The following is a 72,089-nucleotide window of genomic DNA, read 5'->3' on the forward strand; positions in this document are numbered from 1 at the left end:
AATGCTCTTCAAAGCCACCAGACTCCTTTAACAAAACCTGTAATTTTACCTTGCAGAACACGGGAGTTGCTGCTGTACCGCTGCTTCGATCACTTAGTTTGTTTGTGGTATTGTGTGACTAACACGGCGTCGACAGCAACACGTTGCTTAGCTTCCAGAGGGCTCATTGAATATTGCTAATCTACCTTTGCCAGGTCACGTGGGCAAACAAATAGCATTTTGATGCTAAAAGGTGGAGGTTCAAACTTTGAATTTTTGGATTTGAAGACATAAGCAACACTACTGAGAAGCTACAGAATGATATAAGAACACAATAATGGACCCGCCCTTTAATGAGTGACAGACAAACATAAATTTAGTGTTTTCTTATTATTTTACAGCAGGTTGAAGCAATTTAGGAGTTAAATTCAAAGCCAGAATGCTTTCTTTACATGTAGCAGCTAATCAAGCTAATCAAAATATAGTGCACCGTAATATACAACATGGATAAGTCTGGTTATATTCTATATTCCTCCTACTGTCAACAAATCAAATTAAAAGACAAAACCCAACAATGGATTGATCGTACTACCGCACCATTGTTGTCAGACAACTGTCAAAAACACATCAGTGTGTCCCACTGTTGCACTGGGTGACATGTTCCATCGTTACGACAAACAGGGGCACTGTATTTTATACAGTTCTGCTGCTGGAAATACTCATTAATCCTCTAAATGTGTATTCATCTGCAGCTGAAAATAGTCCCAAATAAATGCACTATTTCTCCTGTTTGAGCAACATTTGCTAAAAACTACAGTGCCCAGCTGTTTAACAAAATTGCTGAGCCTTTTTCAAAGATTAAACCACTTATTTGTGATCAGTTTTTAAAGCTTTACAGCACGAACCAATGCACTTAAAGCCGTGTGCCACAGACAGTGTGGAGAAGCTGGCAGACAGACTGACACATTGTTGGTTTTGGCCTTTTTCGTGGGATTTGTTGACAGGAAGAAAAGTGTAGAAAAAAACGCCAGCCTTATCCTCTACAGTGAGTTCTTGCAGTGTATGTACCTTGAAATATTACACATATCTGAACACATTTCAAACACCCTGTAAATAAATAAAAACTGCTGTGCATCTCGTGCTTTCAAAGCTGAGGTTCCCCCGGTAAGTTCAGATAAGCACACTTTGAATTCAGATATTCACAGCCACTTCATAAAACTGTTTATCCTCTACGCGGGTCTGTTTTCCGTCCGCTCCGCTTCCCACTCCTGCCGGAGCAGCAGCGGTTTGTGTGTTTTTCATTATTGTAACCTACAGTGCGACAGACTCCAACCACAAAAGCTTTGTGTGGTCGAGCACTTAAGCACCACCGAATGAAAGATTCATTTTAAAGTGACTACACTTGTTTTAATGTGCGGTTTTCAGAAGTGGTCTTTGTAGTTTTGCATTATGTAAAACATGTATAGAATTAATTTTTTATATCATTGCCACATGCCTTGTTCCACCTCAGCTGCCTGAAGCGGTATGCCGAACATATGAGGTTTCCTTATCCAGTGATTCATGAAAAACAACAGTTAAAAATACAGGAATGGGACTCTTTAAATCCCGATAATAAATAATACATAGTTTTAATAAATCTCACACACATTATTTCCTTTGTTGCCATGCCAACTCGGCTGGCCTTGAGAAAAAAAATACAACATGAAGCAGATAGAGCTGCTTCCTGGCTCACACACACACACACACACTCACACACTCATGAATACACTCAGACATCCTTCCTCCGCCCCCCAGTCACTTAGCAGTGTCCTGCTGATCACTGGAGGAATAAAAGAACATAAATGACACATTAAATATGAGCAGAACGGATTAAAAATGGATCACAGCTGAGATAAGTGATGACATTTTAAGATCACAGCCAAACCAGCCGGCCCACCAGCCGTACGAGGCTTTAAGCATCCTTCATCGATGCTCTTGCTTTGTCCTTCTGCATTTCCGAGTTTCAGAACAAGCCACTTTCGCCCGGTCCTTGTACTCTTAATGAAAATGTACGGCCGTGTAACCCAAGAACACGAGCCATAGGAGGGCCGTGAGAGGAAACGATTAAATATTCAAACACTGCGACCCACGGGCCTCAAGTCTTTGTCCTGCGAAGGTGTTTCACGTTTGTGCCGGTGTGCGCGGAGTGGGGCTGCTGGTAGGTTATTAAATCCATGCCTTTTGTATAGGAACGTAGGCCTGGAGATCTTATTGCAGTGAGATTGGAAACAAAAACCCCATGTCTAGAAACCTACAAAGTGTCCAGGATGCAAGATGCGATCTCAGCTGTTGGTCCGAGGATGGAGACTGCAATCAGAGGTGAAGAAAACAAGATGTCGGCGCTGCTCTTTAGATTAAGAGCCTAATCAGAGGGTGGCAGCAGGGATGAGAGGATGGAGGATGGAGAGAAGGATGCAGAGAGGTCGAAAGCTGAAGAGATACAGGCTTGATGTGTGTATTCTGTCTCTGTGTGAGTCATAGCGCTAATGGCATCCAGTCTTTAGTATGAAGTCTCTCTTTCTTTGTCTATCTGGCTTTTTAGCCCCCTATCTCCGTCGCTTTAGGCTCTAGAGTTTGTAAGAGAAGAAGAAGAGTTGTTGATTGTGCTGTTGTATTAATGGTTGGAGGTGATCTCAATGTCTGTCTGGCCTCTTAGGAGGCTCTTTGGACGCCTGACAGCTGATCCCTTTATGTCATTATGTCTCTCTCAAGGACTTTAAGTGGCATATGTTAGCGAGAGAGAGCTTGAGAAACAGAGAATGAAAGCAAGTAACATGATACTCTACCAGTGTGATACACACAATGCCCACTCTGTGCCTCACAATGGGCCCCCGATATCGCCACTTCCCTATTGAGTCCTGGTCGCACATAACAGATTTGCTTCAACGATCCACTTTCACCTAAAACCCTCTCCCATCCGCTGTTGTCGGGCATGCAGAGGCGCGCAATTGGGCCGAGTCCTTGTGTAGATTTCTCCCGCCCTTGTGTCTGCCAACCCTGATACTGTTTCACAGACTAGAGGGGAGAGATTCAAGTTCAAGTCCAGATATGTCTAGCCCCCTTTCTTTCGCTTGTTCCTCGTTTATTTTTATCCCAAACTCAGTCTGTAAGGGGCAGAAGAGACACTGATTCAAGAGCAACCCAGACTTTTTCCCAAGGACGCCCGTGTTCCCAACAGCCCCCACCAATCAAGCAACATTGTCTCGAGGGTCAGGATGGGTAGGACAATGCAGTCTATTGGGCACTATTATATTCCAGTCTATTTTTCTGTCTGTGAGGCCTGGGTCTGCAAGGATTTAGGTCCCAACTTTGTGGTTCGACCTTGAGTCCCTACAGCGGGCTTTGAGGTGGAGGTGGACCCTGTCCCTGATGCAGGGCCTGAGGCCACAGGAGGCAGTTGGCTGCGTTGCACTTGAGGATGCCGTGGCAGGACTGTGCGTATGGGCTGCTGGAGGGGATGTGACTGCTGTGGGGGCCGGAGCTGGTAGCCTCGGCGGTAGCGCAGTGATTGAGAGCGTAGGAGCACTCGTGTGTACTGGACCTCTGGCATGATGAGCTTGAGGCAGAGCTCCTGGGCCTGGCTCGAGAACCCACGGCTGAGATTTACTGGAAGGTCGTAGCCAACAATGTCGACTTTTCCGCTAGGCTGCCAGGGGCGGAGATCCTTGTTTTTGATCTGCGCAGCTGATCGGAGAAGCGGCATCCGCCCACCAAAGCAACTTCTCATTAACCTCTCCTGGGCTCGCCGTAGGAGTCGCACTTCCCTTGCCACACAGGCAGGACCCAGAGCTGACAGCTGGCGCCACAGGGAGGCGTTGAAGTGGTCGTAGAGACGTGCGTCTAAGGAATTCCAGGCACGGATCTTTGATGGAAGTCCTGGTGTCAGACTCCGCTTTGAGCTTGGCGTCCGCATGTTGAGTTTAACATACAGAATGTCATCCAGGTCCCAAGAGAGGAGATGGCGAAGGAGAACCAGTGACTCATCAAAGTACTCAGCAATCATCACCAGGGAGAAAACTCGCTCCACCTCTGCCAGAAACGCCCGTGCATACGCCACATCTGTTGCTGGGCGATCCTTGTCTCCACCCAAGTCAAAGGTCAAGGTGTTGCGTGCGTACATGGAGTCCTTCTCATCTGGTCGGTAATAGCGCCAGGGCTCTTCTAAGAAAGCCTCCAGGGAGCCGTTGGGAACCCTCTTGAAGCTCTGGCAGTACTGGTTGTAGTAACTGAACAAGGATTCAAACATGGAGCCCGGCTCTCTCAGGATTGTGATATATATTGTGTCGTTGGGCATCAGGCGCTGCAGCTCTGCCTTGTTGAAGCGCATGTGGCTGGTGATGATGTTTGGCGGCAGCGTGTGTGGGTGGACAAAGTGAGCGGTGAAGGAGCGTGGGTAGCAGAACTGGTGGCTGCAGGCCTGCACAGGCAACGCCACCGTGAGGTTGTTGCGCTCCGCGAAGCGGAAAAGCAGGTTCTGCATGGTGGTGCTGGCCGTCTTGTGGGTCTTGAGGAAGGCCACATTGGTGTGTTTAGGTTTCAGGCCTGGGGCAGGGTGAGAGCGGAGGGCAGGACAACCAAGGTGGAAGGCCTCCATGGTCCTGGAGAAAGAAAAAAAAAGTAATCATTTATTTGAAGCTCCATTAGCTTCAAAAAAGGAGCAGCCACTCCAAATAATTTGGTGACATTACAGATGTAATAGCACAGACAGTGGACAGATAATGGAAGAGATGGAGGTGTAGGACAGGACTGAGGTACAACAGTAGAGCAGAAATCAGTGTACATGTGGGGAATTGAAATGAGAGGAGACAGAGAAAAGGGGGTGGACAATGAGGCAGGATAAAGCTCCTACAGGACAGAATATCAGAAACTGACGGGTGAATTCACAAAAAGATTGGAAGGCTTTTGCAGCTGCTAAACCTGCACAAATAAGACAAAAAGGAACCTTGAAATCTCAACGCACCTGCAAAGGGTGAAATGCATCTCTAACTGTGCTGCCAAGTCGATCACCTCTCGGTGCTCCTGTGCTCTTTGCATGTATTTAAATCAAGTAATCTGCATATATTTGGTGCAAAATGACCCCTTTCTATGTAAATGAGCCTCATTGCAAAATCAGACCAATTCACAGAGATCAACGCTAAGTCACACGCAGTTACAGTGAAATTATTTCCGTATTCAGACAGTTGATGTTAACCCAAGTACAGTGACAGGCCGGGATATTGAATTGCAAATATGGCTTCTCTCTGTCATGTTTAAATTCCTTGCCTGAAGTTTTGAGGAATGCCTCTGCACCTCATCGCTCAGGACCTGTAGCTCGCAGTCTGAAAATTTGTTCTCGCTGCCATTATTCTGACTACTGTGTTTTTGCTATAAAGACAACGTTGACACTTTGCCACATGGATAATTGCAATCAAATGCAAAAAAAGGGGAAAATTGCACTCAGCTGCAAAACTTGCTGCAAAGGCTTGTTTATGCTGTAATATCATTAGTATAATATATTTCACGAATCAGACGCTGAGGCGGGGCAGCTAGCAGTTGCACGTGGTGCGAAATTCATGGTGCTACAGCAGCCTCAATCAGTTCTTTAGCCCCGTTTCCACCAAACTCTTTCAGTATGGTACCTTTGGAACCAAAAGTAACCCTTCAGACATGGTACCTAGACCCTAGTGTTTCCACCGCAAACAGTTCTCTTAAATATGGGCAGGTTGTCGTCACTCACTGCTCCGTCCAGCACTCACTGTATTTCCTCATTACCAGTGACACAGATGGAAGTCTGCACCTCATTAATTGTCCACAGAACGAACATTCAGAACAAAATAAAATAGGTTGCAGTGAGAGTCTCTCTCAATGGGATATTTAAAAATAGCAGGTTTGTGTGTTTAGTCCTTCTAAGGCAAGCTCGGGGTTTTAGTGTTGCCGTAGCCCTTCTCCGAGTGAGGATTAGAATATCTTCCATTCACATAACTCAGCCGAAATTAGTATGCTGATGTATTCATGTCCTCAACTCATACACTGAGTAACATTCGAGTAAATGTTCTACCTTAAAAGTTGCCGGCAGTCAGCCCAGTGAATTAAGTTATTTTCTCTCCGATGCAAAACATGCTTTCATTTTATAGTTACAGTTTACTAATAAAACTCTCCACAGTATGAACAGTGGTTACATGAGCCTCAAAACCAGCCACAACTCAGCCCTGAGCAGAGTGACCGTCCTCTAGTGACCAATCAACAGACTGCAGTGTTCACAGCTCCACCTTTTAGTACCAGATCTGTGTGCTAGGTACCCCAACAGAGGGGTGACCAAAAATGAGGACGGTACAGAACGGTTCCATTGGTACCATCCACAACTTTTCACAGTGGAAACTGAAAAAAAAGCGTACTGAACTAACTGTACCGTACTACTTGGTGGAAACGGGGCTTTTGTGAAATTGCCCTTGAAAGTGCAAGAGAATATGAGGTATGTCTGAACTGTTTGTACTGCATACTATAACTGGGTGATTAATCAGGTCAATATTATCATTGATTGACTTTCAGGGGAATCTGAAGCCACCTTCACACATGCACTACAAATCTGAAATCATCTATGCACTACCTGGAGAAGCTGTATGTGAGAACGCAAATGTCTGAGTCAGATGGACATTAAACGAGTTTACCCTGCCAGCTCCCTAGCACAATATCTGTGTGATGTCCAGTTGAACCCATACATGAATAGAGCAGGTTACTGTCACAACGACCTAGTATATGATGGTGCGATCACTAGGCTTGCGCAAAACTGAAAGAAAACAAATGTCCACGGGCAAAGAAGACGGGTCATTTACACAAATACGGCAATTAAACTGTCTAACTGTAGAGAGTTTGTGATTTGGGAACTTCTGTTGTGGAGGTTGGACACTGAAATCGTCAGACAAATTCAAGAAACAGCAAGAAACTTGGTAGTTCATGAACAAATTATGAACTGGGATTTACATTTCTCTCCTCTCCTTGTTGTAAATGTGTATGACATGTTATTGGGAGAACTATCTGTATCATAATGACATTGATTTCAGCTCTGTTAGATGCTAATACTGGGCAATTTTGCATGTGCAATGTGTAAAAACTCACTATTGGACTTAATACAAAACTTAAGTCTTTGCCTTTCCTTATTCCCAAAAAAAGATGGTAAATAATGACACAGGATGCATCCAGAGTATCGCTGTTGCCAAATTCTAATTAAGATGAATATTCATGATACAATTTTACCACAGCCACACAGCTAAATATAAAATACAGAGAGATCCAATCACACCTTTGTATTGGGAGCATACACACTGAATACTCTGCAGTATTACAGCTTGTCCTTTCACTGCAGACTGAACCAGAGGGTCAGACATTTAAAAGGTGTGGAAACAATGTGCGAAAAGTAAAGAGACGAAGGGCAGAGCAATAACGGAGACAGTAAAGACAGGAATGTGAAAAAGGTTTTATGAGCAAAACGTTAAGTTGAAAAGGCTGCGAGAACAGAACACAGGGCTGTCAAAGATCTACCATCGCTCTGCTTTTATAATTGGTCCCTCGACCATTCAGTGTCTCCATATGAGTATTATAATAAGCCAGTCCTGCTATTAATTTGACTTGAGAAAGAAGAAGACAGACATCTTCATCGTAATTAGCGCCATATGAACCTATCGAGAGACAGAGGATATATAATGTAAGTGTTTCCATATGGGCATGTTTCAATCACTCACCAGCTCAAGTGGCCCCCATGGTGCAGCAGTAGACTGACAGTACTGATGGCGACGAAGACGAGGAATATCTTCTTCTGCGACATCTCTCTCTGCTTCACTGGGCCTGCGGGAGGTGGAGAAGAAGAGCGAGAGTGAGCAGAGAACATGAGTAAAGGTAGAGTAGGAGAACGAGGGCAGGTAGAGGTGTAATGGGAACGTGAAAATGAAGATGAGGTGGAAGCATGGTGAAAATGGGAGACAGGGAATTAGGGGAAAACGAGACGGAGGGAGGTTCAGGGGGGAGAAAAGATGAAAGGAAGCAGAAATGAGGAGTGAAAGGACAGGAAGAAAAGAGGAGAGAGAGCGAACAAGAGGAAGAGACGATCATGGTGAGGAGGATTCACTCTGCAAAATAATGGCCGGTATCCATTAACGAGGGAGGGTAGTGAGGCTTGGCTTTTGTCACTCCGTAATAATACAGTGAATGACATCTTCATTACCTTGCACAGCTGTAATAGTCACACTCACTGCTACACCCTTTTATATTCTCTTGGCTCAAGCCATGGACAGATGGCCCCGTGCATTAGGTCCTGTCAGTAGTAAGGGACGTGCATATGTGAAAAACCAACTGCACTTCACAGCGAGAGTGCTCTGTGGCAGAAACTCCCCATGTCACTTGACCCGCCAAAACGCCACGACAGCAATGGAACCTGGGAAGGAGTCCAAGCCTCTCTCGGCGGCATCTCACTTGCATAACAATGGCCGACGTCTCTCTCCTTGATTACACTGTCCTGTTAGCGTCCGCGCACATGCCAACAGTCACCAAAGCCAGCTCGCGTTACTCAAAGCGGTGGCTTTTCACATCGCGTACACCATTTGGAGGATGGTTTCATCCGAATCATGGCGGTGGAGCATGTGTGCATCAATTTTAGGCATGGCTGGTCCCAAGGGGGGGAAACTACTGACCATGGCAGTGTTACTGCCACCCACTTAAGTAAATTGGATCATTAAGGGTTTGCTGCACAGACAAGGATTTTGGTGTGAGAGTAAAATGTGTTAAATCTGGCTCAACATACTGGTGCTTTGATTTAGATTCATGCAGCCTGTTTTTCATTTGTTTTTAAGAGCAGCAACTGAGTATTAATGTTTGATTAATCAACTTCTCATTTAGTCTATAACGGAGCTTTGATTCCCTGCCTGAACCCGTTGGAGTGGGTCAGGCCCTGCGCTTGAATCAGGTCGGGTTCACTCCAATTTTCCAGTGTTTTTCCCTCTAAATGCAGACCTTATAGTCAGCGTAACACCATGAATAATGTATGGGCTGTGTTGCCGTCAACCCATCCTGACTCTCGCCTCTCATTAATGAGGAGAAATGTTGTACAATCTCGATTTAATATATGTGGCATATGACAGTTTTTGAGGCTGTGCTGAAAATTCTGCAGAAGACACATGTCAGACGTAGTATCATACCGCATTGCAGTGTTGTAGTCAAGACTACCCAAACCGAGACCAAGTCGTGACCAAAGCCAGACCAGTGCAAGTCCCACAATGCAAGATAATAAAATGTGGAACATGCAAACAATAGGCGCTCCTCAAATTGATCTGAAAGAACTGCAATGCCACAAAAACACCCACAGAAAACAAATTCGCCTCATTAACCTCTTTTATTGCCATATGAATGTATGTATATGTGTACCATGAGAAATGCATTCATTTTCCATAACTGCTTATCCTGTGAGAGGTTGTGGGGGGGCTGGAGCCTATCCCAGCTGACATTGGGCGAGAGGCAGGGTACACCCTGGACAGGTCACCAGACTATCACAGGGCTGACACATAGAGACAGACAACCATTCACACTCACATTCACACCTACGGACAATTTAGAGTCACCAATTAACCTGCATGTCTTTGGACTGTGGGAGGAAGCTGGAGCACCCTGAAAAAACCCACGCTGACACAAGGGGTCCAAACCAGGAACCCTCTTGCTGTGAGGTGACAATGCTAACCACTGCACCACCGCGCCATCATGGCACTGCAGAAGGGAATTTATATGTGGAAATTTTCCTTTGCTTTCCATGCACAACCAATAAACATTCACTAAGGCGCTGAAATCAACTTAACCATCTTTTTTGCACAGGTGATTTAGTGATACTCCTACAATTGTGGTCTTGACTGGTCTTGAAATAAAAACCAGAGTCTCTAAGACCGAGACCAGACTGAATAAAAAGTCTGAGATAAGACGAGATAAGTGTAAGTTTGGGCTCAAAACTGTTCCTGTGGTTCTGGTTCTGGAAACTGGGGAGATTCATGTAGAGTCAGTCATTTTTTGGGCATAGCGCTAGTTGATATAGTGTCTAAAAATAGTTTCCAGAGCCCAAGATGACATCCTCGAAGTGCTTGTTTTCTTTGACCAAGAGCCCAAAACCCCCAAAATCTCTTCACTGTGATACAAAACAGAGGAAAAACAGCAATCATCACACTTTAGAAGCTTGAACCAGCAAATACTTGACTTTTTCTGCCTCATAATGACTTGAATTATTTATCAGTGATTTAAATAGTTGGCCAAAACCTCATTTCGGCACTTTAAAAAATATTTTAATTCTAAACTTACTGTCAAAAAACAACACACAACAAAGAGTCGCCCCTCTGTGCACAAACACAAAGCTCATAAATAGGCATGAGACGGGACATCATTTCATGTGCAAATTAAACAACTGTGGGGGAGAAAAGTGAGCCCCAGCTTCTAAGTACAATCAAGATATGTTTCCCAAATAGTAATTAAGCATTCAGTGAAGAACTGACAGCTGACCTCATGTCGAGATGTAGAAGATTAAGAGAGAATCGCAGAAACTGACATTCTTTTTTTTCTCTCAGTCCCAAAACAGCTGGGTTTGTGCTGCTTCGGTAGTTTGGCTCAGCAGGAACGAGCGTAAACACACACATATGCAGGCACACACACAAATGCACAAACACACTAAGCCTACTCTACTAAACAGCCACTAATGCTCTCACTCTAATTGATGCACAGATTGCTGTAGACACAGTTTGGTTGCTTTTTGGCTTGTTAATCTTTTGTCGATGTCAATACAGCGTGTCCTCTGCCCCACTGATGGCCCAATAATCAGACCACAGCTGCAGCTTATATTTTTCCTCTTTTATTCTGTTTTTCGTGTTCAGTCAGTTGAGTTGATATTGAGACACTGAGGGATGCAAAGACTCTGCAAATACAAAGAATGAGGCAGAATTAAGCCAAATAGAATCCTATTTTTATTATATCTAAATTATTCAACTAGCATTTCAAAACCCAGGGGACTGCCCATTGTGCCAGCAGCACAAAATTATAAAGCCCTGTTAGTCCGAAAATGTCCCATTGGACCAAAAGCCCATTTCTCTAACAGCCTGTTATCCTAAAAACACACAACCTTCACCAGAAAAAAATGTTTGCTTTGTTCGTTTCTGTAAATCAAGGCTACATAGGTTTGTCAGCAACACAGTGATTCACATGTGATTAGGTTCAAGGTACAAAAATCACCTGTTATGGTTGGGGAAAAATGTTTTGGCTTAATACACCCACATTTGGTGACACAAACACGTGGTTAGGTTTAGGCAACGTAAGCATGTGGTCAGGTTTAGAAATAAATAAAAGGGTTTGGCTTTACATTCATACTAGTCCATACCCATTGAGTGCGCAGTTGCCCACGTACAGTTTCACATGGTGTGTGTTTGGGATACTGACAGTTTCCGTCATTATGTACAGCATACCATATCATGACTTAGTCATACCAAAAATGAGAAAAAACAAAACATTGGTCCACAGGGGGAGCCACAGCGATCAGTCGCATTTTAGCCATTTTTAAGCATTTTTCTGTTGTTATAGCGCCACCCAGTTGCCAATTAGAGTTAAATTTCTCCAGTCACCTTGAGGCGTCCTGTTCTACATATCTACCAAGTTTAGTAAAAATCAATATGGCGGTTAGGCCTAGATAAGAAATTAGCTCTCTAGCGCCCCCATTTTGTTTGATGGGGTCAATAATGGAGGGGTCCCCTCAGATTATGTGTGGTCATATGCCTACAAAGTTGCGTGGTGATGGGTGAAACCTTGAGATGTTATACACCTTTATGTGATGAGCCACATCCTCCGCAATATTCATTGCCTTATAGAAGCTCAGTTTTAGTAAGTTTTCCAACTTTTGCCAAGAGGGAACTTTAGATATTGGTCCCTAGATTATGTTCACCGAGTTTCATGCAGATCAGTCAAACTTCCTAGGAAGAGATCGATTTTAAGTGTTTTTCAAAAAATTCAAAATGGAGGAAAATCTATATAACCGGAAGTTATGGGTTCTTGATGCAAATTTGTTTCTCATGAGGAGAGGCATCTCTGTGCAAAGTTTCATGTCTCTACGACATACGGGGCATGAGATATGCCCATTCAAAGTTTGCAATTTCAATCGGTTGCTATAGCGCCCCCCTTTGGCCAATTGATGTAATATTGCTTCATTTGCATCCTCTCATGACCCTCTACCACTGTGCCAAATTTCACATGGATTGACCAAGTCAGTGAGGAGAAAAACGTGGAACAGACACACACACAGACAGACACAGACATTTGTCATTATATAGTAAGATGGGAGGTGAACATCGGCCTCCTGGGTGAAAGTCCATGATTGTTGGACTTATCCACCACCTCTCCCAACCACCCCAGTCGGACTTTTTGCTCCCTTAACTTACATTGTCCAGTCGTGCTTCCTTGTTATACCTTCAGACACCTTTACACACCAACAGTGCCTGGCTGCGTATAATGCTGACATAAAAGGACCGCTTTTTTCATCAGTACCTGATGCAATAGTCACTGGATGACTTTGGAATGAGTCTGGGTTGGCACAAAGTTGCTGGAAAAGCAGGGATGGGGTGGTAAAAAAAACACTTATTTAAAGTGACCCAAGCACTGGTGGGAAATGCTGCAAAGGTTCGGTAAAAACACCCAAGATCAGCGGCTCAAATGCCGCTGTGAAGGGCCATGAAGGGTCAGTAAAAACACCTGCTATCAGTGGCTTAAACGCCGCTGAGAAGCCCTCTGAAGGGTTGGTAAAAACACCCAGGATCAGTGGTTTTAACGCCACTGAGAAGCATCCTAAAGGCTTGGTAGAAACCCCTGGGATTGGTGGCTCAAATGCCACTGGGAAACTGGAACTAAATGCAGGGAGTGTGTATTTTCAGAGAAAGAGGACTTTGGAGCAGTGGACATGTATTTTGGGATAATGGGCTGTCGGAGAAAGGACTTTCAGTCGAGTGGGACAGTTTTTGGACTAATGGGGCTTCAGAATTATGGGCCGTTAGAACAAAGGCATGGCACCAAAAACCAAAAGATATTTAATTGGCAATGACCGAAAAAAGCAAAGCACTTGAGTCAACTTTCACATTTGAAAAGCTGAAAACACATTTTTAGTATTTTTGCGTCCTAAATCGTTTAAGAAAAACTAGGAACGCCAGTGACAAGACATCAGCACAAGAAAAAGGACATTTATACGGCTCCAGCAGGCAATACAACCAATTGTCTATCACATTTTCAAACTGATTTCAGAGCTCACCCAGCGAGCCCTTGAAAGGCACAGTTTGGCTCTAAGTGCAAGGCTTAGTTCTTCCACTAATATTTCACATCACATCGGCTTTTAGAGAAGGTTCTGGCAAGATTCAGCTAAAAAAAACAAAACAACTCACAGCACTTTTAATGTTGGAGAAAGGTTCCTTCGTACTCTTTAATAAATAAAATGTTCTTTTTTAAAAACATGTTTCCTCTCCCCTTTACATTGTTCTGGTTTTGTGTGAACCCAGCCTGAGTAGTTGGAGATATTCGTGTTTTCCTCCCCTTCAGACGAAGCCATTATATCTTGTACAGCATGAAAAACAACCTCCAGTGACTTGAAAATTGCCAGAGCTGGATAATCCATCGCATTAAACACGACATTTTAATGTGGTCCTGCCACAGTTTCTGCTTTATTTCTTTTTCACCGTGCCCAAGTCGAGTGTTTTCATATCTGTGCCCTCGTCACATCGTCCTCTCCTTATTGTTAATCACCTAACACAGACAGGAGGAGATTAAAAGTCTCTGCCAGGACATACTCTCTGAAAAATATTTCACCACAGCAGCTTTATTGTCAGATCTCTTTGTGTTTAGCAAGGGGAAGAACAGCAGTTTGGATTCTATAAACAGCGAAGAAAAACCCTGAAGGTGTGTGCACACTGAAGTGAATATTAGAGGTGACATAATTGCGTACAAACAAAAGGGAAATTCACCCTCAGAGGCCAAAATCTGTGTGAAAATTGGGCTCATTGCGAAGATGCAAGACTCTAATTGAGGAATGTTCAGAGACAAGAGAATTACAGGAAGGGATCTGTTAGAAGCAAGCAAACACTGCCAAAACAATCCAGTAAAAAGCCCTATTTGCACAGGACTTGAACATCTAGTAATTTGCAATAAGATCATCTGTGGTCTTAATCCCATACAAATCTGCAATATCTATAGTTTTTCAAGCACAAATTTCAGCGCAAATTACCTAACATATTTAGACAAATATAGAGGTTATTAGATAATATAAGTCCCATGCGTATCTGCTTTTATGGGTATTTTCTACGTCTCTTTCCTGGACGAGAATAATGGATGCTGTCTTGGCAATTACAGATGAAAGTTCTGACAGCTTTTTGGGCGCAGGAGGCTTGTCTGCCTACACAGCATGGAGACCCATTCGCAGAAAGAGCAACCTCAAATCATCAGAAGAGCAAAATCTCAAAAGATAATGAAATGGCTGAATGCACGACACCATGGGGTAAGGAACATTGTCTCTCTTTCAGCAGGCTCAACAGTTATTATGTCTAGTGTCTTGACATCATGTCTGGGAGATAATTTGACTTAATTTGAGTCAATTACAGACTTTTCTCATCCTGTGTGAAAGCGCCGCATGAAATACAGGCGTGGGAGGTCATTTCTAAATCACATAAGGTCCCTGGTTATACAGTCCTTATGAGATTAGGGCTAAATTGTCACTAAGCAAAGGCGAAAAACACGACAAATGAAGCTGAATCCATAGACTGTATGGATGTAACTACGCATTGCTGCGACGCTGACCGCATCAGCTTTGACAGTTGGCTTGGTAGCATCAAATCTACTCCTGTGCATTTCCAGCTGCTCCTCCTTTTCCGTAAACATAGACCAAATCGAAGAGAGGTTAATGAAGAAGTCTGTAAATATGTACATTTGTCCAACTCTTTTTTAACCCTTAAATACCTTGAACAATGTTGGGGTCGCCTGACTGTCCTGTATTTGATTTTCTAGGGTATTTAAGCAGTCAGCATCAAGTGCGGCACATCGTGTTTTTCAGGAGAGCTTCCCTAGTGTTGTGGTTAGAGCACTCATATTCTAGGCGGAAGGTGTAGAAGCAAAAAAGTCAAGGTCCCGAGCCGGGCCAGTTAGCTCGCGACCTCGCTCCCTTCCTCTCAAACGGACTTTCTTTATCTTCCATTAGATATCAAAAACTCAGATACTCAGAGGTAAAAAAAAAAAATCACTGGAGACACGTAGAATCAGATGCAACTGAGTTTAATGTGCTCGCAGGCAACAAACACATCACAACCCAAATGAGCCAAGCTCCGGAGCAAGGCTGGAATTTCTTTGTTTGCGCTCGCTCTTTTATCGTAGAATTTCTGCTGAGTCATCTCTTTCCCTTAATCCTTCTCACTTGGCTCTGATCGTAACATATCCCACCTCTGCTGAGTCACTTTTTCTCCACCATATTGGTGTCATATTTCTGCTGAGTAATGTTTTTCCTAGATCTAAGACCGCCTCCTCTTACTAGGGTCATTCTCAGGACAAGCTGTAATTCCCCTAATTTTCCACTAGTGTTTTCTGAACCCATTCTCATGCTATTTTTAGAAATGATTCACAGTGAGTCCTAGGTACTTCTCCACCACAATGCTTAAGTGCTCAATAAGTGTGTGTGTGTGTCATAAGAATACATGAAATATTAAACCAGTGTGTAATTTGTCAGTTGCACAGATTATATTGCTTCAACACATATCTTTTTAAAGGTCAACTAAAAGGTACAGTATATGTCTTCAGTAAATCAGTACATTACACTACAAAGGTCCTGGGTTCGAATCCTGCTGGGGTCGACATCAGCAAAGGCATGCGGTCACAAGAGGTTCTCACCGCCGAACCAAACGGAATCAGATCTTAAGGAGGCTTCGGGATAAGACAGTAACTCCGGAATCTGAACCAAGTCCTCAAGGAGGACACGTCTCAAGCCCGCTGTACATGGGAGGCTCCACATGTAAAAGTGAATTCATTCAGGAGAGCTTGAAGTTTCAGTCTAACTTAATTGTCTTATGTCTGATAATGGATAAAAGTTTTGTGCCAGTCTGTCAAGTGGATGTTGAGATATTTCACAAGATAAGTGGGGAAAAAAAATCGCTATAGTCAGCAAGTTGGCAAACTGATTCAGTATTGCTAATATCATACACCAATACATATCTAACATTTGGTAACATTAGCTACCTGTTGCCACCATAGAGTGACAGTAGTAAAAAAAAAAAAAAAAAAAAGAGCGACAGTAGTAGTAGGGAACAGATCAGGGTCGATGGACTGGTCACAAGACAAGACTTTCACCCAGGACACCGCTGTTTGTGTCCAGTGTGAAACAAAAACAGATTGACTAGAGATCCTTTACTGTCATTGTACAAGGAATATACAACAAGATTACCGTAAAACTTCAATTAGTAGCCCGGGCTATTATTTTCTTAAATCACTGAGTTTATATTTGGGACAGACGTCTACACGAGACAGGCTTTTGATTCCTTTCACACAAAACTGCTGCACTGCAAGGACAGGAAATACTATCGTAGAAGAAGTCACCACTTTTTTGCGTCTCTCTTGTATACCAGGCGAGTAAATCTGAATGAATTACGGTATTCTTTGGTGCTCAAGGTTTCAGGAAAATAATCTGAATGATTGAATTGTGTAGAATTTTACCAAGTGAATAATATGTGTATTCATTCATGTTTAATCTGCTTCCTGTTTCATTTTGTAGGTTCTCTCCTCATGCGTCGTGTCTGGTTTTACTTCCTGTCTCTGTGTGTTTTCCCGCCTGTTTTCTGTCACACCTGTCTCGTTAGTTCTTCCCTGTTCCCAGAGTCTTCCCTTCACACCTGTTCTGAATTAGTCTTGATTGCTCCACCCTAGTGTTCCCCTCCACACCCTTTTTGTCAGCCAATCCCCATTTCCCTCCTTTTGCCCGTGTCTTCCTACTCCAGCTGTGTCTCGTTCTTGTGATTAGTTTTTTGTGTATATATACCCGTGCGTTTCCCTTTGTTCTTTGTCAATTCATCTGTGTTCCTCCTGTGTTCTTGATGTGGTCCATGCTCTGTATCCTGCCTGATATCTTGTGTTTGGATTTGAATTTTTTTTTTCATTTTGTTATTCCCGGTCGGTTTGGTTTTTGTTCAGCTTTCATTTGGAGTTTTGGTTGCTTGCTGTATCTGGATGTTTTTTGCCGGCTGTATTAAAGCGGGCAAGATTACCTCATATGTGTTGATGTATCAGCCTGATGGCCCGCGGGTATTAAAAGCCATTAATAATACGAATGATAATGTTTATAAGCCATCAAAGGATGTCTTATTTTAAACTGACTGCATATGTAATGCACATATATCTCTAAAATTATGTCACAAACATACTTACTTTGACCCAGGCATATTTTTTACATCTAACTGCAGCCGTTTCACAACATTAACCACATGTTTAAAACATTACTGTAATTTTCCTGTAAAATGGAGGAACATTACAGACATTTTTGAGGTTCTTACTTCTGATTTACCTCCAAATAAGTGTTTAGATAAGCTGACAAGTCCTCCAACTTATTACTATTCTTGGCATAGTGTTGTAACCTATAGTTATGATGGCTAAAACTTTGGAAAAACACCTAAACTGTAATAAAAAGTTTCTCTTTAACATCTGTATTTTTGTAAAAAACACTTGGATTAAGGGGAACAGGATGAACTTTTCATTGCTATCCTTAGAAATGTCGCCTTTTCCAGGTCGGTCAATTACATTTAGTTACACCGGCCTCTTCCGCTCGAGGTTAGGTCCCATTTGCATAGGAAAATGTCACTGTAATACCTGTTGTGAATGAAGCATTAATGAGACGAAGCACAAGCTGATCCGCCTTCAGTCAGAGAGTAGTGGGATGCAGTGAAATGACGCCACGCAGCAGAGATGCAGGGGGCTGTTTCTTTGTGGTAAGAGGAGCTGGTTCGTAGCTCTGAGCGTGTGTGTGTGTGTGTGTGTGTGTGTGTGTGTGTGCAAGGGGATGGAGGTAGATCAAGTGTCACAGAGAGTTAATAAGAAAGGGATTTAAGTGGCTTTCAGCAGACAGACTCGACCTCTCCCCTTCATTCACCCTCATCTGCTGCCATCCTCTCTTCACCTCCTCCTCCATCCTCTCCTCCTTCGCCACCAACACTCTAGCCTCTTTAATTAAAAAGGTCTGATTAGGTTTCTCTTACGATCGCTGCAGATATGAAAGCACAGCGAAGGGGACACCTGATCCCCCTGTTGGCAGACAATGATTTCGACAAAGGAGACAGACAGGAGAGGAGATACTTTATCTCATTTGTGTATTGATTTAATGATTAAATGAGGGATAATCCTCCAGGAGGTGTGTGCTGTAAAGGATTTCAACACATGACGTGAAGGTAAGGAAACAGAGAACTAATCCTTTAGCTTGGATCTCAGAGTGGATTATCCCCCCGCACTCGCCAAAGATTTAAAATAATTCGCTGGTTTATTATTGATTGTTTTGGACTCAGGGGTGAAAGGTCAGGAGGGAAAAGTATGTCACTCCCATATGGCTAGCAATGTTGTTTAGGACGGTCATTAAAACTGAGCCAGAGCACATGTGCTTTTAAGAGTTTTAACACCAACAAACACTGGATTTTTGAGGCTGATATCAATATTTATATATAACAGATAATGAAGTATCAATGTCAATGTTGCTTTTGTTAGTTGCAGCAATGGCTTTGAGCTGCTAGTTCTGCTTGTTAGCTGGTGAACGGCAGCAGAGCGAGCAGCAGCCGGCCGCGGTCTTCACATCTGTTCCCTGCAGGACTCCACTACTCTGATACGAACTGTCCCGAGAATATTTATGGTTTGATGCTGTTTGACAGGCAGGTCGGAGGCTCGGCTATCTGTGACTGTAGCTGTGCTGTGTTTTCTCTGTATGAGCTGCAAGTTTCGTTTCGTCTCTGTGAGAGAACACGAGTTTAAATCTCCACACTAACATGTTGCAGATTGAAAAACAAATCAGGCTGAAATAAAGATATTTTTCTGCTTCTTAACAGTGAGATCGATAAATCAGAATTTATAAAGAACCTGGGTACAAATCCTGGTCAGTTATAATATAAAAAGAGTTCTCTCACATGTCACAGGTGTCAGGTTGTCTGTACGCCCCAAACTGTGTATCCTTGGATTTTTTACTGTAAATTGTAAACTAAGCAAGGCAGATAAGAAAATCAGCAAAACACACTAAAGCCAGATACTGGAAATCCACTCTGAGACCAACTTTACAAACCTGGCTTACTGGACTGTACAATTAAGGGTAAATATTCTACCTTTAATAAGATATGGGGCTGTGGTTTTATGCCATTTGTGGAGGGATAGAAGGCTACATATGTCTGACTGTTTCAATCTTTTGAATGCAAAATTGTTATGTACTTTTTTCTTCTCCCCTTCCTCTCTTTTAGTCTTTCAATATTTGTACAGGTAGCATTTCTGATTATTTATTTTGAACCTTGGAAAAATACTCACTGTATTACCCTGTCGTAGCAGTTGTTAATAAGATGATGCCTTACTGTTTTTTTTGTACCTTATACCTTACCTAATGTTGTGTATTAAAAAGCCAATTAACACAATTGTTTAAAACACAGAGAGATGTTGAGCTTTTCAAATGATGATCAGTAACCATGTGCTTGTAACTCGTCCCTTAAAACTAGTCGACTAAAATGTCACAAGTTTTCATTGACTGAAACTAAAGCTATAAAGGATAAAAATGACAAAAATGTGGCTAAAACTAATAAGCATTTTCATCTTAAGACTAAAGTGGGATTTAAAGTTGTGCGGCAAACATTACGCAAGTCGCCTACACCATTGTGAGCATTTATACATGTGCGATGGTGTGTCTGTGTCACTCTGCAGTTACACCTCCAAAACACTAGTTGACGGTGGGGTTTCTGTGAAGTGCTGTTAAGTTTAGTTGATTCAAAACACACATTAAACACACATTAAACACACATAAAATGTGTCTTAATAGTGTCAATTTCAAACACAAGTACACAAATCAGCTTCACTATAACTCGCAGCATTCACAGACAAACACTTGTCTTTATCTGGACACATTTTCCCCACAAATACAACATGCTAACGTTATTAGCACAAGCCTATGGCATTTTACATTGGATAAATTAACCGAGTGGCTAGCGCACTTTTCCTCTACTCATATGAAGCCAGAGACAACAGCAGCATTTAACAACGCTAACGTTACAAAATTCAGCTCCATTACAACTCAGAAGGTTCACTGACAAAACAACTGTCTTATACTAAACATGTTTTCCAAACAAATATAACATGCTAACGTTATTAGCACAACCCTATGGCATTTTACATTGGATAAATCAACCTAGTGGCTAGCGCACTTTTCCTCTACTCATATGAAGCCAGGGACAACAGCAATATTTAACAAAGGTAACGGTACAAAATTCGTCTTCATTACAGTTCACAAGGTTCACTGACGAAACAACTGTCTTATACTAAACACGTTTTCCAAACAAATACAACATGCTAACGTTATTATCACAAGCCTATGGCATTTTACATTGTATAGGTTAGCTTAGCGATGATGAACCAAGAAATGTATTTATTTGTATTATATATAATATTGGCCCGCCAATATATCAGTCATGCTCTATTTTTAAAATAGACTCTGAGCTAATTACACACTTATTTTCATGGTGGTATAATAAATATAATAACTATGAGCAGACAGTTGTAAACGTCACATAACTTTTGATAGTATCTGACAGATTATTTCAGCTTCTGCTTTTTGCTTGTGTGACATTTTGGATTTGAGCTCATTTCAGAGCACTGGATCTATTTTTTGTGACAGTGTGGTAGTTTTTTCTTCTCCTAGTGTGTGTGTGTGGCTTCGCCTGCTTACTAACACAATGTGACTTCAGATGGAGGAGGTGTGAAGGAATTATTCTCACATCTCCCTTAAATTCTTCCCGCAGGTGATTCAAACTTTATTTCCTCTCTTTCCCCCCTTTACTTATTTTCTTTCTGTCTCTTCTATCTTTCTGTCAGTTTGCCTCCTCCTCTCCCAGAGGTCTTTTTTTTTTATGTCGCTGTTGCTGCTGCTGCTGCTGCTGCAGTGTGAAAATGTGCTATCTTCAAAATGTCAGCTGTTATGAATCAATGAAAAAGAATGGAAGAAGTTTTGAAAGAGTTTAGACTTGTGTTAAGTTTGAACTCAGGGTGAATGTCACAGTCTCTGGCTCGGAAATAAAGCGGTGACACAAACAAATAGAGTATTACAATTCAAAGACATGTAATACACACGCACACACACACAAACGGACAGGCAATGGAGACAAGGTGCCATGCACGACATGATACAGGAACAAAAATAACAACTGTATTCCCCACACACATACACAGATGTTCACCACACACACACTTCCCCCCCAGACACACAGAGCTGAACCTAATGAGCGTATGAAGGTAGCTTCATGCTCCGTCCTGCGGGGAAACAGCAGCTGCTTCACTCTATGATCTTGTCATCTGCACTGATCTCATATGATAACCTCTGAACTCTCCTAAGGGACTTTTATACCTCAAATGATCTGTAAGCTTTTACAAAAATAACACACACACACATTGTAGACTCTGAGCCTGCATGTTTTTATCAAATTTACGAGACTATAACTCTCTGTGCGTCCAAACTAGCCGACACACCAAGCCATGACAAATGATAGCTCATGCACATATGTCAACTTGTCACCCCTCCTTTTCCCTCCTTAAACACACACACATGCACAGCTGTTTGGAGCCCAGCCACCAGGGAGATGACCCACAGTGTGGCCATCAGAAACAGGATGACTGTTGCTCCAGGAAACCAAGGGCAAAGCCTGATGTACCATCAAACGCTGTGAATAGATGCACACTCTCAGACCTGAGGGGTACATTAGCATTAGTGCTGCCCTTCAACAGCAATGTGGGAGATGCTAGATTGTGTTAAGCCGGTGATTTTGGGCTAACAGGCTATGTAAGCTACCGTAAGAAAAACATGGCCCGACGGCATTTTGAAGCTTCATTTGGGATATTAATGAAAGCTGCTGTGTGAGTGACGAACATGGGTTAAAGGGTCAGTTCACACAAACCACTGCTGTTGGCCCTGGTGGTGTTTAGTCATGCAGATGGTTTGGGTTTTGTGGCATTTTTACTGACTTTGAATTGTATTATTTTGGATACAAGGTCACATGGCTTACTTTTTTTGCCACTGTTATTTTCGAAGCTTTTCCCCTGACATCGGAAACTGGCTTGTCATTTACATAAAGTTACCTGGTTATTTAACTACAAATCATCCCTGATTAGGCTCGAACCACTAACCTTTGGGTTAAGTTTCATTATGACTCGATATTAGATCGATTCTTTGGATAACCATAAGATATTTGCTGATATTACAGTCTGTCACATTTCAATTTGATTCAATTTAAAGGCCTGCAATTGATATGAGACGATATCTGTTAATATCCTCATTAGGGATGGCCCGATCCCTTCACAAAGATTGGTGTCTGGTATCTTTTAACTGATCAGCATCAGCTATATTGAGCTATGTAGAGCCTGATCCGATCCTTTATTTTACATCAACTGGTGCTTTTTTTTAACCTGTGAAGCTTTCATGCACAGCAATGCAATGACTACAGCTGTCATCGACTCCCACGGCAAAACACTACATGCTATAAAGGACAGCAAAATGCAGAATGAGACTGTTAATCTTACTATATAATGATGAAAACTCTGTCTGTGTGTGTGTCTGTTCCACGTTTTTCTCCTCACTGACTTGGTCAATCCATGTGAAATTTGGCACAGTGGTAGAGGGTCATGGGAGGATGCGAATGAAGCAATATTACATCAGTTGGCCAAAGGGGGGCGCTATAGCAACTGACTGAAATTGCAAACTTTGAATGGGCATATCTCATGCCCCGTATGTCGTAGAGACATGAAACTTTGCACAGAGATGCCTCTTCTCACGAGGAACAAATTTACCTCAAGAACTCATAACTTCCGATAATACAGATTTTCCGCCATTTTGAATTTTGTGAAAACCACTTAAAATCGATCTCTTCCTAGGAAGTTTGACCGATCTGCATGAAACTCGGTGAACATAATCTAGGAACCAATATCTAAAGTTCCCTCTTGACAAAAGTTGGAAAACTTACTAAAACTGAACTTCTATAAGGCAATGAATATTGCGGAGGGCATGGCTCATCACATAAAGGTGTATAACATCTCAAGGGTTTCACCCATCACCACGCAACTTTGTAGGCATATGACCACACATAATCTGAGGGGACCCCTCCATTATTGACCCCATCAAACAAAATGAGGGCGCTAGAGAGCTAATTTCCTATCTACACCTAACCGCCATATGGATTTTTACTAAACTTGGTAGATATGTAGAACAGGACGCCTCAAGGTGACTGGAGAAATTTAACTCTAATTGGCAACTGGGTGGCGCTATAACAACAGAAGAATGCTTAAAAATGGCTAAAATGCGACCGATCGCTGTGGCTCCCCCTGTGGACCAATGTTGTTGTTTTCTAATTTTTGGTCTGACTAAGTCATGGTATGGTATGCTGTACATAATCACGGAAACTGTCAGTGCGTCATTCTGTCAGTCAGTCATTCTGTCTGTCCCACGTTTTTCTACTCACTGACGCGGTCAATCTATGTGAAACTGCACATAGGCATTGAGGATTGGCATAGGTAGAAGGTGACAAAGCTACCAATGGGTATGGACTAGTTTATGTTATATACCGAAATCACAAGCACTCATTTAATTTCAGTTCACTGTGAGAAACGCCTTTTTCATCTATGGCACATGGTGTTTCACCACCCAGTTTGGGGGAGAGAATGGAGAGACAGACAGTGCTGTAGCGCTGACGACACCCATACTCACCATGCCACTGCAAACTCAACAAAAGACCCGCCAGCAAAAAGCCTATAAGAGCAATTTCTTAATTAATCCGCATAAAAGAAGTCGAGAAGATGAAATACAAACACTTAGCGAAACACAGTTGATCAAGGTGACAAAGGCTGCACTGAACCAACAAACACTGGAGAATTATTCTCTTAAAGGTGCAGAGAAAATTCTTTGTGACAGCGACAAGGGTTTGTAATGTTCCTCTGCTGCTGTCAGCCATCATTTTAGGCAGAATTGTTGCGCCCTCCTCCACCCCTTTCACCTCCAGCCATCGTATCCAGAGTCCAGGATGAGCTCAACAAAGGCTCATTCCTCCACTCATCCAGATCATCAGCACTATCTTCCTCTCATCTCATCTTCACCACCTCTACCACCACCAGCGTCTAGACCCCAGTTGGTTCTCTATTAGACCCTCATTAAATCATACCATCTCTACAGGGTCTAATCGCCAAAGACTTTCCACATGTGCACATGTTAATAAATATTCTTTTTACTATATAAACAAGTCTCTCCTGATTGAACTGTATTATCTGGAAAAACAGAAATACTGAATCAGGAGTCTGTGTCAGCGGATATTCAAAATAAAATGACTCGGATCAGGAATGAGGGAAAAAGCTTGACCGGGACATCCCTAATACTCATTGTCTTTTTCTTGGCTGCTTGCCTTTATCGCTTGGCCGCTAACAGTGCATCATTGTTCAGGAAGGACGTGTGCTTGGACAGGAATGGTGACACAGACTTGCCATGGGAATTTCAAAATAAAGGCGTATCATGAAGATGATGGTATGTATCGGTATTTTCACTTTGCACTAATACTACTGGATAATTTATCAGTGAATCAATATATTGATCCATATCCACGTATCGTTGCACATGTATTTACCTCAGAAGTCGGGCAGGGCCGCTACAAATGAGCTACTTACTTCTGTCACTTTACACGTACTTTTGTACTTTTACTACGAGCTACTACTGCATTTAATCCCCTTTTGGTCAAGCTCCAAATGCCCTGGATCCTACACTTCCCATAACGCAGCTTGATAATTTCATTCCTTATGCAATTTCCAGTTGTCAGCCTGTGTAGTGTTTGTTATGGAGTGTATTTCTAAAAGCTCTTACATATTTGACTTGTTGCTTCATAATATGCAAGTCCCTGACAACTAACCAAATAATGGGCGTGTCACATGAGCCACAGACCATCATTCAAGGTAATAAAATCCAATTTTAACAGATTTATTACAGTATTTTTAATCCTCACATGGTAAACATGCAGTCACACAACTGTCTTGAGTTGATGGAAGTCGTAAACATCTCTGCCCTCCTTTCCACGTGACAATGTCTCTGCAAAAAGCTCATCTTTTAATGCTCTGATGAAGCTCAAATAGACCAATAGAGGCTTTTTCTACCAGTTTGGACTTACTGGTGTTTCCAGCACCTTGCTGAGACTGAGCCAGGTGGAGCGGTGGTTGTTCTGCATCAGCAATCTGTAGCCTAAACTGAGATCACTGAAGTGAGTCACTTGTGTCGCTTTCTTAACCTTTACAAACCGACTCGAGAAGACGTTACACAACCGTTTTCACAGGCTGAGTAAGTACTTGCTGTGACTCGTAAATCGACTTTGACATATAAAACTAGTGGAGTGCCCCTTTAAAAAATTCAACAGCAACATGTCTTACCAGAAGCAATGAGTGTACCTTAAAACCCAAGCAAAAAAATACCTCTACCACTACACCGAATTCTGGATGAAAGGATGCTGCACTGTCTCTGCCAAAGCTACCTGCATGTCTGGATTCAGTAAAACTACAGGTAAGTTTAAAATCCCCTGAGGTAGCGATGGAGCGCTCTTCAGGCTGAAAAGTCCTTGAGCTAGACACTGGATCCCTCTCAGCTCGAGGGCCGCTGACCCTGATGTCTGACCTCGCACAGCAGCCCGGCAAATTTTCCACCGAGCGGGGATCAATAGGTATCACATCTGATTATTACTATTTACAAGGTGCAGCGACTCGGGCTTGACATTGCTTTAAGGGCGTAGAATTTCATGAGTCGACCTTGTTGGAGGAAAAAAAAAAAAAAAAAGAAAGAAACAACAACTGGACAGGCGGTGGAGTGGAGGCTGTGCTGGCAACAGCTGCAGCGCCATACAGAAATTTAACATCTGCAGCTGCCAATGTGTTAAAGCTCAAGGACAAAGACTTTATTTTCTTAATGACTTGAGGATTTACTCAAGAGTGGGACGGCGAGATGCTTAGACCCTTTTTTTGAATCACGCTGTGGTGAGCTACTGTAAAAATCTTGAAGAATGTGTGTGGGAGGGGAGGAGGAATAAAAAGAAAAAGAGTGATTTAAGTTCTAAGAAATCCTCAAAGACTGTTCTAGGGCGATCTAAGAAATCCGTTCATTTTCCAGAAAGGCTGTTTGCTTATGTCTGAGGCTTTATCTCTGAAATCCTCAAAATCAATCTGAGATATGGGGCTTGAAATTATTTTCCACACTTGTGCGTCCACTCCCGCCCCCTCCTCTGCTCCACCCTTCCACTTTACGCCATTTGGTGAAGCCAAGAGATGCCTATTTTAAAGCTATTTCATACTAGGGGTGAGACGGGTACACCGAGGCAATATCGGGAAGTCATGTCATCCATTCGGCGGCAAACAAGATAGAGTCTCCTGGCAGCATAAAATGAGCCTGTATAAGCTGCAGTGATGAGTGTGTCAGAGTTAAAAGCCCTGAAAACCTGCTTTTTCTTTTAATGGAGTCCCACATAGACACACTGTTACATTTGTGTTTTGTCTGTGTGTCTCTTCTCTAAAAGGGCTGATGAGTCATAAATATTTAATGACACAAAGATAGAATACTTTTTTTGAAGTGCTACGAAGAGCAGCTTAAAGGTACACTATGCTGGATTTTCCTAAAAAAAAAAACAATGTATGGACTTGTCAATTATGCAGCAGTCAAATGTACATTTGTGATATTAAGTATTATAATTACACAAAATTTGTTTCAGTTATCACCTGAGTCAATATTTGGAATGGCTGATACTCAGTTTCTGTACCCCTACGTTCACCTTTGAGGGTACCCCACCTATAAAGGGATGTCTCCTGCCTTACCTCTCCCCTTTTGCTGTTGTACTCCATTGGAGAGGTAAGCGACATTGCACTCGTGGTAATTTCCGCATTTTTGTGCTGTTAAGCTATGCTTTTAAGTTCAGTTTATGCTAACATAATCCTGTGTCACTTAATTTGCGTACGGGCTCATGGTCGTATTTGTTTTCACCTCTTGCTGTCAGGTATATTTTCTGTGTTTGGTACTGAGCTGAATGTAAAATGGCCGCCCCTTCTGCTGTTGTACTCTATGGGAGAGGGGCTTGAGTTAATATGGTTGTAATTGACGTAGGATTTTGTTTTTACCTCTTGCTGTCATAGTTGTCAGGAATAAACCAATAATGCCACCAAAGATATCCATGGTCCGGGCCTCTTCATATAGACACAACGCAGACACCATTAGAGTCCATCGGTTACACTTGTACAAAAGTAATCACCCTCAGTCTAGAAGTGTTTAGCTGTGTATTTATCTGCAGACTCTGCCCTCTTACGGTACTTTATTTCTTTTTATTTTGCTGTGTTTGTGAGATTTATAGTCATATATATATATAGCCAGCAAAAAACAGTATGTAGGTGAGATCAGGACTTATAAAAAGTAACGACCAGATAGTAGTGGCAAGCATCCAAAAGGGGCACAGTGGGCACAGCGCCGGATAAAACGCAAATATAGCAAGGTGAAACGCCAAGTAGACAAAGCACATCCCAAAATGAAACTGAATCTGGGGTTCACTTAAGCCTCATTTCCACCAAACACTTTCAGTATGGTACCTTTGGAACCAGAAGTAACCCTTCAGACATGGTACCTAGACCCTGGCGTTTCCACTGCAAACAGAAACCTTGCTCACTGATTCTGATGCGTTTTAGTGCGCTATTAATTGTGAAAATTCGCAATACGAGACAGAATGAAAAGACACATTCCCTCCTTTGCCTCTCTCCCCTGGAGTTACCTATCTTACTGTCACCACTCCCTCCCTGTCTTTCATTTGGCACCACAACTGCATGAAGGGGCGGAGCTGTCCTCCCTCCTCTTCATCATCATACTCCTAGATATTACTGTGTGACCTCTTGAAAGTGAGCTACTTGAGTCATGAAATGATTCTGTGTGCCCGTTCAGCTGTCTTGTCATAGCTGTGTCCCGCCGCCATGTTAGCTTCACTGATTCTTGGTCAAACGTCTCTAAACGCTTCTGACTGGCAGGAAAAACACAGAAATTCGAACCTGTACCGAAAACTTTAATGACAGACGAAAGTTTCGGACAATGTCAGACGAAAAAACCCCAAAATGTTGCATTGGCAAAGCAGGGCTCCCAACAAAGATGGCTCTGAAAAAACAAGCTGAACCTGGCTCAAATTTTGCACAGAGCAATATTATCTAGTATCTCACTGTGGTGAAATGCGTGCCTGAAAGCAGATCCTGGTAGATTACTTTGTAACATGACCGCATTTCTTCTAAATGATTGCTGCAGTGAGTTTATAAACTTCAATGTTTAGGCGTCAGCCTCTTGAATCTACGTAACCTGGACTACCTGGATCCTTTCTTTTCCCACCAGTATTCTGTGCTCATATATTTTATTTTCAATGGCAGATGTGGTTTGTTTGAATCTCTAACTTGTTTTAATTTACCCGTCATCCTCGTCTTTGCCTTTCTGAGCAGTGAACCCAAAAATAATTTGATTAGCATTCAATCCTCTGTGAGATGCTTTTTCTGTCTCCGCAGCACAAAGCCACTGCCTAATTTTAAACCACAATATGAATTTGTTACAGGGTCCAATATGTTGTTATTTATAACCAAAAAAGCAATTGAGTGTGTGATAAGCAGAGTTTACTGACTTGGAGGTTGGAGCTCTAATACGAGCAGCCGCTGAACACGGTGCTGCATCAGTGCGAATCAAACACTTCTTACTTTGTAGGAGCCTTGAGCCGAAGAACATCACAGCTCCTGCAAAGACTCTTTCTCGTATCTTCGTCTCCCCACAGTCTCCCTGCAATCCTCATTACTTTAATCTGAACTGCACCTCTCCCGACTTCTCCCTCCTCCTCCTCCTCCTCCTCCTCCTCCTCCCCCCCACTGGGCTTTTCCTCTCTCCATCACTCTATCTTCCAACCCTTTATCTTTACAGTAAAGGTAGTCAGGGCTCTCTGGCTACTGTCCCTATGGTGCTTTTTAAGCATCTGCCCCACCCTGTTCCTGGACCTGTTAGAGACGCAGAGAAAGAGAGAATCAAATCGAGCATATATCCGTACTCAAACATGTATGTTCACGCGTGTGCAGCTGTCTTTGCACACGTGTGTGCGTGTTTCTGCATGAGTGCGCCTGAGAGTGTGTCTGGATCATTACTTGTCTGCAGGGTAGACTCCCTGTGGACCCACAGATACAGGCTTTATCTCGCCCTAAATGACCCCCCAGAGAGAGTGATGAGAGCAGCAGCAGAGAGGGGGAGAAAATGGGGTGAGCGAAGGACAGGGTGAGGGGAGGATGAGAGCGGGAGAACAGGGAGGAGAGAGAAAGATGAGATTTGACAAAAGACAATCAGAGAACACGGAGGGAGAAAATGAAAGAGGCCTGAGAGTGATTGAGCGGGCAGAATCAACATCAGGCCTTGTACTTGTGTGCTTATTGATGAAAGCCTTTTAGATCATTTCTTACCAGCAAGCGCCTTAAGCCAAATCCAGGGAGAGAACAAGGGGCGGGGGGGGGGGGAGACAGAAAACATCAGCGAGACAATGTTCCCTTTGGCGAAGTCAAATGACAAGCACATCTTCTGTTCTTTCTCTTTGCATATAAACACACTCCGCGTCTCTCTACAGCTTAATACCCTCACTGGGATGTGTTGTGTTTTGCCTCAACAACGTTTTCGTGATAATGTCTGAATAACAACAGCGGCTAAGGTTGGAGGAAACCTAGTCACTGCCCTACAAGAATAATAACGGTAGGTAGAGTGTATTTTCTAACAGGACTGAAGCTTCATCATGGTCAAAATCTTCTTTCACAGTTTATGTAATTCTATATCACTGTAATGGTCTATCTAAAATAGAAGGGCTCCCCCACCCTGGCTTCAAACAAGGCACCCTCTTGCTGTAAAATTACATATAGAAATGGTTTAAATATCCATAAAGTACTAAGTCACATTTGATTATTTTCTGTATTTTTTTAAACATCCATACAAACACAAAAACAATCATAAGCCAACACTTGAGTTAAAGACCAAATATCCAAAACAGTAAAACTAAAATTCTCTCAAAATGGAGTCTGTAAGGTTCTAGTGAAGGGTTTCGGCTTTCTGTGTGTACAACTTCATTCCTCTCCTCCACATTTACCCAAATCATGTTACTTTGCAAGGCAAGGTGAAACTCACGAGGTCATGCGAGAATCACGAGATCACGTGAGAATCCAGCCCAGATTTGCACCCTAAGTAGAAATGGTAGAGATAACCAAGTACAACATCACCTATATCTGTATTTGTATCTGTTACACCAAATAAATTATCTGTATCTGTATCCTAAGTGTGCGGGATTTAAAACAAAAGCGGGTGGGACCTGTCCAGAAGTTATTTTAAGTTATTTAAAGCCCAAAACTGGTATAGTTTGATCAGAAGCTGCTATATTTATTATTTATTAGAAAACAATTTACAGAACAGCCTCAGGATTGAGCTTAATATCACTTTTGGTCAGTAAGAGCTGAATACAGCGACCCAAATGAGGATATTCCTTCATCAGAAGTACGTGTATATTGACAAATTTACTCATACTCATACAGACTACAGGTACTAGATACTCATTTCATCCGAGTATTCGGCTCAACCCTAAAAAACAGTATAGAGTTCTGCAGGAATAAATCCTAAAAATGTGGAACATCATTTTTTCACCTGACTTTAACTTCCCTCGTCTCAAAGTCAGTAGGTTTTTTGAATGGGCCTTTTGGTAAGATTCCTGACATAAGATCTGTGGTTAATACAAAGTTAAGAGACCTTTCCTGTTTTGTTCCAAGACATAAAATACTTCAGTAAACACCACACTCCCCACCTCTTAGTCTTCAAAATGTAGCTGCTAACAAGTGGCTAAATGAGACTAGAGAATGTCATCATCAAGCCGAACACGGCTTTACAGCCTCATTGTGGTGGCAACGCTGAAAAAGGACTGCACTTGTATAGTGCCTCTCTAGTCTTCCAACCACTCAGAGCGTTTTTACAACATGTCACATTCACCCATTCACACACACATTCACACACTGGTGGCCGAGGCTACCATACATGGTGCCACCTGTTACTCAGTAAGCATTCACTAGCATTCACACACCAATGGAACAGCCACCAGGAGCAATTTGGGGTTCAATGTCTTGCCCAAAGATACTTCGACATGCGGACTGGAGGAGCCAGGGATCAAACCGCCGATCTTCCAATGAGTGGACGACCAACTCTACTCTGAGCCACATCCACCCTATGTGACTGTGATGTAGTTTGTTCATAGCTGTTTTACCTCTAGTGATTACATTTAAGCTTCAAAAATTATAAGTGGTGTTCATTTGTGAAGATTGTCTTGCTGAACAAAATGTGTAAGTATCAAAAACTTTAGTTGCCACAGAGCTTGTTTTCTGCAGTAATTTAAAATCCAATGGGAAAATCCCATTGGCTTTTTATTGAGGGAACCAGGGCGACACTAACATCTGGGTTTGCATACAATATAACATCATCCCTGCACCATGCTATTGCCAAATCCCGACTGGTGGACACATTTCTCTGGTCACACTGTACCGTCATACTGCCCAACCGAAATCAGAAGTGCTTGTCAGATGGTTTCAGGAAGCCCCCGAGTTGTCTGACATTTTGACCATGCTACCATTTGATTATTAGCCCTAAACACTGCTGAGGCTGAGGGGCCAAGGCAAAGGATGCCAAGCCAAGGACCTCTTTACTGTAAGACAGATGGAGCAGGGACTCCCTACAACATATACTGTGTAAAAATTGAGTGGCACTTGAGATAATTCTCCAAATAGTTTAAGGCCTTCTCTCATTTGCCTGCAGCTTTATAGTCAGCAGCAGTTGTAGCATGGCTAGAAGCATCAGCCTTACCCTCTGCACTTTAGTCATTTGTTTCTGAGGTGGACAGTGTGCTCAAAAAGCCACAAAACAGTCTGTTGTGGCTCACAAGAATGTCCGTCCACTTGACTTACCGGTGGTAATACAGCAGATTGCCAACATGTGAAAAAAAGAGAGATGAAATGAATGCCCTGGACACCCTAGGGGTCATGGACTTCCCAACTGAAGACCCAGGGAGTAAAAAATTTGGACCTGATGATGGAGCTAATGAAAGGTCGGGGGATCACACTTGTTGCACTTCATTCTCTCTGGACCATAAATGTTTGCACCTAATTTCACAGCAATCATTTCAGTAACTGTTGAGATATTTCAATAAAAAATAAAAATATCATCCTCATGGCAGTGCAGGAGGATCACCAAAGTCTGTAGGTTTTATCCTCTGGGGACCATGAATGTGCAAAATTTCATGTCATCCTATCCAGTATTTATAACAACACTAACCTTTGCAGTAGCTTTAAATTAACTGAACTTATAGTGTTTTGCTGTGGAAATGAAAAAGGTTTCATTTTCCACGAAAGAAAATCAATTCCATATAGAGGTACCTTAATAATTTTAAACAACAGAGGCGACCGCTTCAATTTTCTCCAGGCCTCGGCCAGAAATGAACAATCAAGAGGTTTGCACGTACTCTCGCAGGCCTGTATACTTTGTCACTCATGTGAGCGACTACAGAATCACAGCTGGAAAATAAAAAAGCAGTTTGGATCATAATAACTCCATAACACTGAAAAGGTTGCTGTTGTACTGCTGTTGTCTAGGCGGGCGTGTGTGTGTTTATGTGTACACTTCAATCCAGCGGGGGGTGATGTGTGTGTGTACGTTCAGGGAGGGGAAGCACTCTTTCAAAATATCACTCCCTCCTCTTTATTTATCTGCATTCATATTCTGCTCAGGGAACTCAATGTGCTTTTGCAACTCAGCTGTTCATTTACATAAGACGCAGGCTTCCTCCTCGCCAAATTAATTTGATGTTCCGGGGCGAAGCTCTAAAGCACCTCCACCAGATGAAATCTCAGCTTCCTGCCGGTTGGACCGTCCCGGCCTGCAGAGTTCACATCAGCTGAACTAACCAGGGTGTCGGAAACACTTTGCTTTTGTTGCTTCTGTTACAGAAACGTAATTGTAGGTTTTTCACAAAGCCCCCATGTGCCGCTGCTCTGTGCTTAAGCTCAGCGCCAATTACTAGCGCAGAGCCGAGGGAGCTGAGCCATCCAGCAGGTTCGTTTGGACCGCAGCCTATTTTGTGTTCCTTTTTATTGGATGACAGTTTATCCTGCTGCAGTTTTTTTTCTCACTAAAGATAAAAAGAGAAGGCCCCACTTCATCAGCGTGACAAATGAAAAAAATTTATGAATCTAGACACGCCAGCTTCTCTCAGAGTTGCTGTATGTTTTCAGCAGTAACCCCTCACCAAAATGCCTGCCCCCCCTTCCCCACTCCATCCTGCACGCCCCCCACCGGGAGTATCTCAACCCTGAGAGCTTTGATTCTGCCAGCACAAGAGCAGGAAACCAAAAGAGCTGCCTGCACGCTGCAATTAAGCAGAGACGCTGTCACGATTGGAGACAGACGGAACATTAAAGGCTCCTCAGCACCACGGCGGAATACGTACGAGCTCGTAGAAAAACCTTGTCAGCTTTCATCAGCCGGTTGCAAATGCTGCTGAGGTGGACAGACACACAGGGAGGTCTGCCGTGATTAGTATAAAAAGACCTGCAGGACGGATGCAGAGGCGTGCAGGTCTGTGGAGGAGGCAAGTGCTCCATCAGTGACACGGGGTAATTACAGCTGTACTAATCATCAGTGTCATCAAATAAAATCAATCACAGCTGTGCCCGCTCATGTGTGAATGCAGTTAGATTTTTCCAAACTTACTGATCACATCTGGACCCCAGTGGGCCCCGATCCTCTGTTAATACATCCATTGTCACGCCTGTACAATTACCTGATTTAATGCTGTGGTTATAATCAATAATTAAGTATTTATACTGTGTATAAGAAAGTCTGCACAATCTGAAACCTCAGCATGTTCCAGCTCTCTTTCCTGTGTGAAGCATTCACTATGAAATTTTAAAACATTGTTTCTGTTCTTTAGATCTTCATTACAACACAAGTGGAAAGCCGTCTTTCTCTGAGAGCCACACAAGATTTATGTGTTACTGTTATATTTTCTAACAGGTGCTTCCATCTGATGAGGCAGAATAAAACTCAAGATGATGAAATCATAAGATTAGAAGTTGCTATCATTTTCAAATTGACTTTGTGGTCTTAGTGCAGAGAGTAATGTTAAGTAATCGCTCATTTGCACCTGGGAACCTCTGGTCATTTGTAATAATTGACCTTTTACTAAGCCCCGCCCCTTTGTGATGGTCCGACAAGATGTCAGAGTAAGCATGGAGCCCACACTGTAACTAACTGCACTCCCTGATGAAATATTATCATATTTTTGGGAAAATGAAACAGTGATTCCAGAGAGAAGCAGACAGAGGGGTCTACAGTCTGCGTGTGAAGGATATATCCAGGATGTCAAACTGACTCAGCAGCAACAACAGGTTAAAAAGACAAAGATAGTTAGAAGCTAAAGCCGAACTATAGGCTACAGATCACAGTGTAAAAGTGAACCACCACATCACTGCTGATCACCACACAAGACAATGAATATAAAGGGAAACTTTGCTGATATTGAACCAGCTGTGTGGCATCGCAGTGTGTGCAGATGAACGGTGTTTGGCTTCACTCCTTGTGCTACCACCAGCCACAAGACTGTTGGGGAGCTCCAGGGGAAATCAATTAACGTTCATTTGCACACACTGCAAAAAGTTTCCCTGCTTCCCTTCACTGGTTCCTGTACAGCAGGGTCGGTCTTTTTTTCACGGTTATAATCATTACGAAGCAAAAGCAGCATGTGTATACATTCAGTAGGCTATATCTTCAGTAGCTAGCTAGCTAACCCTACACTTTTCAGGGTTTGATTTGGGTTTTGGAACAGGGAAGAAACGTATATCTTTTTCCAACCTCTCCAGGTAACGAGTGTCATTAATACACGACGTGCCCCAGGCACAACATTTAGCTCCAAATCCACAAAACCAGCCTGAAAATGAAGGAAATCTGAAACAATTGCATTAGAGTCAATGGAGCACAGCTGTGTTGGTGCTGGATCCTGGTCTGAGCTGGCCTGATGCTATGTTATGTTTGGCCAGTCTGCGTCCAGGGGCGGGACTTAGCGAAGGGTCAATTGCAAAGGTCATTTGTGATCTCAATCCTGTGCAAATCTGCCACTTATTATGTTAAGGGAAAGTTTCACCTCAAATAACCAACCATATTTCACCAAACACAAAGGTCATGTGGTAACATTAGCCCCGTCAAGAATTATGGAGGGTGTGTTGGTGGTATAAATGAAAGTTATGACAGCATTACAGGTGCATCATCTCATTACCCAACATGCAGATGTATTCATAGAAACAGTGAGCTTAAATCCATCAGAAGAGCAAAAATTTGAACGATGATGAGAAGGATGACTTGAAAATGTGAGGCAGAATCGATTCAGTTCATTCAACCCACACTTTAAAATAAGAAAAAGAGAAAGTTAACACTGTACATCCCCGGTAGCAGTGCTGTGTAGTGTCTCTGTGTTGTGTAGAGTGGCGTTACGAATGACTGAATGCCAGGGGACAATGTCAGTAAATTTGAGTCAAATACAGATACAGTCAAATGCTTATCCCGTGCAAATGCACCGCACGAAACAGACGTGGAGGGGTAACTTCTAAATCACATGGGTTCCCCAGATAGTACTAGTCCCGTGAGAGTAAGGCTAAAGTTATGAAATTTTTCTGATGCTGCTGAAGCTTTATGTGCATCAGTATTGTTTGTAAAAACAATAGTAAAATGGTTATATTTCAAAAGTCTGCAAGCATAGCTGACAGCTGCTGTCCTGCCCTTTGCAGGCTGTATTCAATCATTCTGAAAAACTGCTCGCAAGTTTAGTGCTCCAATCTTTCTCTCATGAAAAATTCTACCAGCAGCTGCTTCCCTTTAGTTTTCTTTCTCGCGCCTGTCTTTCTTTTTATCTTTTTTGTAGCCTAGTTTTACTAATTTTTTAAATGACATGATTTACCTTAAGTCCTCAGCATCAGTAAAGGCCCCTCTGATGTTGGGGCCCTGGGTACTTACTAACACTATTTCCTTCACCAGTACAGCCCTGTACCTCATTACAGTCTATGCTTGATAGCAGCAGTGAAGGCTGAGACGACAGGTAAATTTACAACTGGCCATGCATGCTTATCTTAGTTGATCAGATTCATGCAATTAGGATGTACATACTGTAACAAGGACAGCCATATGGTGGATGAAACCAATAAACCTGGAGCAGAAACCAACAGTGCCAGACTTTAATTAGTACTTCTATGCAAAAATGATTGCGCTCATGGTGTGTTAAGGTGCTTTGTGAGGTAAACAAAATCGACCACATCGCAAAACAGTTTTTTAAAAAAAAGTGCAATAGCAAGCAAACAACATTCAATAGACAAGATCTGATCTTGAAAACCGATGCCATTACCCCTGACGCTGAACCCTAACCCTTGCCATCTATACACCCACTTTGCTGCATTTACAACCACAACATAGGCTAATGAGCAGATAAGCCCCCGTGCAAGCAGCAATAAGTACGATCAATGCGTGCTAGATCAATATAACATCGCTCTGATAGTGGAAATCCTGCAAGCAATTAGATAGCGCTCGAGAAGGCGGCGTCCTCGTTCATGCCCAATTATGATTGGGTCAAATGGGCTTAATTGGGTGTCTAGTTTGTTGATTATCATTGAGGCAAGTGAATCACCCCGTTTATCATACTGATAGAAGAGAGGTCCCTGGTTAATTCTGGTTGCGTCTGCGGTGATAATTGGGAAATTAAAAAGCAAGTAAGCCACAATATTGTGGTTGGTATTTCAGGATAACTTGCGGAGTAATTAGTGAGAGGGATAGGCAGAGAGGATGTCCAGTTCTGATTAGACCTGGCAAATTGACTCAATGAGGACTGGCAGTGAATATTCATCAAAGACAAAGGAAAAACTTTTAAGAGGAAAATATGACATGTGAACTGAATTTTATCCATCCATCCATTTTTCCATCAATGTTTTTTAGCTCCTATTGGGGGATCCTGAGGCGTTCCCAGGCGAGACATAATCCCTCCACCATGTTCTGGGTCAACTCCAGGGCCAGTTGGGTGCACCTGTAAAACCTCTAACAGGAGGCACTCAGGAGGCATCCTGGTCAAATGCCCGAACCACCTAAACCAGTCCCTTTCAGCACAATGAAGCAGTGGCTTTACTCTGAGCTCCCTCCGGATTTCAGAGCTCCTCACCCTATCTCTAAGGCTGAGCCCAGACACCATAAGGAGGAAACTCATTTTGGCCGCTTGTACTCGCAGTCTCATTCTTGCAGTCAGTACCTAAAGTTCATGACTATAGGTGAGGGCTGGGACGTAGCCAGACTTGTAAATTGAGGGCATTGCCTTCCAGCTCAGCTTCCCCTAAGGTTATCCACCAGGATAGTATGGTGCAATGTCCGCATCACTGCCGAGGCTGCACCAAACCATCTCAATCCTGAGATACTTGAACTCCTTTACTTGGGGCAGTAACTGTTTTCCAACCCAGAGGGAGCAAACCACTGTTTTCCAGCAAAGATCCATGGCCTCAGACTTAAGGTTAATGAATCTCATGACAACTGCTTCACACTCGGCTGCATACCTAATTTCAATCCCCAGGAGTTTGACTTTTGTATATTTGCAATTTTAATTTGCACAAGTAGCACAAATATTGTGTTTTGCTATGATAGTTTAAACTGTTTGTGGTATTCATAAGTTTAGTGAAAGTAAAAGTGAGTGACTCATTTTTGTGTTAAATTTTATACTGTATAACTTGAAATAATATCAATATGCATAAAATACTAGTTGATATGCTCAATTTAAATGTTTAAAAATAACTGCCTCTAAATTAAGATTTGTGGCCGGTGGAACACCGTATGTGTCTATTGGCTGGTCGCCACTGACAAAGAGTCCCTCTGCTATGAGTGCGACAGGCAAGATGGCTTGTTGTGAATATGTCACTACTCCCATGTGGCTGTAATGTCTCTGAGGCTCAGGCTGTGGCACTCAGCAGCAGCGGAGAGGTCAAAGGATAACTGCTGGACTGGACAATGGGAGCATTCTGGTGTCGGCTCAAACTGTCACTTCCGGACCGGAGCAGAACAGAATCGGAACGATGGATTCCAAATTCCGGATTCTTCACAGAGAGTCCTGCTTTGTGTCGAGGCGAAGCCTCCAGATAGCCGACCGCTCTGAACGCAGAGCCGGAGAACCAGAGAGCCAGAGTTTGAATAATTAACCACAATGGAATAATAAACACGGTGTTCTCACAAGTTCTCTCATTCTAAAAATGTCAAAAGCAGATGGCACGCTGCCTGCGGCGAAACTTTGGTGTCAAGCAAGAGAGGCGAGAATGGAGAGAGTAGGGAAAAAAGTAAGGGAGACAGGATAAAAAATAAGTCAAGGAGTATTTTTTTGGCAAGAGAAAGAAGGAGGATGAATGCCTTACTTATCCGTGGATTGTTGAAATATGTAACAAAAAAATTAAAAAAAAATGAATTGAGGTAAATGAGGTGAGACAAAACTGAGTTACATAAAAACAAAATATAAAATGGCAATGAAAATACAACTGTCTTTTCTCCTATTTACAGTTATAGATCACACTGGGGGTGATATTCGAATGTGTCACTGAGGACAGGAAATAAGGCAGCGATGGCTGCAAAAAGCCTGTGGAAAAACAGAGCTATTCAGACAGCAGATAATCACACAGATGAGAGAAAAAGAGAGAAAATGTGTTGAACCAAGAGAAAATAGGTCATTGAAAGTTGCAGAAACACCAGACGTCGAACAAATGTGGCAGTCCACATGGTTCATTTTCATGATTTGACTTTCTCAAATAAGCCTTTTGCTGTTACTGGTGATCTCGTGTCTTTCCATTTATTACAGTGATTATCCTCTGCATTTAAGTTGAAGAAATTTGTTCACCCCTAATGTATATGCAGAAACAGCGTAATGCAAAGCAGTAACTACATGAGGTTTAAATGAAGCCATCTTGCTCAGACCATGACCAAAAAAAACCCCAATTCAATTGTTGCCATCTTCTACTTCAATTAATTGCCTGTTGAACTGTACGGCAAGCTTTAGGTTTTGTCAGCTATTTAGATGTAAATGTAATTAAATTAGAGAATAAATGTAATTTTAATCAATTACAGTTACTGAGAAAAAATGTAATTAAATAACGATTAGTAATCAAAATGTTAGTGATTACTGGTATTCTTTCTTTTGGCAGAACCTATTTCCAGACATCTGTCAGCTTTATAGTAAAGTTTAAAACACTTGTTGAAAAAGTAATCAAAAACTAAACAAATGTAATAAGTTACATTACTTTAAAGAAGTAATTCAAATAGGTACATTACTTATTAAATGTCTAACAGGATAACTAGTAATCTGTAGCCTATAGAGTGCCGAAGTCACGCCCCTTCTGGTGAAGTTCATGGGACCTTAGATCGGAAAAAATATGAATGGCAGTGAACGAGGAGAGAAGTATTATCTTTTGGTCCCGTTTGAGTTGTGACATGAAATCCAAATATGTCGTTAATGAATTTTAAACATACATTTTAAGGTTAAGAAAGTCATACTTTGTGGTAAAACTGTTGAGATATAAGCTTTTGAAAAAAACGTAATTAGAAAAACTACACAGGAGGCGGTCGCGTATGTGACGCCATAACTTTCGCTCACTCCCTGCAGCTTGGAGTGACTGCAACCTGGCACAAAACACACAGACATCTTCAATCATAAATCGATTAATCATAAAACAGTGGAATTTCAGCGGGGAGGCCAAGCTGCAGGAAGCGAGTGAAAGCTATGACGTCACATACGCGACCTCCTCCTGTGTACTCGAGTCTTTCTAATTAAAAAGCTTATATCTCAACAGTTTTACCACAAAGTATGACTTTCTTGACCTTAAAATTTATGTTTTAAATTCATTAACAACATATTTAGATTTCATGTCGCAACTCAAACGGGAACAAAAGATAATACTGCTCTCCCCATTCACTGCCATTCATATTTTTTCCGATCTAAGGTCCCATGAGCTTCACTGGAAGGGGCGTGACTTCGGCACGCTTACATTTCAAATGTAAAATTCCCAACACTAATAATTTGTAAAGATTAGCATGTAGATTAGTAGCTTGAAAAACCATTTAAGCAAGCATCCAATTAGCAAACCCATACATTAGCTTAATTAGGACTGATAATGTTTGCTTAATTAGCAAACTCATACATTAGCACAAACAGCAAACTCCTCCGTTAGCTTTTTTAGGAAACTGTTAACTTGAGCTTAACAGCAAACTCCTACATTACCTTCATTAGGAAATTGATAACGTTAGCTTAACACCAAATGCCTACATTAGCTTCATTAGGAAACTAATAACGTTAGCTTAACAACAAACACCTATGTTAGCTTTATAATGTTAGCTTCAGAGGAAATGACTACATTAGCTGCAGTAGGAAACTAATGATGTTAGCTAAAAAGCAAACTCCTATGTTAGCTTTATTAGGAAACTGATAACGTTAACATTAGCTTTTTTTTTTATTAGGAAACTGCTTATTTCATTGCAAACTCCTGCGTTAGCTTCATTAGGAAACTGAAAATGTTAGCTTAACAAAATGATAATGTTGATGTAATGTGTACGCTTAATTAGCTAATGTTTGCTAGCTACAGCTGATAAAATAAGCCAGTCACAGTTTCCATTTTATCCCAGAAAATTAACAGTAATTAACCTGCTTTTGTCGTCTTCTGCCTGGAGTCAAGAACCTATTATTTTGAAAATGACTAAAATTTTGATGCTGAATTTGACACATCAGCCACAAATCAAGAAAAAGCTGCACATTATGCTAAAAACAGAGCATGTCTTATGACAAAATTCTCTTAGAGGAGTATTTTACCACTGGAAAGATGGCCTTTTAATAAAACTAGGATGCAGTAGAAAGATGCAAATACTTTTGAAATTGGTGCTACAGACCCAGAGAAAAAGACAAAAGGGTCGCTTTTGCTAAAGACGGAGAAAACCTACAACTACTAAATGCTCCCACTTGTGGTTGACGTAATGCGAACACGTCCATTTGAAATAATGGCTCGCAAGAAATGATGTTGATCTCTTACAGTTAAATATTCAGCAAAAACATGTTTATGAAAATATTTGAGGCGAGAAATAGGCATGTGGGGGAAAGGAAGGATATCTAAGCACTGGTTAGATGGAAGGAGGTTAACCACAGCTCATTCACACACATTATCCACATGGAAGTGTAGTACCCTTTTTATAAGTGCACTTTTCCTTTTATATTTTAGTCTTGCTCAAGACCACCTTCACAGAACATACCAGCTGTTTCAGGGGATGTGATGAAACATGTGACCTTTAAGCAACAGGAGAATCCACCTAACTACTGGGCCAGCATGTAGCACCATTATACAGGGTAGTGATGCACAGAGACAGAGAGACCCACAGAGGGGGAAAGGAATAGCCTATCGGGTGGAGGTGCAACCAGACGGCGCAGGTGAGGTGGCAGTAATAGCGATCGCCCTCCTGCCGCCAAGCGAAGCTGTGTAAGACTGTAATCAGATTTCACAGGCCGCTCAAGCATCTCAACCAAACACCCAGACTCCTTAACAGCCGGCCGAACTGATACTTAAGTGTGTTTCAGGAAAAGTTAAAGAAAAGGAGTGTTTTTGTGAAAGAGATTGTGTGTTCGTGAGCGCGTTGGGACCACATTTGTAAGTATGTGTGTGTCGATGCCTGTGAGTGAGTATTGTATTTGTGCATGCAGTGAAGGCTTTTTTTAGTGTCTGTGCAATTAGTGTGTGGCTATGCCAATTTGTTTATCTGACTGCTTGAACACCTGTATTTACTATGTTTTTGTGCCATGCTTGCTTTTATTTGTGTGCATCTGTGTGTGTTTTTGTGTCTGTCTGTGGTCTTGCTCTTCTATCTGTGTGAGGACTGTGGAGTTTGAAAATGAGAATATTTATGCAACATAGAGAGATTTTTGGCCAGTCCTCTTTACAGGACAGTTTGAGGGATAACACTCTTTCTTAGGGTGAATCTTAAATTGAGGTTAGGATAAGATTAGCCCTGTTTGTGACCGGCCCCTGCCAGATTTAACGTACATCCCAGCACAGAAGACAAAGAAAGCGGAATGGCACAAGATATACTGGATTTATACAATTTATCACTTGGGGCGAAAGGACATCTGTGAGATTACAAAACTTGGTTAAAAGACATCCGTGTAAATGTACGCTACATTTGAATATTTGCTCTGCTTTACCTTACACACTTACCAATCAACACTGCGGTACACCAGCAACTTGGCATTCTCCAAGGTAAAATGGCCTTTACCCATTGGAAAAGATTTTCTGGTGGCAAGGTAATGCAATGAAAGTATTCCAAACAGATACACTTAAATTGATATTGATTCTTTTAGTAAGCTCTTTTAAGGGGGCTAAAAACTAACTAACTGAGGTAACGTCTACACCGCACCATTTGATTTTAATGTATGTGACGTGCAGATTTTCTACCCATACGTTATTGTGAAATAACCATTGTAATCAGTCTTTAAGACAACTTTGACCATTCCATTTGTTTTTATTGGCTCTCTTGTATGACATATGCTTTAGTGATGATTGGATCTTCTTGTGCTTAAAAAAACAGATTATGCAAACGAATTATTCTATTTCCAGCAGCATCATTCCAGTGCACTCTGGCAGCACTACTTTGACTTCAAAATAAGCTTTGCTAACTTGAGGGTTTGTGTCAGCCTGTTTGGTAACCTGATTGCCTTCAGCATTGCCTCCATGTTTCCAAATTGGATGCCAAAATTTTGAAAATCAAGACTCAAGTTGTGTGAAACAGGATTTGTTCTTTTGGGCCAGGAAATGCTTTAGTATCAGTGAGTGTCCTGACAAGTATAGAAGTGTGTGTTTCTGTGTGTGTACCTGTGTTCTGCTCTCTGGGATCGTGCTGTTAGGACGCAGCCAGGCTCTCTGTAATGGCCTGATAACAGAGACCCTCTGGCCAGAAACTGGATTAATTAAGGGGCCAGACTAGAACCCCCAGGGGAGGGCGCCCTCTACACCTCCCCTCCACCAAAACATACACAGACACTGGTGTGAATAAATAAAGCACACGTGCACACACATAGCCAAGCATAAACTCACAATCACTTTCACACATACACACAGGTAATGAGTGTACCACAGGAACATACACAGACACACACACACTCTGCAGGTTCAAAACATTCCTGTCTGCCCCAACGGGCTTCTCTACCTAACACTGGCAGGGTTTGTACGACTCCAGAGGAAACACCTTTAGCACTTAACAGAGGCTTTTACTCACCTGCCTGGGCAGCTCAACACACTCATTAAGTTCCTCCTGTTTATTAGGCCAAACATATCGTTTCAGGATGAAAAGGTGTTGGGCAAACAGAGGAAATGAAAGAAAATTAATCACAAGGAAAAGGAACAGAAATCTAACTCAAAAGCATGACTCAATTGAGTTTGTGCAGCCTGTTATCCGACTGATCCAGGTATCTTAAAATAAACCATTCCAGCGTATTAAGAAATAAAGAAAACATAAGGGATCTTAAGTGTTATTGCAAAAACAATCTCAAGTATTTTACAAACAAGTTCTTGGGCCACAAGGAGAAAAAAACCCTGACATTTCTGAGAATAAAGTCGTAATATCAAGAGAAAAAAAAAAGTGGTAATTCAATGAGAATGAACTACGGCCATCAGGTGGATGTCCCTCCTGGGCCGCCTTGCACCATCAGATATATAAAAAAATATATATCAATCAGTCAACTCAATCTAAAAACAGTTAAGCAAAGTTACCTTTACACAAGACTCTAACTCCAGACTCCGGTTTTAAAGTCCCATGCATAAAGCATCCATCCACCACAAGTCCACCACAAGTCCTCCACAAGTCAGACTATGTCACTGGACTTGCTGGCATAAATTCACACGTTTTTTATTGGAAATTTACGAGTTTAATCACTTATTATCAGAACTATTTTCCTCTTAATAGTACAACTTTTTTCTTAAAATAGCATGCTTTATTTTCCAGAAATTACGACTTCATTGTCGAAATATAACTTTTGTCTTAAATATCATGACTCAATTCTCCTGAAATTATCACTTTATTGTCATAATATTACGACTTTTTTCTTAAATTAGTATGACTTTATTGTCCTGAAATTTCGACTTTATTCTTGTAACACTACAACTTTTTTCTTTAAATAGTATGGCTTTATTCTACTAAAATTATGACTTTATTCTCGTAATATTACAATTTTTTTCTTGAAATAGTATGACTTTATCCTCCTGAAATTCCGACTTTATTATCATAACATTACAACTTCTTTTAATTAAAATAGTATGACTTTATTCTCCCGAAATTACGACTTCATTCTCGAAATATTACCACTTTTTTCTTAAAATAGTATGACTTAACTGGCTTGAAATTCCGACTTTATCATCGTAACATTACTTACTTCTAACCCATTACAACTTCTTTTTTATTAAAATAGTATGACTTTATTTTCCTGAAATTATGACGTTATTCTGGTAATATAACAACTTTTGTCTTCAATATTTTGACTTTTATGTACTGAAATTATGACTTTATTTTTGTAATATTACAACTTTTTTCTTAAAATAGTATGCCTTTATTCTCCAGAAATTCCGACTTTATTCTCGTAATATTACTAAACTGTATGACTTTGGTCTACTGAAATTATGACTTTATTCTTTTAAATGATGACTTTTAAAAAAATAAATAAATAGTAATACATTATTCTCCTGAAATTACAACTTTATTCTCATAATACTATGACTTTTTTCTCACTTCTTATTATGACTTTTTTTTTATTTCCTCGTTTGACTTTATTCTTCTTAAATTACGACTTTACTCTCGTAATATTACAAATTTTTTCTTGATAGTGAGACTTTATTCTCATTAAATTATGACTTTCTTCTCTTAATATTACTACTTCTTTTCTGAATACAACTTTATTCACGTAATATTATGACTTCATTCTTGAAATCTGTTTTTTCTCTCAATGTGGCCCTTATACTCTTTTGCACTATAAGTATTGCTTTTACCCATAACATGATTTTCTTAATCCTTTCTGAAAGAAAATGAAAAATGGATATGTCTGCATTTATGCCAAACTCATCTAAAGATTACAGTGTCCACTAAAATATAGCAATGCATTTGTCAGCACTGTTCAGGCCTTGAAGGTGTCCCTATTAATCCTTGTCCAAGCGTTTCAGCTTTCACCTTGCGGGCCGTTGAATAAGAAGTAATATGATGCATTGTGATAAAAGGGAAGCTCAGTTTGAAGATTTCCAGCAAAGGTTTACTCAGGGGAGGCACAGAGAAAGACACTATTAAAGCCAGACAACAATGATAAAGTTCCTTATCATATACTGAACATCTTTTAAAAGCCAGTGGTGTTGTGCTTTTGTAGAACCCAGGTCTCTCTGATGAAGCCCTTCACTGAACACAGGCACTGAGCAGAGACATTCAGTGTGTAGGATCTGGTTTCTGGATTCTATCTGCGACGGATTCTATAGATAACGTATCCAATTGCTCATACAGACGCTGAAGTTGATAGCTAACACAGTATGTCCTCACTGACCAGTCTCATTTGTTCCCCTGGACGACTGTGCCTTGTTTGATGTGGCTTTCTTTGCTGTATAAGCCTTGTCTTTCTCTCCTCAGAGGGGTTTGTGTTTCCTAAGAGTTCATGGGAACAGCACCACTAGTAGGGCAATGCAAGACGTAAATACAGCGCCCAACTTCTTCAATCCGAGCTGTGATCCACACCAGGATACGCCAGCTGTACCTCTACCTTATTTTACTTCAGGTTTCAGACGGGACAAAGTTAGAAAACCTTCAATCAATGAAAGATTAGGAACCAAATTTAAAACCTAAAACAATAAACATGACATTGGGTTTGGGTGCACACCAATAATTCGCCCTAATGCGATTAACAGCAATAACTGAACAGCTTATCCGATTATCTAAATCAGATTAAGTATAATCATAAATTGACTGACATGAATGGCAACATTTGTTCTTAATATTGTGGTTTGTTGAGATTATGCAGTCCATCAGGGAGCTCTTCCGGAGCTTTCGATCATATCACATGTACTACCTTCTTTGCCTTGCTGATGTTCTCACTGAGCACAGTAAGGACTTAACGTCCTAACCTGTTTTCTTTTCCGAATCTTCAAATACCAACTCTTGGTCAGTGGCCCTTGGTATCAGATACCAACACACTGGGCTCAATATTAGATGCTCAGGGCAAATAATAACGTCTGAACAGTAAAGTTGTCAGGGTCGACAGATGAGTCAGACACAGGACTTTCACCCAGGAGACAGTGTTGAGTTATTTTAACTACCTATGTTGTTGCATATCACAAGTGGATGACATAAGCCACGTTACATTTGTAACAAACAGACGTTTACCCATACCATGATCCATTTTAGAAACCCAGCAAAGTAGCCTACTTTTGTTGCCTTAACCTAACCACATGTTGCGTACACTGCCGAACAAAGCAAACCTAAAAACTGAATAAACAGATATTGTGCTATAGGGCCATTACAAAGTCCCTTCTTTATGTCGCCATTGCATTTTTACACAGAACCAAACAATGGTGGCATCATGTCACTCAAGTGTGTGATATTAGATAGCATGCCGACATCACGGAACAGCGTTGGCCTCTAGTGTGACATATAATATGTGTGTTTGGGCATAACACTACAATGACAATGATTTACTGTCTCCACTATACAGAAGCTGATCTCGTCCTCTGCTCAGTGGGTAAGGCACTCCCGGACCTCATTGTTTTCCCAAGTTGGTGACCTTTTCAGCTGCTGTTCTTCTTCTTAGAAGTTAGTCGCTAACTGCTACCCACATTTAAATCTCCTGTAGTGGGTCGCACAAATAAGATGTCCACGAATAACACGACAAAATGTCACACTCATGCTCACACTCCATTGTTTCTGGTCTGTTACCACATCTGATGCGGGCTCACAGGCGAGACAACTCTGTCCCTATTTCGCTATTGTACCTTTTATACAGAATGACACGGCGGCATGACAGCGTGAAATTCTTGCCTTGAAGATGCAGTGTGAAAGGGGCTTGTGCTGCACGTCTATGTAGATCTGCTAATGAAGATCATGTGGTGTGATTGAAAGCTCCAGAAGAGCTACTAAACTGACCTTTTCAGGAGGTTGTTTTCTCAACTGCTGTTTCCAAGATCAAGAACCATTTTTGTTTTTCTACATAAAAACATATTAACCCGTTTTGTCCATATTAAGCTGTGCTTGTGTCTGAATGTCTATATTTTCCCAGGGTCTTTCTTGCTTATTGCTGGAGGTTGTTTGGGCAGTCTGAAAGAAATGTCTGCGGGAACTACTTCGGGCTGAAAAGGGTTTCTGAGAACTTCACTTCTGAGGTAGAAAAAAAAAGCTATGTTTTAATTTACAGTGACATTATAGTGTATAGAGTTCTAAAAAAGATGCTTGAACTGAACCTTGTTCAACGATAAGACAATAAAGACAAATACAACAATTATCTATTGAAGAGTATCAGGTATCTATAAGGGAAACTGTACATGATTCCAGATATCAGAGTTATACACCCTCTATGCTTTGGTTCACTGCAGCACTGAAGATCAGATACTCACAGTCTTAAAAAAAAATCAAGGTCAGGCTTTTGATTTTGTCAGAGTGGTGAACCAGGGAGGACTCTGCCACAGAGAAGTTTGTCCGACCGTGACAACGACAACCAAACCAAGATGCTCTCAGTATTAATAATAAATAATGCATTTCGTGTTGTGCAGGAACAGCAGGGCCATCCAGATACAGGACTTTGCTCCCCGTAATCTTCCTGCCCAGACCATTTTAATCCGGGGTCTGCTGGAATCTGGCTGTCGGACATCTACAAGTAGATGAAAAACCTTCGCACCAAGGGCAGCTCCCTGGAGCCAGGCCCAGACCCTGACAAAACCCTCGTCCATCTGTCTTCATCTGGCACTGGTCAGAACCACAGCTGACAAGCGTCACCGCAGTAAAAGCCTTTTTAATTTTTGACAGGGGATGAGGAACGCTTTAGAAAACATTTTCATCATTTGAAAACATTTTAAGCCTTTGCCTCTTTGTTAAACATTTGAGAACAAAATCTTGCTGATGTCTCTTATTCAGCTGGGCTCTCTAGGAGATCAATTTGACTGGATAATAAGCGGGGATAAGAGGTCATTTTCAACTTCACACACCCCCTCTATGTATGTATCACCTCTAATCTCACCTCTAATCTGAAATACAGTAGCATTTTTGTGTGCACGAGCACGCCTGCACATCAAAATCAATTTGGCCCCCAGAGGCACAATGAGACGAAAATGCACCTTTGCACTAATGCATCAAAGTGGCTGAAAGTTGGCCGGTGTTCAAATGTTTGTTTGTGTGTGTGTGTGTGTGTGTGTGTGTGTGTGTGTGCGTGCGTGTGTGCGCTTATGTTCTGCTGCAAGGAGGGTCACTCATGGCCCGCATTAACCCAGCAGGGGATCAAGTGGATGGTGTGTGTGATTGTATGTGTGTGTTTCCGCCGGCTGGCCAGAGTCATACCAAGAGGTTTGTTAACATGGAGCATTAATCTAGCTTCGGCTTAGATCCACACGTTGCAGAATAAACACACACACACACACACACACACACACACACACACACACACACACACACACATTCCCTCAGTTCTCTGCGGCGAGCCGAGTTGCCCGCAAGTAAATTTTTAATCACAAGCGCTCTAATCACTCAGGTCCATCTTAAACACCAGTCACGGCCTCCACTAATACACATCAAGAAGACCTGCTGATCCCGGCAGCCTCAGTCACAAGCATCCCATCCTCCCGCACCCCAAGATTGTGTGAACCCGGCTCGTACAGCACTTCCTGTCTACACCAAGCATACAGAGAAGAAGAAAGACAACACACTTTATCTGAGCTCCTTTACAATTCTTCTAGTTGCTGGTGTTTGTTGTTTTTCTCTGTGTAAGTTCTCATGAGAGTCTGAGCTCTACGCTGCTTTACCGTTCCTTTCATTCAAAGCTTTTCTGCTGCTGTTGTGTTTTCTGTTGCCTTTCTTTTCCCCGAATCACCACCAGGAGGGTTTTTGCCCCGCCATGTCTCGAGTAAGAATATCATCTTATAGCCTGGCGGGTTAAATAAAGGTTAAATAATGTATCAGTGTGAATTACCTGACTCTGATTATGCTGCTTGTACGACTTATTATCATGCATCTATCAACTTTATCCTGTAAAATGTAAAATCAATGGCTAGAGCCCGACAAAGTGTCTTAGCTGTCTGATTTGCAACAAATGTGACAATCAATTACACATATAAGTCATTATTTCAGCACAAACTCAAAGCACTCTCTAATTTCAGACTCTCAAGTATGACAATTGGCTGCTTTTCTCTGTTTTACTGCTGATGGGACAAAACAATTTATTTGAAGACCTCTCCTTGGGCTCTGGGAAATTATGAGCATTTCTCGGTATGTTTTAAATTATTTTATGAAGTCAACAGTCAGTTAATTGTAAAAATAATTGTTAATTGCAGCCCTACTGGCCTGACTAACAGCCAAAACAAAAATAAGAATTATAATGGTGTGAAACAGAGAAAGGGAGCAACTGTTATATTTTTGTGAGGCTGTGACCCTCATCATCAGAGGTTTGGAATTTGTACTTTGTGAGGAAAAATGCAATCCAGTCGCCAGTAAAAATGTTGCAGTTGTACGTTTCTCAGAACTATGGATTACATCTGTACATTATTATGCAGAAGATAGAAACTTTACATTTCAACAATGCTGTTTGGGTTTAAAAAAACATGGTTCTGGTGGAACAATCACAGGTGGAGAAGGGGTCAGTGTCTCAGTAAAAAACAACTCGTTTTCATGGCACTGTCCCCGCTGGAAATGCAGCGATATCTCTGTAAACACTTTTCATGACACTATTCCATCTGGAAACACAGCAGTGTCTCAGTAAAGACAACCCCTATTTGTGGTGCTATCCCACCTGGAAATGCAACAATGTCTATGTAACAAACAACCACTTTTCATGGCACCATCCTGGCTGGAAACACAGGGATGTCTCAGTAAAAGACCACCACTTTTCATGGCTCTATCCTGTCTAGAAATGCACTGATATCTCAGTAAAAATGAAACACTTTTCGCAGCACTATCTAGGATGGAAATGCAGCGATGTCTTGTTAAAAACAGCCCTTTTAGTGGCACTATGCGCTGGAAATGCAGCGATATCTCAGTAAAAGTATTTGGTTTTTGTGGCACCATCCTGGCTGGAAACACAGCAATGTTTCTATAAAAGACAACCACCTTTTGTGGCGCTATCCCGTCTGGAAATGCAACAATGTCTACTTTAAAAGCAACCACTTTTCATGGCACTATTCTGGCTGGAAACACAGCGATGTCTCAGGAAAACAACCGCTTTTCGTGGCGCTATCCCATCTGGTAAAGCAGCGATATCTTGGTAAAAATCGAACACTTTTCATGGCACTATCGGCTGGAAATGCAGCAATGTCTCAGTAAAAGACAACTGCTTTTCATGGCACTATTCTGTCAGGAAATGCAGCGATATCTTGGTAAAAATCAAACACTTTTAGATGCACTATCCAGGCTGGAAATGCTGTGACGTCTTACTAAAAACAGCCCCTTTTAGTGGCACTATTGGCTGGAAATGCAGTGATGTCTCAGTCAAAAACAAACACTTTACATGGAACAATCTCCAGTGGAAAATCAGCAACAGGTCACAGAAAAACACCCATGTTTGGTGGCTACAAGGTTGTTATAAACACAGGAATGACTCCCTATAAACAACTGGATTTGTTGTTTGTTGGTCTTGAACAGTCTGCACTGTGGAACCGAAGTCTTGCCTCGGTGTCATGCCATCCATCATACTTGTTGAATAGGCGACTGGCCTGAAAATGTATTATTTAATCATCCATTGATCAAAGATGATCTAAGAAGTAACTTATTTTGTTCCATCACTGGGCTGATTTCAGTACTTTCCAAAACCAGGCTTTAAGTTCGCCTCTATTTACCTACTTAGTGTTCAGATTCAGTCGCTCAGAGGTACTCAGGTGTTCTCCCTACTGTCCTCTGAACCTTCAAACATCCAACTTCAAGGCAACATCTGCAGACAGCCTGACGGTGACTCGGACAAACAGAGGAATTTATGCCACATACCAACATTTCTGAGTCATTTTGCTTCCGGGGGGAAGCTGTAAACAGTGCAGCCTTTTTGGCTCAGGGCCTGAAAAGGAGCATCTTCAGGGACACTGTGCTGTGCAGCAAGCAGCCACAGAGCTGTATATCATAGTCTAATATTGTATAAATAAACTCTTTCCCAGAGTGTTCGCCTTTAAAGGGCGCCCTCAGTCTGAAAAGACTCTTCTGATGAGGTTTAACACGACAATGCAGTGAATCTTAGTCAGCACAACACACTTTATCATACTGACTTTTTTCAAGACGCTTTGTGTACGTGAGTGTGTGTAAGCCCCTATTTATGAGTGTGTGTGTCACTGTTCTAACCTCCTCTACCCCCCTTCGCCTCCATTGTTATTCCCTGCATTGCCATTCTCCAAACAGAGCACACATTCATCACTCGGTCTTGTGCCTTTCTTGCGGACATGCCAGGAGAAAAAAAAAGGAACCTTTTCAGGTCTGTGCTTGTAAATGACCTGCCGCAAAAGGGTTTATTAAGTCACCTCCCCTCCCTCCTCCTAACCTACTTCCTGAAGACACATAGGAGGAGAGGGACAGACACAAAGAGAGGAGACAGACAGACAGACAGATAGACAGGAGCGGGAATGAAGCACATGATTGACATCTGGATATCTTTATTTGAGCTGATAAACACTTAACGCTGTATTTTCAAAAATGTAATAAAATAGGAAAAAAGAGGGGTCAAAACAATCACGACGATGTCAAACAAAAGACCAACTGTGAACAAGATACGTCAGCATGCGAGCTCTTTTTCATATTTGTCTACAGATTATTGTTCCCCACCATCTGCAAACAATTTATTAATGTGTGTGTCAATAGTGAAAAATGTCATCACACAAGGGTGTAGGTTTTGAGTCATCAATTGAAAAGGAGGGGCAAACAAATGAAACAGGAGGTTTGGAGGTCCTCTGCCAGAAAAATTTGAGACACATAGTTTCCTGCATTCAAGTGAATTGTATGCACCAGTTAGAGCCTTTTCTGCATCAATCTGCACCTATGTCATCACAGTTTTACTCATGCACATGTTCTAAATGTAAAGGGCGAGACGTGTCCCGAAATCTAGCCTTGTAGGACATTTCTTAGAAGTGCTTGTTTTGTCTGCCCAACAGTCAAAAACCCGATGATGCTCAATTTACAGTGACATTAAACAAAGAAAAGGAGCAGAATTCTGTGCCATTACACTTGGATGTAGGTTTTGTTTCAACACTGGTAGGGGACAGACATATGAAATGGGGGTTTGAGAGTCCTCTGCCAGAAAATTATGAGCATCAAACACTTAATTTCCTGCATTCTGGTGAATTTTATGCACCAATTTGAGCCTTTTCTGCATCAATTTCCCCAAATCTACACCTATGCAATCACAGTTTTACTCATCCACATGTTCTAAAGGGGGGACATGTCCTTTGCGTCCCCTCCTGAAATCTACACCTGTGCAGTCATCGTTTTCTGGAGCCTTATAAGTGAAGTGAGGTAAAGTGGAAGTGCTTGTTGTCAAAAACCCAATGATACTTGACTGACAGTGACATGAAACAATGAAGAGGAACAAATGAAATGGGAGGTTTGAGGGTCCTCCGCCAGAAAATTTCAAGCACCAAACACATAATTTCCTGCATCCTGTTGAAGTTGTATCCACAGAGTTGCGCCTTTTATGAAATTTAGGTTGTAAACATCTTTAATTTTGTCAAAAAAAAAGTCCTCTGCTAGTTGGACAAATGCACACATCCTCCCCTGAAATCTTCACCAATCCACGGACCTTTTAAGTGATGTCTTCTAAGTGCTTGTTTTGTCCGACCAACAGTCAAAAACCTGATGTAACTCGATTTACAGTGACACGACTCAAAGAAAAGGGGCAAAATTTTGTGCCATTACACATGGGCGTAGGTTTCGTTTCAACACAAATGAAATGGAGGGTCTGGGGGTCCTGCACCAGAAAAATTTGAGCATCAAACACTTAATTTCCTTCATTCTGAATTCTATGCACCAATTTGTGCAATTTGTGTCTTTAATTTTGCCAAAATAAGTCCTCTACTTGGGACAAATGGCCACATGTTCTAAATATTGTGGCTGACGTGTACCCTGCTTCCTTCCCCTGACATCTACACCCATGCAATTGTTTTCTGAAGCCTTTTAAGCGCTTGATTTGTCCTTGGGTGGTAAAAAAAAATCCTAACACTGAGGTCGCAGTGACATGAAACTGAGAAAAGGAGCAAATGTCTTACATTTGAGGAGCTGGAGGTGGTTTTGTCGCACTTTTTATTTTATAAACTACTTTAACTGTGACATATTTGGTGCCGTCTGTGCTGAAAGAAGGAATCTGTTGCTCTTTTTGATCCAAAGTGATTTCCTGGATTCCGATGAATTCGCGCTTTACAAATAAATCTGACACGACTTGATTGATGTCTGTAATTTCAGTCAAACAGCAAACAAATTAATAGACTTATTATCCCAGCATTATGCTCGGTGCAGATTTTCATCAAACGAGCTCCATCACTGTCAAACCAGTTTCCCTGTCCTACTCCCTGCTCTGGGTTTGTAGCTCTTCATTATTATCCATGTCCTCCAGTGCTGCCACATTCAGCCTGCCATCTGCTGCAAATACAAAGCTGGATGACATATTGACAAAATATTTAATTGATGTTGCAGCACCAAACAGGGCAGATGGAAAAACAAAAAAAAAAAAACTTCAGCCAACTTGCAACAGCAATCAACTAATGGAGGGCAAATCTGCGTGACACACATGCAACAATTGGGGTTACTACATCCAGTACGGGATATAAATAGTTTGTCATTAATGGTTGCCCCCCTCTCCTCTCACACACACACACACATAAAAAGGGGGCTCGCGCTGGTTAATCTTCGCGTGCAGTTTAATTAATTTGCCGGCATAGGTGTTCACACTCTTATAATCTGACTGAACAGGCGAAATCAATCATCCAGACAAGCCTCGGGCGCTCAAGGAGACGATCACGATAAACACCCCCCTCCTCCTCCTCCCTTCTTCCCTCATCATCCTCCTCAACACACACACGACGCTTGTAACAGGACACAAACAACACTAAAAATCTCAAAGAGCTCTCTCTCACAAAATGTGGGCCAGATCAGATTAGATTTTTGGGGAGGGAGGATGAAATCACTCTGCCGCGCATCTCCAAATGGCACACATGTCGGGATGGGAATTTCTCCTGGAGACAAAGTGTCATGCCGTAAATCCGTGTTATTAAAACCGCGGTGCGTAATTGTCTCCAGACTGGAGGGCAGCGGAGCGCCGGCGCAACCGAAACAAACATAAACGCCTGTGAATGTGCCACACCGGCCCCGTTTTCTGCTTTACACCGCACCAGACATGTCTACTACTACTCCACTGTGGGGATTAAAGGCGCCATGTAGGACAGGGATGCTGATATTACACAATGGGAACACACCGTCACCCACCTTTGTCATCTCCGAGCGGTGATGGGATGTGACGGTGATTTCTCCCCCCGTGGTCCGGCTCCGTGTCCCGGCCACCCGGCTGACTGCTGCCTGCCCCCGCTCCTCTCCTCCTCCTCTTCTTCTTCTTCCTCTTCTTCTGAGTCTTCTTTATATTTTTAGGAAAGCCTCCTCCTCTTCCTCGCCTACAGTTGGCTCTCCTTCATGTGTTTGGTGTCGGTGCGTGTTCAGGTGTCGCAGTCAGTGAGGCAGCGGATCTGCCGTCTGTCTGTCATCAGAGGCTCCTCGCGACTCCTCGTGCAACCAAACCGCCTCTCTCTCTCTCTCTGTCTCTGTCTCTGTCTCTCTCTCTCTCTCTCTGTCTCTCTCTCTCTCTCTGTCTCTCTCCAGCCAATGCGCGCGCGTTTACGCCTGTGATGCGGGGATGAGTACTGTCGGAGGCTCACGCACGCGCACAGCATGCACATATGGACCTCTCCGCACATTAACGCGCATGGACAATCCTAACGGACCCTCGCATAACTGTGCCAATGACACAGCTCTGTGATATTTGCCTGGAGTGACTCAGTGTGATCCAGGTGATCTCCTTTTATATGTTGTTCACATCATGAGTCACGGTGGCTTCTTTAAAACCAAAGACAACTCCATGTTCTTTATCATCAGTGAGATGTACTGCCATGCCTCGATATGAAAGCATCTGTCATGCAAATAAAGTTGATTTGAATTTGAACTGGAGCTTGATAGCTGACTGATATGTAAATTTTCAGCAGCACAGGGGCTCATTTAGTGATTGGAGGGCCTCAGGCGACACCGGGAACAGGGCCCCCCTCATGCATTATTCTATTGTTGTTACTGAGGATATGTTTGCAAGCATTTAGCAGCTCTGTTCCTACACACAAGCTCTTTTTACAGAGATCACACTATAGGGCCGCGACTATGTTCCTTCTTCATCCCTCTTTTACATTTTTGCAGAGAACCAAACAACGATGGTATCATTCTGCTCCAGTGTGCGATTGATCGAGTGGCGTGACCAGCGTGACGTTTAACACAACTGTGTCAATCTCTAGTGTGACATTACATACCAACACATTCTCACTCTGACCATGTCACATATTGCGTTTTTGGTCATGGACTTTCCACGTCCACATGCATGGTACATGCAAGGTACCCTGGGTGCGTTGGTTGTTGACGTTCAGGGACACCGCGACAAGATCTCCTCTTTCAAGATTCACTTCTGTTTTCACAGGAAATTTAACATTTACATACAGTCTCTTTCAAAATAAACATTCTACATCAGTTCAACACCGCACCGGACAAATTGACCTTTTTTTTCCCTCCAGCAACAAAAACACAGTTAGGTTTAGGCAGCAAAAGTACGTGGTTAGGTTTAGGAAAAAAGAACAGGGTTTGGCTTTAGAATCTGATGAGATGCTAACACCGCTCCCCAGGTGAAAGACGGTATTTGTTGGACCCATCCACCACCACTCCCGCTCTCTCCATTTGGACTTTGGTTGCCTTAACTTTTGTCCTTGTCCTGCAGCTTTTCCCCCTGACGCCACCAGTCGATGTTATACTATAACGGTAGTCTCTATGAATGTAGAGTCTGTAGGCAAACCCCGGAGATCTTGCCTCCGGAAGAAGAGCGTAAGAGCCCTGGTTTCCAGTTGTAGGCTGTTTGTAGTCCGCGTGATATTGACCAATCACGTTTGAGCCGGCTGCAGTTGTTGCCAGGTTAAACGCTCCGTACAGTGAACTAACGAGGCGGAACGTAATTGGCGTCACTGCAAACTCTGAATCCATCGCAATGGTTCAGCATATTTACTTATATATAAACGGAAGTCGAAAAAGGAAATTCGCCTCCTCAAACCGGAATGCCAAAAAATCGGGGATCTGCCCCCAGAGGCTGTATCGCCGAATACAGACGCCGAATACAGCCGATGGGTTCCGAGAATGCTATAACGGCAACCGGCCATGTATCATGCCGATGTTAAAGGACACCTTTTTTTGTTGGTTTCTGATGCCACAAGTCACTGCCCAAGCACTGGATTTCAACGACTTCGGAGTGAGACCGTGCTCAACAAACACATCGGCAGCGCTTTCTAAACAGCAACAATGGTAAAACGCACCAATCACAATCATTAGCCTTCTCTGTTAGGACAGTAAGGACATCCATTTTTTGGATTCCTGCACCTTATACTTCATTCTGCTTGACTTAGACCTTTTGTCCTCATTTGTGGACATTTTTTGTGCCATCTAGTGGTAGTAAGAGCACAATACACTAATCCATGTAAGAACAAGATGGCAGCCATCTCTGCCAAGTCAGTCTGCAGCTGATCCCGACACAAAAGTGGACAAGGTCCAAAACCTGATCACATTTTATGGTTGAAACTTGTTTATTTATGTTTGTAGTTTGACATAGCATACTGATTTTACTAATTTTAAGAATGAAGTAAAGATAATATTTAATACAGAATATGAGTGTACAGGGTGAGAAGGAAACTTTCTTCCTCTTTGAGTTAGCCACTAGCTGCTAACAGCTGCTTTTTAAATCTCCTGTGTTTGATTGTCAACGTTATATGAAATCAAAGCGCAATATCTGTTCCACTCATGGACACATCTGTATGGCTTTACATTGTACACAGACCTTGTTTCAGGGTCATGACTACCTCAGTGTCTGACTCAGAGGCAAGACAACTGTGCTCTCCCTTTCTGTGATTGTATCTTATATACTGAGGAATGAGGCGGCATAACAGCACGATTTTCCTGCCTTGAGCAGGCATTGTAAAAGAGGCTTGTCATTGTTACTCAGGATACTGACTGGTATGTGTGCAAGTATTTAGCAGCTCTGTTCCTACACACCAGCCCTTTTTACATTTGTATGGACCGCTGCTAAGTCCTGTCTTTATCCCTCTTTTGCATTTTTACACAGAGCCAGACAACAGTGGCATCATTTCCCGTCAGTGTGTGATTATAGACTGCATCCTGGCATCCGGGCGCGCAGTTAACAGTGTCAGCCTCTAGTGTGACATATAACATTTGCGTCAGCAGCGCTTTATATACAATAACATTAATTTGCAGACATTTTGGCTGCTGTTCTTCTTTGAGTTAGCTGCTAACGGCTTCTAGCTCCTTTTTAAATCTCCTTTTGGGACACACACATAAACATTTGGCTCTGTTACGACCTCTCAGTGTGGATTAAAGGTGAGGCAACTCTGTCCCTCCATTCAGCAGTCATACCACATGTACAAAATGACGAGGCAGCGATATTCCCACGTTGTTTCTGGTGCCCAAAGCAAGTGTTTCTGGATTGTTATCCTTTCTTCCTGTTCTTTCCTAGACAGGCTTGAATATATCGTAGCTGATTAATATGTGGGGACTTAAGTCAATTTTGAAGGATGGAGAAACTAGCACTTTTGGGATCCTCTGCAATTTAGAGCATCAAACATTTTCCTGTATTCTGGTGGATTTTTATGCACCAATTTGTTGACCTGTACAATCACTCCTGCGGCGTACCCTCTGCGGACTTTGTGGCGCCATAACAATGTCAGCAAACACAAAAAATGTTTCTGCAAACCACAGATCTGAACACGTGTATGCTATTATGTAGTGGACTTTACGTTTCTTTACGTTTCAACACTGTGGTAAATGTGAGGATAGGGTTAGACACAAAAAACACTTAGCTATGGTCAGGAAAAGATCAAGTTTGACTTAAAATACCCAGTTTTGGCTGCAGAGTCTCAACAGGAAATGCAACAATGTCGGGCTTAAAAAAAGCAGCCACATTTCGTGGCACTGGTCTCGAACAGTGGTCTGCTTGCCAGACGTCTTGCCTAGGAGACACGCCATCCGCCATCCTCTCCACCTCCTGATGACTGAATCAGCTCATGTTCTACGTGACTTTAGCAACCTTGGTATGTTACATTTGAAACGTACTGATGTAATCCATCCATAGTTTGCTTGAACGTACAATGCCAATGTTTTCTCCTGGCGACTGGGCCGATTTCCTGCTTTGCTCCTGACAGACAAAAGTCATAATTCCTATGGCCACTAGAGGGCATTGTCACTGTAATGTTAAAGAAAGACAGTGTCTTTGATATTGTCTTTTTTCTTGGTGGGACAGTCTGGTGAAAAAAGTTAAATATTAATATGTGATCCTGGAGAAGCTTTATAAACACTGAGAAAATAACCCTTGAAAGATGCTTCAATGTTGCATTATGGGAAATGTAGGATCCAGTGTTTTCTGGAGCTTGACCAATACTAGGAACAAGAAGTCAGGATATCTCAACATTTCCTGCTGATTTCTGAATATTCTCCTTAAAAATATGTTGCTTGTGAGTCCTCCAATGTTATGCAAGTATAATGCCAATTTGCTCAAGTGCCCCTTTAATGTCTCTGCTGTATCCTGTTAGCTTAGGGGTTTGAGACACCATCGCTGCTGCACTGATCCAAGCCGGCTGAAGATCTTTGTTGCAAGTCATCCTCTGTCTCATTCTCCTTATTTCCAGTAAGTCTTTTACTGCATGCTATGCACATAAAAGGCAGAATATACTTCTGAAAAGGTCCATTTATGTTGGGCGCTTGTTAATTTTATAATGCCTGCACATAGTCTCATGAAATTGGAGCTGAAGCTGTGTGTGTTCACGTGAGCTAAATCCACTGTATTTTACTTCTCCTAGAATATTCTGTCGTATTAGAAACTCATCTACATTTATATTGACTGTACTATATAGATTAAGTTGAACTCTTTTGTATGATTTTCTTCATAAAGTGCTTCATGGCGAGTAACTGCGACTCTATAGCAAGTTTTAAAAGACTTCATTGTACTTCATGGTCATTCTATCATCATAGTTTTCTTCACTTCCAGTAGAGACTTATAATGAGTCACTGGTAGCCTACTTAAAAGACAATTTATAGCTGGTGACCTTATTGTGCTTTCTGGCTTTTACCTCCTATTAAATCCCACGACTTTTTGATGTTATATTTGTGCCTCTCTATAATTGCTGGATGTTTTTTTTCCAACGAGGCTCCAGATCCTTGCTGGATCACAACAGACAGATTGTTTGAGTAATGATCTGGACTCTGGGGTGTAATGATTAAATGAGGTATTGTGTTTGGTAGCCACTCCGCAGCATATTGCCTCCTCCATATGGGTCATTATTCTAGGGAGGAACAGGAGGCTCTGATTAGGCAATGCTGTCTCTTCTTCCTATTGATCCTCTCTGTGATGAGCTGTAGAGTTTGTTCAACGCCCCAGTGGCATTATAATTCATTGTTTTTAGCTTGTTTGTGGTTCAGCAATAATGCATGACACCACTGTGCTGAATTGACAATATTTGTTTTAAGGAGCAATTTTCTAATTGATTGGATGGATTCTTTTGTTTCCTGTCATGTTTTTTTTTTATGGCCTGTGATTGATTTCATTGAAAAATGAATGGAGATTTTATCTTGTCAATGTAATGTGTTTACTGTTGTCTTAAAGACAGCGCTTAAAGAAATATTTCACTGCTGGAAAGATGGTCCAATCTTAAAACTAGGCTGTCTGTGCAGTAGAAAGATGCAAATACTTTTGAAATTGGTGCTACATTCAATTCAATTCAATAGAACTTTATGTATCTTAAAGAAAATTCTTGTGCTTCAAATTACAGTAACCACAATTTAACGTTCACAACCAGTAACAACCAGAACAACCAGTGGTTCCCCTGGTCAGGGTCACTCACTGGGCCCAGTTTAAGAACGATAAAGTATTAGATATCTGGCAAAGTATACAAATACACAAGATAGAAGAGTTTTTGACAAACTTCTCCTCTCTCTGCACTCGGGAAATGAGAAACTCTGAGGCGGACTGCTGCGTCACCTTCGCTGACTCCACCAAGATTTGTTTTTGCTTTATTACTTTCAGCTTTCCTCCACTCCGGCACTGCGCCTTATCGGACCAATAGACCCTCCCAGTGGTAGGAGACATATTGTGAACTTCTCCGTTTGACACAATGGCGACAAGCTGGCAACGAACAGTCTCCTATTACAGTTAAACTGCAACTTAAAACATTTGGGGTGAAAGATTGACAACTCACTGACAGAATCTTGGTTTAGTTTTTTCAGCTTCCATTTTCACTGTGCAGGAGGCAGTATAGCACCCACTTACTGTTCACAAACTCTCGCTAATACAGCCAAACACAGCACTGAAATTTGTTTCTAGAAACATTTTAGGCAATAAATCAGCAGTGCAGTAAACTAATCTTGATTTATATTCAGCTAGCACTGCCTAGTTTTACCATTTCATCAGATTTTGGTCTAAGTTTGAGAAAGAGAGAGGCCGGTCTGTCTCTTGACCTGCTTCCATACTCCGTCCGTGGTGGTGGTGGCATGGGTGGCAGGCAATACGAAAACATGCAAGTACATTCTGTGACATCCCAGGAAAGCCAGTGAAACTCTGCCAGATGACACAAATGGTGCAAAACTTGTCATCCAGCATTTTGCTGGAGGGGAATGTCAGGGCACTGGTTAGATGGAGATAAGGTTACCACAGTTCATTTACACATATCACATTGTTTTGATACAAAGCTGGTTGAAAATTCGTGAAGTATCCCTTTAGTAAGTCACTCCCTACACTTGAAAACCAGTATAGAAATATGTTAAAGAGGAATTTTGTTTTTGCCACTGACAGGCTCAGATTTCTATTTATTTTTCTTTAACCAGAAACAGCCCTGAAACCGTCACTACCAAACCCACCAGACTCCATTTATATAAACAGTTATTTCATCAATATTAAACACACTTCATTTAAAGTCGACAGAAATAAAATGAAACTTAGAAAACACACCTTGGCTCATCTTCCAACTGTTCCAACAATCACCCACTCTGGTTTGGTTGAAATAAACCCTTAATTCACCCAGTTAGATGTAGAAACATGCTGGATCTATACACACTTAAATGACTTTATTTAAATGGAGTCTGGTGAGGTTGGTAATGGCCATTTTGGGGCTGTTTCTTGTTAAACAAAAAGGATCTTACTTATTAACAAAAAGGTCTATCTCTGTAGGGATCATTTCCATAATGTTGTCAGAGACTTACAAAACAATTTGAGTGGCAAAAACAAGCACTTTTAGTGGACGTAGATTGACGATACCGTGATTGTCTTCTTGCTGCTGACTGCCTTTCTCTATTTTCAAAAAAATCTTGTTTCCATTAGTCACTCGGACAGAAAAACATGGGAAATTAGGGTCCAGGTTGAAAAATGCCTAAGTTACCTTTTAAGAGTCACAACCACAACTCTCCATAAGTACTTTTATTGACTTCATCCACACAGGAATCCGGCAGAAATGATACGAGGGAAAGTGTAGAAGTGACTGCACAAACATAATCAGCTGTATTTGTCATGGTTACTTTCAGTCATGTGTCTTATCCTGAGGTATATTTACTTTTATGAGCTCTCTGCGAGAGGAGTTTCATTACTTCGTACAGGTATTTATGACCATTTTGCTTTCTCTTGATCTTAGCTTACACTCTGGATTTTGATTTAAAAGCTTCTTGTGCTCTGTGACGGGTAAAATACCTTCAATTTCTCTTCTATATAGCAAAAGCCAAAGTAAATGTCTCATCTTTTTTTCTCCAGTGGATGAATGTTACAGACCTGTCCTCTGTATTTTGTCTAAAGTTTGAAAAGAAGTGAAACCAGGACAAAGTCACAGACCATGCATTTTTACAAACATGGCCCCTGCTCCCCGTACGCCTGCAGACTGTGAGGGGGCTCCGTTGCGAGGCGCCGTCCCCCGGACACGCTTGGCTTCATCTTCCATTCGAGCTGTCAGGGTGCAATCAGCAGACGTGGAGAGCACTCTGGCTGGGCTGTGACATTACTCTGACCTCTGCGGGGTCCCTCACACCACTAACAGGCCCCACCGCCCCTCTGCGGAGGAGCTGAATAATTCAGCGTCATGAGGTTGTGGACGGTGTCACCAGTAAAGCATGGCCAGGGTAAATGGTTTGATTCCCATTGGGATCAGCCAAGCTATAAACACTTTGCACTTGTGGGGTTGTGAGGCACACTGAACATCAGAGCACACTATGTGTTTCTAACTATTTCTATCACTGAATTTTATTGCCCTCTGCCATCTGCTGGGTCCCACTTTTATTAAATTTCATTTTATTTCATAGACTACTTTAACTTTTCGGGATATTCTTGAAAAAGAAACTTTGGTGCTTTCATGTTTTGACCTTCATGATGGATCAAACTATTGGATCTAAATTGTTTTGGTGTGAGTTGCAGAGTGTTGGAGATATCAGCCTTAAAGATATCTATGTTCACTCCAATATAATGGAACAAGATGGCACTTGGATAGTGGAGAATACATGCATGCAAGAGCCTGAAATGTGAACATTAATGGCATTGAAAATAGGACTATATACTGCTTCATTAGAGTGTACAAGGTTAACCACAGATGTCTGAGCTTCTCACCCTATCTCTAAGGCTGAGCCCACCCACCCCACTGAGGAAACTCATTTCGGCTGCTTGTATCAGCGAGCCGAACCACGGAGCCTCTAGCTCTAGGATCCAAGAGCCATTTAACGTTTGATGAAGGAGGAGAATGGTTGGAGGACGGATGAATGGATGATTTTCTCTGTACAATAAACAATAAATCAATCAATCTTACGTGCTGGGTTAGCATATTATACAACTCCCAAATGAGATATCATCATCTGTTACAAAGTCAGATACACACATTAAATTAAATGCTTAGCTAACAATGACTCAACTAAAACAAATAATGATGACAGATGACTATACTAACATAGATTGATGAAATCGACCTTGATCTGCGCCTTAAAACAAATATACGTCTGTGGACGTATGTGGGGCTTAGGCCTATAGATATGAATATAATTATGATTAATTTCTTCTGTTTGCCACATGTGCATATTAACTCTTTTAAGGTAAAAAAAAAACGTGCCGCCGTGTCCACGTATGTTCGTGACCATGCATGCACAAGCAGATATTACGTCACAAGCTAAAATCTCACTCCAGCCCTCTGACCAAAGTTGGCAACCCTGCACCCCACCCTAATGTAACCTCCCCTTTTCTAAACCAGTGGTTTTCAAACAGTTTGGGCCCAAGGCACACCAAGGGGCATGCCAAAATCTCAAGGCCCACCTGTAGCCTATTTATATCTGTGCACAACATGCTGTGTGTTAGCTAGCTCAGTGCTGCTAGGTGAGCTAGCAGTAGATGCACACTTCCTTCTGTGCAGTGATACAGTTGGCAGGTGTAGTTTGGTAGAAAGAAAATAGTTCCTACATGAAACTGCTCACAACAAGGTCTGATTGTCTTGATTGAATAACCGGGTCATGATTTCTGAAAAGAGACGTTGCTGTTGAGTTTTTCAAATGTATTTTTTCCATTATATTGGAGAGAAGGCACACATCTCTATGGCCGTTATCTCTATTACTTGGCAACTCGCATCAAAAACTGCTTTTAGGCCTTGTGTTTTCAGGTTGTCCATCTGTCTCATTTTCAAGAATGCCTTGAGGGAATTTCCTCAACTTTGGCACAAACTTCCACTTGGACTCCAGGATGAACTGATTAAATTTTGGTGGTAATACTATGTATTGTAAAGTGACCTTGGGTTTTTTGAAAGGCGCTATATAAATTAAAGTTATTATTATTATTGTTATTATTAATACATCAAAGGTCAATATCACTGTGACCTTGTCTGTCTCACTCTCATGAGCACAATATCTCAAGAACACCCTGAAATATTCCTTTTTTTTTTTTTTTTTTGACACAATTTGACACAAACACCCACTCGGATTTAACGATAAACTGATTAGATTTTGGTGGTCAAAGGTCAATGTCTCTGTGACCTTGCATTCATCTCATTCTCATGAACGTGATATCTCAAGAAGGCCTGGAGGGAATTTCCTCAAGTTTGTCACAAACTTTCACTTGGACTCCAGGATGAACCGATTAGATTTTGATGGTAATACATTAAAGATCAAAATCACTGTGACCATGTCTGTCTTATTCTCTTGAACACAATATCTCAAGAGTACCCAGAGGATTTTTTTTCAATTTGGTACAAACATCCACTCAGACTCAATTATAAATTGATTTGATTTTGGTGGTCAAAGGTCAAAATCACTGTGACCATTCATTCTCATCAATGCAATATCTCAAGAAGGCCTGGGGGTAATTTCCTAAAATTTGGCACAAGCGTCCACTTGGACTCCAGGATGAATTGATTAGATTTTGGTGGTCATAGGTCAAAATCATGAACACAATATCTCAAGAACACCTTTAAGTTTTTTGTTTGTTTTTTTTTAAATTTGGCACAAGCATCCATTTGGACTCAATGATGAACTCATTAGATTTCGGTGGTCTAAATTCATATTCACTGTGACCTTGCATTCGTCACATTCTCATGAACACAATATCTCAAAAAGGCCTCAGGTTTGGCACAAACATCCTCTTGGACTCCAGGATTAACTGATTGGAATTAGGTGGTTGAGAACTCAAGAATTCTTCCACTAATTATGACAAAGTTTCACACAAATGTCTAACAGGACAACATGATGAAGGGACGGCATTACATATCCAAAATGTCAAGGGTCAACTTTACTGTGACATCATAATGAACAACCGTATGGCGGTAATTCTAGTTTACTACTTGCTTACAAAGTCCACAGAGCACCACATGACCTGCATCACTGACCTCCTTATCCATTATGAGCCTCTTCTATAGGTCATCTGTGGTTACACCGAGGGTTAAACGATGGTGAGGGTTTGTTTTTACAGTCCTATAGCTGCTTGTATACTCAGTCACAATGAATTCCTCCAACATTAACACTGTCTTAAAGCATCTGACGGAAAACATTCCCTTTCTCATGAGCTTTTCATTAACTTTGTTTGCTTGTTTAGCGCACAGTGTTTGCATTTCACTCCTCTTTGCTTCTGTGTGAAGGACATTGTATCTTCCCCCTGCACTCTAAAAATAAAGTTTTGCTTGTCTTGCTTCCTTGCACTGGACACCGAAACAAGAGCTGTTTCACCTTCTTGAAGTTTTTAATAAGAGAAATATAACAGACTCCAGGTCAGTGCTAATGGGGTGGGGGTGGGGGTGGGGAGAGTGCCTCATTTAGTACAGATAAAACCTCCACTGTTCCAAACAGGGCTGTCAACACTTCCTGTCAGCGCTGCTGCACACTGCCCTCCGAACACACACACACTTCTCTTTGTCAGCTTCTTTCTTTTTCCTCATACCTCTTCTTCCTCTCTTTGCTCCCTCCATCCCTGCTTTCTCCTCTTTTCCCTGTTCTTTCCTGTCGTTCTGAATCTGCTCGAGACAATGTTCAGGTAGTGATTAGGTTTCACTCTGCTTTCCAGCTCTGTGGTCTCTCTTGTGTGTGTGTGTGTGTTTCTGGACGTATATACAGTATGTGTGCGTGTTAATGAAATCCCCCCTCCTTTGGGCTCAGGTGTCACCGCAGCTTTCCGTGCACTCCTTTGAACAGAGAGCTCAGCGCCGAGGATCAACATAAGGGCAAAGGTTTTAGACAGTTTCCCATGTACCAAATAAATTAACTGCTGCTGTGTGGGCGATGTGTGCGTATGCGTATGTGTGTGTGTGAGACAGGGGGGAAAAGGACTGCTCAGCACACACACAGCAGTGTTTTGAGCCTGGTGCACACTGGCTCAGCCCTCTTAAAGCCTGTGGTCATATTACTGAGCACGGGGTCAAAGGTCAAAGCCAATGAGCCACCACAAACAGAAGGAGCTGTGTTCGAGCTGAGCTGCCACTCGGCTTTCTCCTGTGTAAAACACCGGCCTCTCGGTGTTGTTTTGAGGTAACGATGGACGCGTTTCTGGATCAACACCCATGGTAGACGGGCGCACGTGCACAGTGGTGAATATGTGTCACTCTCTATACTTATCATCCCAAATTTAGTTGGAGCAGGTTTGATTCTAGAAGCTTTTATTTTAGACTCACGACCCAGATTTCTTTTTACACGCCACAACACGGTCATCTGCTACCTCCTGTGGCTTATCTCCACTATCAAAGAAGATGAGAAGAGGTATGATAGGGATGTATAGATAACACACACATACACACACACACACACACACACACACACACACACACACACACACACACAGAGCGGACTCCTCTGAGAATCAGTCATCAGCTTAGTGGTGGTCTCAAACGCAGAGCTTTAATCTGCAGATCGACTTTGTAACAATAATCTATACACATTATGAAATTGAATTGGAGGCCACCACCACATACGGCAGGAAGCAATCACTATTACTGCCTGCAACCTTCATGACGGTTTAGGTTTATCCATATGATACAATCTTCTGCGTCTACATAACCCCCTCCTCTTCCTCTTCCTCTGACCCTGATAACATCACATGCTGTTTCTGCCCCACTCCTATTTGCACATACACCTGCAGTTTGTCTCATCATCATCATCATCTGAGAGCTTTGAATAATTTAGCCCATTTATGAGCCTATTTTATAATTACTAATGACCATTTTCTGACTTGAGTGAATTTTTCCCAGCCTGAAGGCGGCCACTGGTATCTGTTCATTTCACTATATGAAAATCAGCCGTCAGAGATTTTGCAAATCAAAATGAAGTCGTTCAGGCTCATTTATACTCCCTCTATGTATGAAAATAGATATATTCACTTCAACATTGTTAATATCACTGCCCACATACTTCCATGCATCCTTTATGCTGGCACAGATACAGCCACCTGATGCCGCCAGAGGGCAGAGTCAAAAGTTTCTGAAAAACAAAACATGGCGACGGTAGCTGTGGTAGCATTGTAGATGGTGGTGGTCTCTGAGGCCATTAAATACATTGCGACATATGGACGGATAATTCTCTTCACTATATTAGTTTCCCTCGGAGGGTCTTGACGGGGGTACTGTGGGAGTGCAGCAATTTGGTGCAGCTTCTGCAGTGATGTGGGCACTGCGCTGGACTGTCATGGTGAAGAGGGAGCTGAGCCAGAAGGCGAAGCTTTCGATTTACTGGTCCATGAGCTCTGGGTAGTGACCGCAAGAATGAGATCGCTGATACAAGCGGCCGAAATGAGTTTCCTCAGTGGGGTGGGTGGGCTCAGCCTTAGAGATAGGGTGAGAAGCTCAGACATCTGGAGGGAGCTTGGAGTAGAGCCGCTGCTCCTTTACATCCAGAGGGGTCAGTTGAGGTGGTTTGGGCATCTGATCAGGACGCCTCCTGGGTGCCTCAGGAGGCATCCCAAGAACACGCTGGAGGGATTACATATCTCATCTGGCCTGGGAGCGCCTTGGGGTCCCCCAGGAGGAGCTGGAAAGCGTTGCAGGGACGTCTGGGGTACTTTGCTAACTCTGCTGCCTCGCGACTTGGCCCCAGATAAGCGGATGAAAATGGATGGATGGTATATTATATGGTTTGGTTTTGCCATTTTTTAAAATGTCTTCATCGTGTCCTATGGTCGTATCTCGCTTGGGCTATGCTACGCTGCCCCCATGATTTCCAGTTGCACTTGTATCTGTAGGCTTTCATAAAACGTGCACAAATACAATAAAATGAACACAAAGTATGTACAGAAGGCGCCGTCCCTGTCAATATCATAGACTGTATTAAAGATGGACAAAATGACGTGCTCCCCAAAAGTGAAGCCCAAACATCTTGTTCACTGCATTTTGGCTGGCTGTAGTATAGTCTCCTGAGACCCTGTATCTTCATATATGGACATCCAATTTTTGATTTCCTGATTCTACTTAACTTAGACCTGTTGTCCTCAATCGTGGACACTTTTTTGTGCCATCTAGTGGCAGTAAGAGCACAACACACTAATTAATGTAAAAACAAGATGGCTGCCATTCTCTGCCAAGTCAGTCTGCAGCTGATCCTGGCACAGAAGTGGACAAGATCCGAAACTTGATCACACTTTATGGTTGAAACATTTATGATTGATAATGTTTGTAGTTTAATATGGCAACAAATTTGACAAATTTTAGCAACAGGAACAAACTAAGACGTTGTTAATTAGGAAGTACTCATTTGACGACATTGGGACTTTATTATCGTCTTATTCGAAGACATTGGGTCTTAGTTATCGTCTACAGTGTTTAGTTTTTATTCTTATCAGATCTTACTCCCAAATAGCTAGGAGAAATTAAAAATGCATACCAAACAAACGTTCGGGTCTCAGGAGGATCAGTCATAAAGCCCACCTCCTCAATGTTAGTGGATGGGACATGAGCCAAACTAAAAACTCAAAGTACACATCAAATAAAGGTTTCCCAAAGATAGCGTCTGTCGCATTAAGTAGTTCTTATCACGCTGATGTATGTTCAAGTGTTCATTTTTTATAAAAGTTAGATTTGTTTGGTGCTATAAAAAGGCGGTTTAACATTATGATTGACAGCTGTGTGTGCCAATTGGTGTGCTTGTGATCAGTGGTGCTGATCACGATTGTTCAAACGGGTGTTTGGGTGGGAACATGACACAGTGGAGAAGATTGCTACTTTGCAGACTCTAGCTCCACCAGCGCAGGATGGCAGCAGCTGTATCCGGGATATTTTGCCATTTAGTTTGTACAGTTGTTGTACAGTTTTGTAAGTGGAGACGTGTCTATCATTATATACAGTCTGTTGTATGTATGCATATCAAGTGTTGAGCATAATGTGCCCTTAGTGCCAAAAACTGCAGTTCTACTAATGGCCACTTGAGGGCAGCTCCAGAAGGATTGAATCCTCAATGAATACCCATCTTTAGAGCAGAAAGAAACATATTTACAACCTGGCGCAAAAACAGTTTTGCTCTCTATAGTTAATTTCAACATTTGTGATAACTGTACACGAGATGAATTTTTATAGAACTCACCCATTTACATTTTGTTAAGGCTTAAAATTGCACATAATTAAGGGCAGGTGTCTTTGAGTGACAGGCTGTATACGAGCGGTCACTTTAATCTGTAGGTCAGATCCACCCCTCACTCCTCTACAGCTCCACCTACATGTCCAAATATGGTCACATCTGGATCCAAAAATCCAAGATGGCGACAGCAAAGATGCAGAACTCGAGACTTTAAAACAGGAGTCCACTTACCATTGGATAACATCAACTACATAGCTACGTCCATCATTTTATAGACTCTGATATCAATGAGCAGGAGTGCTTGGCAGCAATATTTTGATTCATTCATTCAAGTTCATGAAGTGTTTTATGTCATTTATTGGATTGGTCACAATATACATTTATATCTGGGTTGTTTTTTTGCACTTTATCACAATATAAAATAGTATCATAATAAAAAAAATACATATGGTAAATAGGCTGCACTTATTTAGGGCTTTTCTTGCAACCACTCAAAGCACTTTACAGTACAGGCACCATTCACACACATATTTATAAACTGATGGCTGAGGCCACCATACAAGGTCACCTGCTCATGAAATAAACATTCACACACACTCACTCACACAACAATGGCACAGCCATCGGGGGCACCTGGGGGTTCAACATCTTGCCCAAGGACACTTTGACATGTAGGCTGCAGGGGCCAGGCGTCGAGCCACCGACCTTCCAACTGCTGCAGCTGCTCTTCTTCTTCTGCTACAGCCCCTCCATGACACTATGATTTAAGATTTATCCATATCACCTGCCAGCGATCTGTCATGATTGACGTGACTGAATGACTGCTGCTGTATTAGCTGTTGTCACTTGTCAGAGTGATGTTATTGTTGCAGTGTGTGTGTGCAGATTGATTTGAAAGACTGCGTATTGATTTAAAAAACAAAAGAAGAATTCTGTCCCATCACCTTGTGAAAACCACATCTAAAATTAAAGAAGTCCCTCTGTCTTTAAACAGTGGAGAAGAAAAGGTGAAAAAATTCTCTATTCTCTCTATTCATTAGCTGTATTTGCAGAGTAAAATCTTGCATATACTTTAAAACATGTAATCATTCTATTAAGTGTGATGCACTGGAGGTAACCAAACAACAGTTTATGAAATAGGTACCACTTTTACAAACCACACTATTAAAATGCAACAATTAATATATAAAAATGTGACCCTTACAGGGGTCATTCTGACAGGCTCTTGCTTTACATTTCACAAGTTACAGGTCCAAACTTGGGAAAGCTGCTTTTAACTATAATGCATCTGACTCCTGGAAGAAAATACAGTTCCTTATTAAATTCAGTTCACTGATATCTTTTGGACATTTTAGAAATTTAATCCTAAACCTCCTAAGCTATGCTTGTAATCGTTTTATATAACTGTATTTTATATTTAATATATTTTTTAATCAATCAAATTATCTACTTTTGTGGCAAAATTGTAGGACTTTTTATATAACAATATTTTATTTTACATTTTAATTATTCTAAATTATTTATTAAATTATTTTCCCAATTGAAAAGTTTTAATGTTTTTTTTTTTGTTTTTTTTTTAATAATTTTTATAATGGCATTTCTTTTCTCAGTCAGTGTCTTTTTGTAGTTTATTCTTTTTCCTTTTTCTGTTTGACTGGATGACATTATAAAAAAGGGTTTCAATTATTTCCTCACTATAAATAAAGGCTGAATTAACGAATAAATGATTGCAAAAAATTGTAATTATACTTCTGTACTTCTACTTTATACTTTATTATAACTTTTTAAATGTATTATTTTTATTTTATTTTTTATTTATTTACTCATAGCATTTTAATCAATCAATACACAATAAATAAATAAATAAATAATAATAATAAACCAATACTGAAAAGGCATTAGTCTTCTACAAAAGACAAAGCAGATAAATGCAGTTGCTTCCCCCCCCAACTTTATTGATAACAGTGATTTATAGGTCAGACATCATAGAAATTGTAAAAAAACAAAACAAAACAGTGACAAACTGAAAATTGACCAATAATTTCTTTTAAAAAGGGGAAAAAACAAACAGGGAGAATCAATCAGCTTGTTATTTACATGTTTACGTGAGATTTAAATAAAAAAAATGTATTTAAAAATA

The 72,089-nt window shown here is 41.7% G+C and overlaps 1 protein-coding gene across 1 annotated transcript; it reads right to left on the reverse strand.

The window, feature by feature from the left end:
* Nucleotides 1-3,142: 3,142 nt before the first annotated feature.
* gal3st3 (galactose-3-O-sulfotransferase 3) lies at nucleotides 3,143-55,387 on the reverse strand. The gene is made up of 3 exons (XM_033651744.2): nucleotides 55,085-55,387; nucleotides 7,737-7,839; nucleotides 3,143-4,616 (listed from the first exon to the last, which is right to left on the reverse strand). The coding sequence occupies exons 2-3, from the start codon at nucleotides 7,817-7,819 to the stop codon at nucleotides 3,278-3,280; spliced, it is 1,422 nt and encodes a 473-aa protein (XP_033507635.1). The 5' UTR covers nucleotides 7,820-7,839; nucleotides 55,085-55,387; the 3' UTR covers nucleotides 3,143-3,277.
* Nucleotides 55,388-72,089: the final 16,702 nt, after the last annotated feature.

The sequence above is a fragment of the Epinephelus lanceolatus genome, chromosome 22 (assembly GCF_041903045.1).
Source record: "Epinephelus lanceolatus isolate andai-2023 chromosome 22, ASM4190304v1, whole genome shotgun sequence".
Taxonomy (NCBI): Eukaryota; Metazoa; Chordata; class Actinopteri; order Perciformes; family Serranidae; genus Epinephelus; species Epinephelus lanceolatus.

Coding starts and splice junctions, on each gene's coding strand:
- gal3st3 (XM_033651744.2), bottom strand. CDS start 7,819: ATGTCGCAGAAGAAGATATTCCTCGTCTTCGTCGCCATCAGTACTGTC. Junction 4,617..7,736: donor CATGGGGGCCACTTGAGCTG/GTGAGTGATTGA, acceptor TTCTTTCTCCAG/GACCATGGAGGCCTTCCACC.